This window comes from Erinaceus europaeus, chromosome 8 (genome assembly GCF_950295315.1).
Source record: "Erinaceus europaeus chromosome 8, mEriEur2.1, whole genome shotgun sequence".
Classification (NCBI taxonomy): domain Eukaryota; kingdom Metazoa; phylum Chordata; class Mammalia; order Eulipotyphla; family Erinaceidae; genus Erinaceus; species Erinaceus europaeus.
Genome location: NC_080169.1, coordinates 11332839 through 11392705, shown reverse-complemented (window position 1 = coordinate 11392705; position 59867 = coordinate 11332839). Strand labels below are relative to the sequence as shown.

Below are 59867 nucleotides of genomic sequence, written 5' to 3'. Positions count from 1 at the left end.
TGTCTCTGTTTCTGTCTGAAAACAATGGGCCCTGAGTAGTGAACCCCAGGCTACCACACACACACATACACACACACACACACACACACACACACACACACACACACACAATCTTTTTGGTTTTGTCTGCTATTTATTGTTTCACACACTTGATCAGACTATTGGTAACAATTTTGGTGATTGTTGGTAGCAAACATGCACTCAATAAGTTAAAGATGTTGTGTCACTGAGGGTCTCTCACGATGGCAGGAGGTCTTCCTGGTGGGTCAGTTGGGGGTTCCTGGTGCCACAGTCCACAGGTGTTACCAAGGATCTGTGTGGATGGTCCTGATGCCAGGTAGCACTTCTATAGCTTCAGTGGGGTCAGCTCCGGCTCAGGTGGGCTCCTGTGGTTTCAGCACAGTCAGCAGCAGAGAGCTGCTCCAGCTCAGTGGGTGAGGGAGTTCTCTCTGTTATTACTATTGTTCTGGTCTTATAGAGTTAGGGGAGACACCCTGCTTTCATGAACCCAGAGAAATTGCTGCCACTTCAGGAGCTGTCCCAGACACCTGGGCCTGATATCTCAGTGAACTTCCTTTGACTGCTTCCCACCCAGCTCTGTAGCTTAGACCAGTGTCCCTACTTCCCACCTAGACCCTGATATCTACAGCCTAACACAAGCTCAAAAAAAAGAGGTAAGAAGGAGGAGGAGGAGGAGGAGAAGGAGGAGAAGGAGTAGAAGGAAAAAGAGAAAAGAAAATGGAAAGGGAAATTTAGAGCAATGCAGGAGATAAAGATAAGGCTGTCTAGCATAGTCAGGAAGTCAGGAGGGAACACCCATCTTTCCTGCCCTATCAACCGAGAACTGGAAGAACTTGTAGGGACAAGACTAACCACTTTCTTCAAGTTGCAGTTGTCAATAATAACTGGGTGAACACAAATGAGCCCAAGATGATGCTTCAGCTGTCTGCTGCAAAACTCTGAGCCTGTTGTTAAAATTCGTAGGCTCTAGCCAGCCGGGCTAGCTTCACAGGTGGGTAACAGAGACGCAGAGACAACGGCTGGGCAGGGAAGCTGTATTTCTTCATTCAGGAACAACGATTCATAAACTAAACCAAACTAATCACCAAACAGAACTCTGCTGTCTCTTTGCGGCGGCGCAAGCACTCTCTCTTACTCTGGAACTCTCCAACCCTGGAACTCTGGCACTCAGGAACCCTGGAACTCTGGCGGGGTTCCTAGGGGCGGGGCCAAGCGGGCCGCGAAAACTAACTGGACTGATCCAATTCTCTTGGCGGGGTAGATCTAGAACAACCCAATGTAAAGCATACAACAGAGCCTCATCATGCCATCATGATAATAAAATCTCCAGAAAGGTTGGGTGGGAATCCATCATACTCTTGATGCCGTGACAGCTCTGAGGTGGAAAGATACGGTCCACAAAGGGAGGAACCCTGACTCTGGGGAAACTCTTCCTGAGAAATCCTCACCGAACCCAACCCTTTAATGAATAATTCACCCTCCTCTTCTTCATTATTAGTATTATTATTATTATTTTGAGAGTACCCTGCCTATACCAGAAAGACCCTATATAAGTTAGGCCTCCAAAAGTGGCAGGATGAGGTTCATATTGGAACCTTCCTATACTCCCTTCTAGGGGTGTACCTTCACCATCCTTTTGCAATAAATCTGACTTCTTCCCGACAAGAACCTGAACCCAGGTTCGCAGTGCACATTCTCTTGCCTCTCTAGGCTGCCTTCTGATAGCACAGAGAAAGCAGTGACAGGAAGAGAGTCCCACTAATTGGTCCAAGCATCCCAATCAAATCCACAAGTAGATGCTGCTGCCGAAGAACCTACCACAGTTCCAATAGGATCATCATGCTTTTTGGAAAGCATGACCGGTGCAGAGACTTGCCCCTGGAGTGTGAGGACAGCCACACAGACAGTGCACAGGCCATTCAGAGGTTACTGGCACACTCTGAAATGGTCACCACTCCTTTTAGTGTGGCACAAGAAAGGGAGCTTTTATTTTTTTACTTTACACTTATTTTATTTTGTTAATATATTTTGGATAGAGACAGAGAGACATTCAGAGGGAAAAAGGAGTCAGAGAGGAAGAGAGAAAGACACCCACAGTACTGCTTCACAACTTGTGAAGCTTCCTCCCTGCAGAGGGAGACTGGGAACTTGAACTGGGATCCTTGCACATAGTAATGTGCGCTATATACCAGGTGTGATACTGCCCAGCCCCTATACTTAGCACTTTTTTTTTATACCTCCAGGGTTATTGCTGGGGCTCGTTGCCTGCACCATGAACCCACTGTTCCTGGAGGCCATTTTTTCCCCTTTTGTTGCCCTTGTTGTTATAGCCTTGTTGTGGTTATTATTGTTGTTGATGATGTCATTCGTTATTGGATAGGACAGAGAGAAACGGAGAGAGGAGAGGAAGACAGAGAGGGGAAGAGAAAGATAGACACCTGCAGACCTGCTTCACCACCTGTGAAGTGACTCTCCTGCAGGTGGGGAGCCGGGGGCTCTAACCAGGATCCTTACACCAGTCCTTGCGCTTTGTGCCAAGTGCGCTCAACCCGCTGAGCCACTGTCCGACCCCTACTTATTGTTTTTATAATAAATCTTCTTTATTCTAAAGACTTCATTTTATTTATCATTTATTTATTTAGAGTCAGAGAGTCATTGATGGGGAGGAGAGATAAGTAAAGAGAGAGACAGACAGAGAGACAACTGTAGCACTGCCCCACTGTTCATGAAGCTTCCCCCTGCAGGTGGGGATGGAGAGCTTGAACTCAGCTCTTTGTGCCCCATAATGTGTGCACTCAAGCAGGCGTACCACCATGGAGCTTCAAAAGTTTTTAATTTCATTTATTTTTAATGAGAGACACAGAAAAGAAAAGTCAAAGATTTCTTAGCTCTGGATTATGATAATGCTGGTGATTGAAATAATAATGCTGGTGATTGAACCGGGGACCTTAGAGCCTGAGTGTGTGAAGGTCTTTTGCATAATCATTATTGCTGTCTCCTCCTCAGTCCATGATGAGTCTTTTTATGGATGGGCAGATGGATGGGTTACAAGTCTAGCAGATGGAGACCTGTCTTAAGTGGCCTCCCCCAGGGCTCTTTTCTGGCTCCTACGCTATTTAATATTTACATCAATGACCTCCCAGAAACTTCTTCAAGGAAGTTCATCTATGCCGATGACATCTGCTGTGCAACTCAGGCATCCAAGTTCGACATCCTCGAGGAAACACTCACGAAAGATATGTCTCTGATATCTGATTACTGTAAAAAATGGTGACTAATCCCTAGCACTGCAAAAACGGTATCATCTGTTTTCCATCTACACCATGCCTCGGCCTTGCGTGAGGTTAATGTGCAGCTTGGCGATACGAGAATCCGGCATGAAGCCCAGCCAGTCTATCTTGGCATTACTCTCGATCACACTCTGTCATTTCACGAACATCTCATAAAAACTGCAGCAAAGGTGGGCGCGAGGAATCACATCATTGCAAGACTGGCCAGCTCCTGATGGGGTGTGAGCGCTTCCACACTATGATCATCATCTCTGGCATTATGCTATTCCACTGCAGAATACTGTGCCCCAGTATGGTTCCGTAGCCCCCATGTCCACTTGGTCGATTCCAAATTATATTCCTCCATGAGGATAATTTCTGGAACCCTCCGTTCCACCCTGGTTCCATGGCTGCCAATTCTTAGCAACATTGCCCCGCCAGATATTCGTCGGGATGCTGCATCATCTAAGTTCATTTCCCACGTCTACGCTCAACCGGACCTGCCAATATACGCGGATATCTTCGCCCACCCTGTCCAACGCTTCACGTCTCGTCACCCAATCTGGTCCCCTACGCCTACACTGAACTTCTCTGTTCCAGACTCTTGGAAACAGAGCTGGCAGTCAGCTGAGGTCAAGAACAAACACCTCATCACAGACCCCTGCAAGCGTCAACCCGGCTTTGACCTAGCACGTTATGATCGGGCCCTCCTCAATCGCTATCGAACAGGCCATGGCCGGTGCGCCGCTATGTTCCATCGCTGGGGAGCCAGAGACGACCCGAACTGCCCCTGCGGCTACAGACAAACTATGACCCACGTAGTCAACGACTGCCACCTCTCCAGATTCAAAGGAGGTCTCGAAACTTTACATCAGGCTCAACCTGACGCTGTTGACTGGCTACGGAAGAAGGGCAAACGCTAGAAGAAGAAGAAGATGGGCAGATGGGTGAATTTGTCAGTGAAAAAACTTTTTCAGGCACACGGTCTTTAGAGGAGAGGTCTCCCCCCATGCTGCAGTTACCCTGTCAACTCCACATTCATCACATTGCAAGAAGAAATATTTTCAGAGTTGATGTTAAAAGTTGGCTGGGAGGAAAAAGAGATCAAAACAGAATATTGGCTGCTGTCCCCATCTCTACTGGGGCAGCCTCTCTAGTTTTAAAAAGTAGACAGTGGGTTACCCTCTGTTGAGGAGAACTTTACATAATGATGTTTTAAAGTAATGAAGTAAAATGTTTGTCTGTGTGGGCATGCTGTATTTATTAACATATGGTCAAACAATATGTTGATGTCTCATCGTATGATATGCTCTTTCTTGGGATCAGGCAGTGATTCAACCAAGAGAACTCACACATTACCACATGAAAGAACCTGGGTTCAACTCACTTGCAGGGAGAAGCATCATGAGAAATGAAGCAGTGCTGTAGGATTTCTTTCTCTTACCTCTCTCTACTTAACCTTCCTTCTCAACTTCTCTCTGTTGTTGTCAAATAAACAAGGAGGAAGGAGAGAGAGAGAGAGAGTGAGAAAGAGAGAGAGAGAAAACATAAGAAAATGATCACCAGGAGCCGTGCATCATGCAGGCACCAAGCCCCAGCAGTAACATTGGTGGTAATAAAAAAAAATAATAAAAATTTTACCTTGTCTCTCGAGGCAGCAAACTATCCTAGATGTGAGGAAATACGAATTAAGAGACAACTTAATTTGTCTCAGTTGGTTTGCTTTTTGCAGAGCTGTGGCCTGCCTGGCACACACATTTTCAATTCAGATAGAGAGATGGAGAGAGAAGGAAAGACAGAAAGGAAGAGACACTACAGGACATTAACTTACCCCAGGATGGATCTACCTGCCAACACTCATGTCCCGTGAAGAAGCAATTATAGAAGCCAGATACCCCACCTTCTGCACCCTAAAAAGAATTCTGATCCATGCTCCCAGGGGGGGAGATGACCAAAGGGTTCTGAACTCCATGTTCATCGAGAACCAGAGGGGTAGGGAAGAAGGAGGGAAATAAATTTTATTGTATAAAAGGAGGCAAAAAGTAAAAGGAAAAACAAAAAATAGTATAGCCACAGGCCCTTTGGAATTTAACTAAAATATGCCTACTATCTATCTACAAAATGAATGACCCCCCCCCCCAACTCTTCATCTGCACTATTCCAGCCCTTAGGTCCATGATTGGTCAACAATTTGTTTGGCTTTGTATGTTAACACTCTTTTCAGCCACCAGGTTCCCAGATGCTAGCAGGATGCAACCAGACTTCCCTGGACAGACAACCTCACTAATGTGTCCTGGAGCTCCACTTCCCCAGAGCCCTTCCCCACTAGGGAAAGAGAGAGGCAGGTTGGGAGTATGGATTGACCTGTCAACACCTATGTTCAGTGGGGAAGCAATTACAGAAGCCAGACCTTCCACCCTCTGTATCCCACAATGACCTTGGGTCCATACTCCCAGAGGGATAAAGAATAGGAAAGCTATCAAGGCAGGGGATGGGATACAGAGTTCTGGTGGTGGGAATTGTGTGAAGCTGTACCCCCTCTTATCCTATGGTTTTGTCAATGTTTCCTTTTTATAAATAAAAAATTAAAAATAAATAAAAATAAAAGCATAGGACTCTCAAGCATGAGGTCTTGAATTCAAACCCTGGCAGTATATGTACCAGAGTGATATCTGGTTCTCTCTCTCCTTCTCCCCATCTCTCTCTCTCATTAATAAGTAAGTAAAATCTCAGGGCTGGTGTGGTGGTACACTTAGTTGAGCACACATGTTATTGTGTGAAAAGACCCAGGTTAGCACTCCCTGTCCTCACATGCAAGGGGAAAGCTTTGCGAGTGGTGAAGCAGTGTTGCAGGTGTCTCTCTCTCTCTCTCCCTCTCTATCATCCCCTTCCCTCTCAATTCCTGACTCTCTATCTGATAAATAAATAAAATAATAATAAATTAAAATAAATAAAAAATATTTAAATAAAAAATAAAATTGTCTACCTAGGAGTATAAAAAAATCCCACATATGTGAGACCCTGGCATTGAAAACAAATTAAGTTGGTTTTGCAAGTTCCAAAATGATGCCCTGCTTTTCCTTCCTCAATAATAATAATAAAAGATAATCTAAAATGGTGACAACAGTTGCCCTCTGTATAATTAAAGAGGCAATTTAACATAAGAAAATTAATAAAATTTATTGTATTAAAAAGATGACTATCTTCATAGATTTCAAACAAACAACTAGTGAATGCTAACACCCATTCCTGATTAGAAACCATGAAATCTCAACCTCTGCCTCACACCGTTCATATAGATGAACTTGAAATGAATCAGAAGCCTAATTGGTTGAGCCCGCCCCCTGTTCACCCAATTAAAGTTCTTTGTCTTATGGTGTCTCTTCTTCTCACTGAAATGAAATCTTCTACCCAGGAGTAGAAAAAAAAAATCACATATGTAAGGCCCTAGCATTGAGAAAAATATGGGTTGAACATTGCAAATTCCAAAATGATGCTCTGCTTTTCTTTCTCAATAATAATAATAATTATTATTATTATTACTATTATTATCTAAAGTGATGACGACAGTTAATTTGTCTAAAGAAAAGGGGTGGAGGCAAGCTGGCATGAGACTAACAGGATGTATCTTCCTTTGTGTCTACAAGAACACAGCAAAGTCCCACTGTACATGGAAAGTAATGCATAGAAAGGGGTTTGAGTGGGGCCTTGGTAGTGGTGCATCCTCTTGAACTCACACATTCCAATGTGCAAAGTTCTGGGTTCAAGCCCCTGTTCCTACTTCATAAGCAGTGGAATAGTGCTGCAGGTGTCCCTCTGTCTCTTTCATTGCTGTCCCTTCCCTCTCAATTTCTTTCTGTCTCTAGCCTAAATAAATAGAAAATCAGGGACTGGGCAGCAGTGCACCCAGTTAAGCACACACATTACCATGTGCAAGGACCTGGGTTCAAGCCCCTGATCCCCACTTGCAGGGAGAAAACTTCATAAGCTATGAAGCAGGACTACAGGAGTCTCTTTCTCTCCCTCCCTCCCTCCCTCTCTCTCTCTCTCTCTTTCTCTTCCCCTCCCTTCTAGATTTCTCTCTAACCTACCAAACAAATGGAAAAAATAGGGAAAAATGGGGGAAAAAATGACGGCCTGGGATCTGTGGACTTGTACAGCCAGCACTGAACCTGGTAGGGAAAAAAAAATCAAAAGCATATTGAAATTCTTTATGAGAAAGGGCTTGGACCACAAACAGTCTTCCACAAGGAAGGCCAGCAACTCAGGCAAAGGTGCCTTCTGGACTGGCCCACTTAGTGCGGTCCCTTTGCCTCACTGCTCACACCCCTCTCTGCACCATAGTACTTCCCACCAGCCAGTAAAACACCCCAGGGCCACGTGACTCCATTCACTCCCTGCTGCTCTTTGCCCCATCCCAAGAGACAATCAACCACAACTGGAAGACACCCATAAGACAAAGAACTTTCATTGTGTGAACAGAGGGCAAGCTGAACCAGTTAGGCTTCTGATTCATTTCAAGTTCATCTATATGAACGGTGTGAGGAAGAGGTTGAGATTTCATAGTTTCTAATCAGGAGTGGGTGTTAGCATTCACTAGGTGTTTGTTTGTTTGCCTATCTGTGTGGATAGCCATCTTTTTTATATAATGAATTTAACTCATTGATTTTCTTATGTTAAATTGCCTCTTGAACTATAGAGAGGGCAACTTTCTTTTTAAAAATTTTTAATGATCTTATATTTATTTATTTATTGCATGGAGACTGTCAGAAGTGGAGAGAAAAGGGAGAAATAGAGAGGAAGAGAGACAGTAAAACACCTGCAGCATTACTTCACCACTTGCAAAGCTTTCCCCCTGCAGGTGGGTTCTGGGGCCTTGAGCTTGGGCCCTTGCGCCCTGTAACATGTGCGCTCAGCCAGGTGTACCAACACCCAGGCCCTTGAAAGGGCAACTTCCAATCAGTGGGGTTAGGCCTATACCACACAGTATACCAATCTGTACCATACACTATACATAAGGAAGAACTCAAAGTGAATCTTAGTCTTACTGTCATAGCTAACCTTACACACACTCAATAAGAAGGATTGGAGAAATGTGGAAATGTACTTTTGTGACAACAACAAAGACCCTATAAATCAGGCAGAGGAGACAGCATATAATGTTTATGCAAAGAGACTTTCATGCCTGAGACTTCAAAGTCCCAGGTTCAATTCCCTGTACCACCATAAGCCAGGGCTAAGCAGTGCTCTGATAAAAAAAAATAAAAATAATAAAATAAATATTTAAAAAGCCCATATAAACCAACATTTCCTCAGTTAAGTGATATTGAACTGTAAAGAAAAAGAAGTAGCTCTCCTCTCCTCTCCCGGATCAACTAGGAATACCAAAGGAGACCACCCGGACCGAAACAAGACAGGACTAGAATGACCACAGAAACCCAGTAAATCACCCGTGAGTACAAACACGCGTGGCTGGTGACAGAGAGGAGAGAGGGGCCTAAGGAGAGATTAAGTGACTGCTAACAGTTCGACAGTTTGTCAGTGGAGACACCACCTCCAGTCTGCTCCACCAACAAGGGGACAGCTGAAGGGAGGAAAGGACTCCCCAGAGACTCACCAAGTACAACTCTGAGTCTCCGTTGCTACTACCCTTAGAATCTGGAGCAGCAACAGGGAGGGACACCAGGGCACAGAGCTCTAACTGGGAAACTCAGGAGAAGACCTATACCTCGGTGGCATAGCTGAAGGGCTGTGAAAGTCTCTTTGCATAACCACTGGATTATCTCTGCCACACCCTGCTTTATCTCTTGGTCAGGAGTCATTGATTAAGCCAAGAAGCCTATTGATAGTTTAAAAGCCCTCAGGCTACCATAGCCTACAGGGAAAAAAAAAAAAGGCTTTTACACCACTGAACTCCAACTCAGGGATTGAAAAAACTGTTAACTTATATAAAATGGTTAAAACAACAAGAAAAAATAATGGAGACTCGAACCAGGACAAGAGTCCAGCTAAAAGTCCTCCAGAGGGCGAAGCACAAAACGAGTTCAACATCCAAACATTAGCTAAGGAAATAATAACAGGAGTGAGTAAAGAATTTGAAAAAATTGTAATCAGAACTGCAGGAACAGCAAATGAGAATATGGAAGAAAATTCTAATAATCGCATGGTTATTAGAGAGCTGAAAGCTGAAATTGCTGAGCTAAGAAGGCAACTAGCTGAACAAGCTAAAACAGTATCAGAGCAGGGCAACAAAATAGATGAACTCCAGAAAGCAGTAGAGGGCAGAGAGAATAGAATCAATGAGGCTGAAGACAGAATTAGCAAGATTGAGGATGAATTAGAGACAACTAAAAAAGAAGTAAGAGATCTCAAAAAGAGATTAAGAGATGCTGAAAACAACAACAGAGTCCTATGGGATGACTTCAAAAGAAACAATATACGCATTATTGGCTTACCAGAGGAAGAAAGAGAAGGGGAGGAAGAAAGCGTTCTCCAGGCCATAATAGCTGAAAATTTCTCTAGTCTAGACAACACCAAAGACATAAAGATTCAAGAAGCCCAGAGGGTCCCAAACAGAATTAACCCAGACCTAAAGACACCAAGACATGTCATACTTAGATTGGAAAGGAATAAGGATAAAGAAAGGATCCTCAAGGCTGCAAGAGAAAAACCAAGAGTCACCTACAAAGGAAAACCCATAAGATTAGCAGCGGACTTCTCCATACAAACACTACAGGCCAGAAGAGAATGGCAAGATATCTATCGAGTGCTCAATGAGAAAGGCTTTCAGCCAAGAATACTATATCCTGCTAGATTGTCATTCAGACTAGATGGAAGCATCAAAACCTTCTCAGACAAGCAACAGTTGAAGGAAGCAACCATCACCAAGCCTGCCTTGAAAGAAGTTCTGAAAGGTTTCCTATAAACAACCAGACCACCACAAATAGAACATATATCAAAACACTCTAAAACTCTACAAGAATGGCGTTAAAATATCTTCAATCTTTGATATCAATAAATGTGAATGGCCTGAATTCACCTATTAAAAGACACAGAGTAGGAAGATGGATCAGAAAACACAACCCAACAATATGTTGTCTACAGGAAACTCACCTAACTCAACAAGACAAACACAGACTTAAAGTGAAAGGATGGAAAACTATCATTCAAGCCAATGGCCCACAAAAAAGGGCAGGAACAGCTATTCTCATATCTGACATGATAGACTTTAAAATAGATAAGATTAAAAAAGATAGGAATGGACACTACTTAATGCTCAGAGGATCAGTCAATCAAGAGGACTTAACAATTATTAATATCTATGCACCCAATGAGAAGCCATCTAAATACATCAAACTTCTACTGAAAGAGCTACAACAATATATTAACAGTAACACAATCATAGTAGGGGACTTCAACACCCCACTATCTCAACTTGACAGATCATCCAGGAAGAAAATCAGTAAAGACATAAGGGAGCTAAATGAAGGCAAGAATATTGCAGATGAAGATTTGGGGTCTCCATTTTGGAAAAAGCTACTAGGTCTATTTTAGGTATATTGCAAGGGGCCCATGACTTTACTAATTTTTGCCTTAGTCTGACAGCTAACATGCAGGTGGACCCAAGCTATTGTCTGGAGAGATGGTGTCATAGTTGGAAAAAGGACTAGAAAACTGGATCAGGGAAGAGAGTAGCTCCCAAATATGGGAAAAATATATAAACATTATTAACTGTAAATCCCATCGATTTGATCTGGGCCCATATTCAGCACAGGAGCCTATGTAATCTCTGCATTCCTATAGGTCTGAGATTGCATTCTTTGGTCATGGCTAGGAACATCCCAGGCTGTACTAATTTCAGGATCCATCTTCCTGGAGTTGTATAGTATGTTGCTCAACCTCACTTCAGAGAACGGGGCAGTCCCAACCATTGTTGATCCTCATAGGGAACAAGGTCCTATAGGGGCCCCCAAAGCAGTCCATTATGTTGTTCCTGATTGAGATGACCAGTGACAGTGGTGAGAGGGATCTGTTAGAAGACTAGGCCTATCATGTCTGTGTGGGAATCCCAAGACTCCCTGACTAGGGTCCCAGGTAATGAGGTGGCCTGGTAGTGACTAAAGAATCATCATTAAAGTATGCTGGTCTATTGCCTTTATCCAGCTTTCATAGTCCTTACTTTGTCTGACAAGGTTAGCTTTGGAGTGATTGAGGGAAATGAGATAGGCAGTAGATGAGGAGAGTATCTAAGTCTAATTAGAAACTATTTGTCTAGGTACTTTATTGTTGTTTTCACTGGGCTGGTTTCACGGGCAGGTAACACAACCAGAAACATATGACTGAGTTGAGAAGACAGTTTAATCTTTATTCACCAGTGGGCAAACAGTCCAACACCTAATCACCACACCCTGTGCGCCTCCATCTTTCTCCTTGGGCAGCAGAGTCAGGAACTCAGGAAGTACGTAGGGAGAAGCTCGAAACTAGCAAGGGCTAAACCAAATCTTCCGGAGGCGGGGGGGTAGGGGGGTGGTGGGGAGTGAGAGTAAACCAATGTAACAGAAAAGAGAAAAGACCATGTAAATAGACCACAATGTCAAGCAATGTAACAGAAGCAGAACTAGATCCCAGAAGCAGAACTAGAAGCATACCAACACTTTATGGTGTCTTTTTAAAAATATTTACTTATAAAAAGGAAACACTGTCTTTTCCTTAAGTCTTTCTACTTGCTTGCTGCATTTGTTGGCTTACTGCAAACTATTGTACACTTTTGCTTTAAGGTATATCTCTCCCCCTAACTTATGGATACATTTGTACATATGCCCTATCTCATGGACCCTGCTCTATATCTAGGTTTTGAGGCTTTTCTCAGGAAGCCTGCTCAAAATGGAATTAAGGAGTCCTATGATCTAGGAACAGTCTCACCAGAGTAATGAAGCTGGAGGGTTGACATTTCACACTGGCACCTCTAGACACAGTTCGAAGTGAAACATGCCAAGGTGGTACTGGCTGCATTGATTGGCTTGGGATCAGCAGATGCAGTATTAATTGGTATGAATTGAGAGAAGCATTCAGGAAAGTGAGCCTCACCCTAGAGGTTCCAGGACTGGGAGAAATATGGGTTTTGTAGAGAATGGGAACATTTCTTGCTGTCCTAGGGTTTAAGAAGGCAATAGGTAGTTATGCTATAACTAAATTATTTGGCAATTGGGTTAACTTTGAAAATCCCTTTGTTAGCATTTGCTGTATCATACAAGACCTAAGTATAATTTATTTCCTTTTATATTGTTTACATAAAGCTGTATCTTATAAAGTGATGCCACCAGTTGAAAAAAAAAAAAAGAAAAAGAAGTAATAGTATAAGAAGAAATCTTAGTGACTTGGAGGGTAGAAAAATTACTTTTTCTTTATTTTATTTTTACGAGAGCATTGCTCAGCTCTGGCTTATGGTGGTATGTGAGATTGAACCTGGAACTTTGGAGCCTCCGGCATGAGAATCTCTTTGCTTAGCAATTTTGCTGCCAACAGCTGCCTGTAAAATTACTTTAAACCTATAAATTATACAAGGATAAATCAGTGAACTTTATCAAGCTTTAAGATATTTATTGCCACCAGGGTTATGGCCAGGGCTCAGTGCTGGTACTTCAAATCCACCACTCCCAACTGCCATTTCCTCTTTTTTTCCTTTCTTTCTTTCTATTTTTTATTTGAGAGGACAGAGAAATTGAGAGGGGTAGGGGATTTAGAGAGGGAGAGTGAAAGACAGACACCCGCAGAACTGTTTTCACCACTTGGAAAGTGTCCTCACTGCAGGTGAGTAGCAGGGGCTGGAATCTGGGTCCTTGCACATGGTAATGTGTGCACTCAACTGGGTGTGCCACTGCCTGGCCCCAAAGCTTTAAGACTTTTTCTCTTGGGAGTCGGGCAGTAGTGCAGTGGGTTAAGTGCACCTGGCTCAAAATGCAAAGACTGGAGTAAGGATCCCCTTTCAAACCCACGGCTCCCCACCTGCAGGGGAGTTGCTTCACAAGTGATGAAGCAGGTCTGCAGGTGTCTATCTTTCTCTCCCCCTCTCTGTCTTCCTCTCCTCTATCCATTTCTCTCTGTCCTATCTAACAACGACATCAATAATTACAACAACAATAAAAAGGGCAACAAAAGGGAAAATAAATAAATACATATATAAGACTTTTTCATTAGAAAACATCTGTAAAAATGAAAAAGCCAATCAGATCTGTATCTGTCTTTGTTATATGTAAAGTGTATGAATAGTGGTTCTGGAGGCAGCTCTGAGGTAGAGGCCCTGGACTGGTAACAGACACCCCATGGGAGCACCATGGACAGCAACACCAAAGATGCACCTTGTAGTCAGTCGTCCATGAGTGGTAGAGTAGTGGTTTGGCCTCTCTGCATCTCTGTCTCTCACTCTGTCTAACTCATAAAAAAACCAAAACCACAAGGATGGTGACTCAGTGGTAGCCCTTTTCTTTTCATGCATGACTCTCTGGGTGTGGTCTCCAGGCACAGGATTAGGAAAATAAGAAGAACACACTGATGCCAAATTCTGGAAGATGTAAAGTCCTCTGTAGTGATGGGGTGTGTCCAGGTCTGAGCTGTTATGGAAAACCCTGCTTTGAAGAAGCAGCTGAATCACTGGTTTCCTGGGAGTGAGGGAAGAGCGGATAGGGAATCTGAAAGGGTGCAGGGAGGTTTGGAGGTCATGGGTGTCTCTCTGTCTTAATTTTGGTGATGGGAAGGCTGAGTGGTGGCACATCCAGCTAAATCAACAAATTCCCATGTTACCAAGGACTTGGTTTTAAGCCCTTGCTCCCTGCCTGCAGGGGATTGCTTCAAAAATGGTGAAGCAGGTGTCTGCAGTCATATCTCAATTTCTATCTGTCCTATCTAATAAAAATAGGAAAGAAGGGCCAGGCAATGGCATACCTGGTTAAGTGCACACATTATAGTCCACAAGAACCCAGGTTCAAGCCCCTGGTTCCCACCTGCAGGGGGAAATCTTCACAAGTGGTGAAGCAGGGCTGCGGGTATCTCTCTGTCTCTCTCCCTTTCTACTGCTCTCAGTCTCTATTCAATAACAAATAAATGAAAACAGTTTTTTAAAATAGGACTAAAGGGCAGAGGGTATATAACATCATGGTTATACAAAGAGACTCTCATTCCTGAAGCATTTCCAATGTCCCATGCTCAAGCCCCCATACAACCATAAGCCAGAGCTGAACAGTGCTCTGGGAAAAAAAAAAAAAGGGAAAAAAATTAAAAAGACAGAAAATGGCCACTGGGAGGGATAGATTCATAATGCCAGCATGGAGCCCCAACGATAACTCTGGTGGCAAAAATAAATAAATAAAATAAAAAATGTGTGGTAGTTTCATGGGTGTATCATGTTAGAATGAATTACTGAGACGGAGAATGTACTTCAGTTCAACTGACAGCATGTTGATGACATAACAAAGCCATGCAGAAATGAGAGGGGGACAGGTGGGGCTAAGGGCACATGGGAATTCTATAGGCAAAAACCCAAGAACATGGAAGCTTCAGACTGTGGGAACTGGAAGAGGCTCCTAATTTAGGTGTTAGACACACAGACACCAGCTAAGCCCTGAAGACCAGTGGATCTGGGCAGCATTGGTCACCCTTCTGCTGGGTCCTCAGGCCACACAGTTTCCAGTTCTTCCTGCTTCTAGCTGAGCCCCTCGTCAGGACCTTCCTTCCTCCTGTGCCCTAGAGGGGCTTCATCAGGCAGGGCCCCTCCCTGCTGGTGCTTTTGGCAGTGTAGTGAATTATATGGGGTGGGTGTGCGCTTCTCAGAGCCCCCTGGGCCTTGCTTCCCTCCACACTGTGTCTCCTGTGAACACTCAGGTGGGTACCCAGCATGAGGATGGTGTTGCTTTGAATGGCTGTGTCACAGGGAGAGTTAGTGTCATTCTCAAAAGCAGCATATTTTGCAGAATCCCCCTCAAACATTTATCCTGTCTGGAAGCCATGCTGGATAGTGTTTCACAGTTGAAATAGAGAACAGATCTGAAGGCTGGGTGGTGGCACACCGGTTAAGTGTGCATATTACTAAGCACAGGGATCTGGGTTCAAGCCCCTACTCCCCATCTGCAGAGGGGATGATTCACAAGTGGAGAAGAAGGTCTGCAGGTGTCTATCTTTCTCCCTTTCTATCTCTCACTTCTCCCTCAATTTCTCTCTGTCCTAGCTAATAAAAATAATAAAATAAAAACCTGCTGGTAGCACTGGATTTGTAGTGCTGGCATCAACCCCCAGTGGCAGTCCTGGAGGCAAAACAGACACACAAACATAAATCATCGGGGGGCTGGGAAATTGCTAAGCCAGTAGGGCACACACATTACCATGCATGAGGATGCCCAGGCAAGCTCCTGGTTCCCACCTGAGGAGAGCAGCTTCATAAATGGTGGAGCAGTGCTGCAATTGTGTTCTCTCTCTCTCTCTCTCTCTTCCTCTCTTTCTCCCTCTTCTTCCTTCTCTCCCTTTCTCTCTGTTTCAAAAAAGGAGGAGGAGGGTGTAGATATCATGATAATTATGTAAAGAGACTCATGCCTGAGGCTCCAAAGTCCCAGATTCAATCCCCCATACCACCATAAGCCAGAGCTGAGAAGTTCTTTGGTTAAAAAGGGGGAGGGCAGGAAATAGTTGCTTGATATAGTGGAACTGTGCAGGCACTGAGCCCCAGCATTAAAAGAAGGACCAGTAGGTAATGAGGAAGAGGAGGAGGAGATAAAGAGAGGACCAGGTGGTGGTCCACCCAGACACCTGGTGGAGTGCCCATGTTACAGTGCTCAAGATCCTGATTCAAGCCCTCAAACCCCACCTGCAGGGAGAAGCTTCACAATCTGGTGAAGCAGTGCTGTGTGTGTGTCTTCCTTTTACTCCCTCTCTACCTCCCTCTCCCTTCTCAGTGTCTCTCTGTCTCTACCACTGAATCAATCAACCAATAAAAATACAAAAAGAAGCAAGTGGCCTCTGCTGACTCTTAGGGATCTGTGCTCAGGAGCTGCCTCTGAGGTCCTAGGACCCACATCATCCTCCCTCCACCCTATAGTTTGCTGGCCATACCCAGGCTTCCAGGGTGTGTGTGTGTGTGTGTGTGTGTGTGTGTGTGTGTGTGTGTGTGTGTGTGTAGGTGTGTGTAGGTGTGTGTAGGCGTGTGTGTCTGGGGGGCTGGAGCACTCTCCTGACCTGAGCTGTACCAGCACAGAGAAACTTCCTTCTCTACCGTAGGGAGATGGTCCTATCTCCAATCACCATTCGGATCCCTGGCACAGGGGCCAGTGCCTGACGGAGGGCGTGTTCCCTCTGTGAGTCAGTCGTGAGGGTACATCTCAGATGCTGCCATATGTGACCAGCTGGGATGACAAGCCCTGGGACTTGGGGAACAAATACTGCCAAGAGTCCTCTACCTTCTTTCCAGAATAAGCCAGACACCATGTGGGTTTTTCAATCATTTATTACCCAACAAGCCTGGAGTAGAAAAATATATGGAAAATAGGCAAGCTGAATATGGAATCTCTTTGTTCTCTGCTGTCCTCAAAGCTCTGGGAGACTGCATCTTCTCTTCCTGGGGTGGGAGTGGTCCTCCTTGTCCACAGGACCTGTCCTCAGGTATTTGGAGGGAGCCCCAGCCCAGGGCAACTGAATCCCTTTTGCTTCAAGAAAGGGGGCAGTAGAATTTCCCAGGGCAGGAGAGGAAGGGAGGGGTGGGTGGGTGGGAGTCCACTGAGAGGCTTACAGGCCAGGGGCCAGAAGGAGGGCTAGGAGGCTGAGGGCCAGGCCCAGTAAGCTGGCCAGGGGGGTGCGGGTAGACGCGGCATTCTGCAGGCTGTGGTTGCACAGGTCTTTCTGACAGCACTGGACGATCTCAGTGCCACTGGTAATCTGGTTCGGCTGGATCTTGGTGGGTACACACCAGTCCACACAGTCCTTCTGCACCAGGTTGCCTGACAGGGTCTCTACTGGGAAGTTAGGGGCAAGGTTAGCTGTCAGTTCTGGACCCCACTCCCTGACCAGCTTGACCTGGGCACCCCAATGTCTGCCCTTGACCTTGAGCAGTGCTGGGGACCCAGCTATTATGACATCATCCCCCACCAGCCTCCCTGGGGATGGCATCTTAACTCCTGAACAGGGCACCTGAACAGAGCTTTGCATCCTGGGAGCTCCTTCCTGACTCCCCCCTTCCCGATGTCCCCCTCACCTTTGGTGACGGTCCTGCAGAATTTAGCACTGGATGGACAAGTTTGTGTTTTCTTACAGTTGCCGGAGTCCTGGCACACGTGACACTGGAGAGCCTGGGCTGGTGGGAGGCAACAAGGCTCTCAGTTGGCCCCCAGACAAGCTGCTCAGGCACACAGCAAGGCTGCCTCCCCAGGAGCACTGCCAGAACCCACTCCTCCTGGATAGAGTGCACAGACAGCCCTGCTCAAGGCTGATGCCTCTGCACCCCTGGTGGGGGGAAGAGGGTACTGGAAAGCTTGGGACTTACTCAGAGCAGTCACACAACCACAGGAGCTGTGCCCAGGGGGGCAATTTGAGGGTTTAGGGAAACTGAGACTGAGTCAGGACCCTCTGGCTGTGCTGAGCCTGTAGGAGGAAGGGCTGCCCTAGGAACCCCCTGAGTTGGCCTCAGCATCTGTCTGTCCCTGGGAAAAAGTCATTTGGAGACATGTCCCCCCAACCCTCTCCCCCTCTCTCAGATGTCTGAGGTCCCCAGGGGATGGGGAAAAGGATTCTCAGGATCTCTGATTTTACCAGGTAAATCTAGGAGGCTCGTTTTATTTTAAATTCTCGTGTCCATCAATTTAAGAAATTCTCAGAGACTGGATTTTCAGGACATCTAGCACTAGGTCAAAGTTGCTCACTCCCCATGTCCAACTCCCCCCCAAGCCCCTTCCTCTGGGTCCCAGCTCCTTACCTGGCCCAATGGCCACAGCCAGGATGACAAGAAGCAGCAGGACTGTCTTCATCTTGGGGTGTCTCTAGGAGCTGTGAGGGCCCCTCCTTCTTGGAAGCCTTATAGGTAGCAGTGTGGGAGGGGCATGTAGCCACTCCTGTGTACCCCACCCACTGGCCTGCACTCCAGGTTAGCTCACCACTGCTTGAAGCTAGGAGACCACAGCTCTCCACTGTCTCCCCGGGTGGGGGGGGGGTGCGGAATCTCCCCTCTGGGGTGCCTAGAGGCTCCAACGCTTTGCTAGAGGTGAGGGCAGTGGGGGTTGTCCACTGGTCTAGAGCTCACTGCCATCTCATCTTCTTCCTCCCTCTCAGCTCTGGCCATTCTGAGCCTATTGCCTCTGACTTTCCCCATTCCAGAGGCACAGTTTGGCCACAAGCTTGTGGGTGCCCAAGGCTGAGTCCATGGGGTGAGGGGCAGCAAGAGGAGGAGGAAGAGGAGGAGCTGGTGGCCTGGCTTTCTCAGACTCTGAGCTTCAGGCTGCCAAGCTTAACCAATGCGCCAGGCAAGAAGGAACTCCATCAAGCAAAGTATCCCTGTCTCCCACCCCAAGATGTCAGTGGCTTGAGTAGTGAGGGTGGCAGAGGCCACGGGGATGGGGACAGAGCAGGATCCAGAGTGTGGACATCAGAGGTGCTCACAGAGGTGAGCCTGGGATTGGGGGGACCCACATGAAGGAAGGCCTGACACACGGGGGAGGGACAGGGCTGCTCTGGAGGCCAGGTGTGGGGACTAAGGCTCAGCCCCTCCCTGTACCCACCAATCCTGCCTCCACTGAGTGGAGGAGCAGCTGCTTCCACTCTGCTCTGCGGCTGTGATTCCCTCATCTCTGCTGCCTGTGGTTGCTCTGGTTCCCAGGCCACACGCAGCAAAGGTGGGCTGGGTGGGTGCTGGCAAGGTCCCCCCATCTGTTCACAGCACTCATCGGGGCCTCTGCACATGGACTCCTTCCTAGCCCCTCTGCCTAGGGGCACTCTGTTTGCTGCCTTTGAGACACTGTATAAGGCTGCACCCCAACCTCTTAGGACACACCCTGTCTTGTTCCGTCCTTGTCCTGGTAGGTCATTTGGATAGGTGAGAACACTGGGCACAGGGAGAGGGCAGCTTTCTGTCTGTCTGGTCTGCCCCCATGTCAGTTGACACATGCCAACATGGAACCCCAGTCTCGCTCTTCCCTTGCCTTGGCGGGGATAAACTCTCTCCTTGCCCCAGCCCCCTGAGGTGCTTATGGGCCCAGCTGGACCTGTCCAAAAGCAGAGGTTGATGTGTCTGTGCCTTCTAACCCTGGGCAGTGGGCCCAAGGTAGTTCAGACTGACCACCCAACCTGGGAAGGCCACATGTTCTGCTAACTGGCCCCAGATGCCCTGGGACTTATGCAGGTCTGTATTGACAGAATAAGCAACGAGGTCTCTTTCCTCATCTGAGGTCTCCCCTGTTCATTGGCACAGTCACTTATGAGTGGGTGGGAGGTGCCCTCAAGTTCCTTGGAATTTAGTGAGAGTGGTGACTGGCATGGGGTAAGGGGGCAGTGACTCAGTGGAAGCTTCTGGAAAAACAGGTTTGAGGATTGGGATTCCTATTAGACCTTGTGTGGATGGAGGACTTAGGGGGGTGGGGTGTACTGGGAACAGAGGTGCCTCAGTAGGGAGGCATCTGCACCTTGGATACAGTATTAAACAAAAAGACCCTTGGGTTCTGCCTCTGGGGGAGAGGCCTCTGTTCAGAACTGGGAGTCATTAGGGCAGTGCAGTCATGGAAGGCTTCCTGCAGATGGTGACTTGGCTGTGGTTTTGAAGGCAGAATTCAGGAATCAAGTGAGAGAAGAGCTGTCATGGCTCCTTCAGTTGGCATCCTTTCAACCACCTTTTCTGGTGAGGAATGAGGGTCAGAGAAGAGGCCACTTGAGAGCAGAGCAGGACCAAGCTCTTCTGTCTAGCATATGCCCTGCAGGGAGAAACCCAGCTGTAGAGTGCAGAACGCTAACCTCAACCACAGCTAGTCCTCATTCAGTGACCTACTTGTTTAGTAAACACTCAGAGCTCCAGGTGAGTCTGTATTATAGAACTCCTGAGATCTCAGGTCATGGAAAATGGCAGCAGTGGGGCTTGCTGGTGGCACACCTGGTCGAGCAATTTCTGGCTGTCTCTATCCAATAAATAAAGATAATTTTTAAAAATTTCAAGATTTTATTAAAAAAAAAAAAGAAAATGGTAGCAGCTCAGCTTCAAGCATCTGATCTCTATCTCTTCTTCGGTGTCGTTCCTGCTGTCAGCGTACACTATACTAGAGGTTCTTGTTTATATATTTGTGCTTATTGCGCACCTACAGTACTGATTTTTATTTATTTATTTATTTATTTATTTATTTATTTATTGCCAGTGGGGTTGTTGCTGGGGTTTGGTGCCAGCACTCTGAGTCCACTGCTCGTGGCAGCCATTCCTGCCCCACCCATTTTATCGGATAGGAGAGAGAAATTGAGAAAGGAAGGGAAGATTGAGAGAGGGAGAGAAAGACAACTGCAGGCCTGCTTCACCGCTCAAGAAGTGACCCCCTGTAGGTGGGGAGCAGTGACTTAAAGCAGGTTCCCATGCTTGGTACTCTTGTGTGTTTTACTGGGTGCACCTGCCTGCACCCCCCAGCACAATTTATTTTCTCAATACTTAATACAGTGCAATATCAGCACACTAACAAATAAACACTCAAAAATATCAGGTTGTCAGAAAAGTCATGACATATTTTTCCCCCGTGTTCTCTGTTATCAAAATGCATTCTGACTTTCCAACACCCTAATCTATTCAAAGTGTTCTAGATGGTGCAGAGATAACATTAAAGTATCTAAAGATGGTTGATAAACTCACGATAGTCCAGGGCATTTGTTTACTGACAAATTTACCCACCAAGTTTAAGGAAGGGAACCAGGTCACTCATTGAGGGTGACCTTGACTAGCAGGGTGAAGCCCAGGAATGTTGAGGGGGACTTGAGACCTGGAAACCTCACCTCATTCCCAGTCCTGCTTGCTCCCCAAGATCAGCTTCGCAGGAATCCAAGACCTATGTGGGCATTATCTATGCACAGATAGGCCTTCCTGCTCAGATCCACCCTCCCATGGCCTGGCCGTGGTGACTGGGCAGGAATGGGGTGAGCCCCCACCTTTCACTCCACCTCCAGGTCACACATAGAACTGGGGTCAAGGCTGCTTCAGCGTCAGGTTGCCGTGTGTGCAAGAACTAACCCAGTTGCGTGAAAGGAGTGCCAATATGTCTGTCTGCCTCAGGGAGTGTCCATCATTCATTCATTCATTTATTCACTTTCTTTTTTCTTTTTCTTTTTTCTTAATGACTGTCAGAAGCAGTGGATTTGTTTATTTTTAAAAAACATTTTTTTAATTTATTTATTATTAGACAGATACAGAGAGAAACTGAGAAGGGGGAGATAGAGAGGAAAAGAGACAGAGAGACACCTGCAGCCCTGCTTCACTACTTGTGAAGTTTTCCCCCTGAGGGTGGGGAATAAGGACTTGAACCTGGGTCCTTGCACAGTGTATGGCTGTGCGTTTCCCTCTAAGTACTGCTTTAGCTGTGTCCCAAACAATTTGATAGCTCATGTCTTCATTTTCTTTCTTTTTTTTTTTTTTTTAGAGTAATCATAGTTCTTTATTGGTGAGTCATACTGTGGTTGTTTTGTTTGTAAGGACAGAACAAAGGAACACCTTTGAGGTTACCACTCAGAGAACTTCATTTTCATTTAATTCTAGGAACATTTCAATTTCTTGCTTGAGTTCCACTTCGACCCACTGGATATTAAGCAGCATGTTGTTGAGTTTCCAAATTTTGTGAGTTTGACTAATTTTCTGTTTGTTGTTAAGTGTTAGCTTTATTCCACTGTGGTCTGGGCAGATGCTTGGGATGATTTCAATGCTCTTGAATTTGTTGATACTGTCTTTGTGGCCTAGCATGTGGTCTGTCCTTAAGAACGTGCTGTGTGGATTCGAATAGAATGTGTATTCCAATGTCTTGAGGTGAAGAACTCTGAAAGTGTCCAGGAGGTCTAGTCTATGCATCTTTTCAAGTAATTCTCTTGTTTCTTTGTTGGTTTCTTAGATGGTCTGTCTAAGTGTGAGAGTGGGGTGTTGAAGTCTCCTACTATTACCGTATTACTATTGATGTGTTTTTCTAGTTCTTTCAGTAAGTGTTCAATGTATTTAGATGGACTCTCATTGGGTGAATAGACGTTAATAACTGTTAAATCTTCTTGGTTGATTTATCCTATGATAACTATGTAATGGCCATGCCTATATTTTATTATTTTATTTATTTTAAGGTCTGTTTTGTCAGAGATAAGAATAGCTGTTCATGCCTTTTTTTTTTTTTTTTTGTGGTCCATTAGCCTGTATGATAGTTTTCTACCCTTTCACTTTGAATCTGTGTTTGCCTCGTTAGGTCAAGTGGGATTCTTGTAAGAAGCGTATGGTTAGGTTGTGTTTTCTGATCCATCCTCTTACTGTGTGACTTTTAGTGGGCGAATTTAAGCCATTGACATTTATTGACATTATGGATTTAAGGTATTTCAGTGTGATTATTCAGCAATTTTATTTTTATTTTGAGAGAGATGGGGAGAGAGAGAGAGAGCGAGAATCACCAGAGCACTGCTCAGCTCTGGTTTATGATGGTGCAGGGGATTGAACCTGGGATTTAAGAACCTCAGGCATCAGAGTCTGTTTGCATAACCATTATGCTGTCTTCCCTGCCCTATTCAGCACTTTTTTGAGTGTTCCAATATATGCAGGTTTTTTGGTGATGTTCTTGTTTATAGGAGGTCTTTTAGAACCTCTTTCAGGGAAGCTTGGTGATAGTTGCCTCCTTTAACTGTTCTTATCTCAGAAGATTTTTATCTTTCCATCTACTCAGAATGAAAGTCTAGCAGGATATACTATCCTTAGTTGAAATCTTTTTTTCATTGAGAGCTCAGTAAATAGCTTGCTATTTCCTTCTGGCTTTTAGAGTTTGTGTGACAAAGTCTAATGATAGTATTACGGGTTTTCCTCTGTATGTGACTTTTTGTTTTTCTCTTTCAGCCTTACGGATGCTTTCTTTATTTTTACTTCTTTCCATTTTAACTATGATGTGTTTTGGTGTCTTCAGGTCTGGGTTGATTCTGTTTGGGACTCTCTGGGCCTCTTGAATCTTAATGTCCTTTCTGCTGTTTAGGGTAGGGAAGTTTTCTTCTATTATTTCCTCTAGGATGCTTTCTTTCCCTTATTCTCTTTCTTCCTCCAGCAGGCCAATTATGCGAATGTTACTTCTTTTGAGATCATCCCATATGTCTCTATTGTTGTTTTCAGTGTCTCTCAATATCTCTCTCTCTCTCTATCTCTCTCTCTCTCCTTTTTAGCTCTTCTACCTCTTTCTTAGTTTTCTCTAATTTGTCTTCAGTCTGGCTAATTCTGTTTCTGCTAATCTGCTTTCCCTTCCCTTCCTTCTTCAGTTCGGCTTTTTTTTTTAACCTTGTTCAGTTACAGTATTACCTTGTTTTGCTAGCTGGTATGTTAGCTCAGCTATTTCAGCTTTCAGTTCTCTAATTACCTTGAGATAGCTTGTATTTTCTTTCAGGGACTCATTGGTTGTTTCCCTATTTCTGACAGTATTTTCCTCAAAAGCTTTCCTCACTCCTGTGATTAATGCATCAGTTAATGTTTGGATATTTTCCTCATTTTTAGTTACTTCTGGCTTACTTGGAATTTCTTCTGGGCTTCTGTCCTGATTCATTGTTGTAATTGATTGAACTGTTCTATATTTGACATTTTAAAAATGTGTTTTATAGTTTTCCATCTTGGCTATTTCTGTTCAGTTGTTGTGTTAAGTGAGGAAAAACCACACCAAACCAAAGTCATCTTACAACTAAGATCACAAACCTCAGCAAACACAACAACAACAACAACAACAAATGCATTGATTAATGCAGTTTGACCAAAATCAGTTAGCTATGAAAACTCTCCCCCCAAAACAAAAGCAAAATGAAACAAAATAACAACAACAAGAACAGACAACTATAAAAATCAACTAACAAACATAAATTCAAGACATAGTGGGAAAGCAGAGAAAAGAAAATAAGAAAGAGAGAGAGATAAAGAATGAAAAACCTTGCCACGCCAGACTTCTTACACAAGATAGATCACAAATAAGCACAAAAGAATACAGTGAAAACAAGAGCAAAAACTAAGATGTTTAAATCAGAGAAGAAAGAAAAATAACAGAGGAGAAAAAAAAGAGGAAAAAACAAACAATAAACAACAACATAAAACACTATGACTACAATAGAGAGCACGGCCAATGACCAGTAAATGCAATGTAACGATGACAAAGGCTGATTTTGGTCAAAGCAGTAAGAAGGGAAAGTAAATTAACAACAATGAAAAAAGATGAAAAAAACCAGAAGAAAAAACAAAACAAAAACAAAAAAAACACCTAAAGATCCGTCTGCAACTTGAACTATACCAAACTGGCTATACAAAACCTACCCCCCCCCCCACCAAGCAAAGCAAAAATAATTGCAAAAGGGGCTGGGTGGTAGTGCACCTGGTTGAGCACACATGTTGCAATGGGTGAGGACCTAGGTTCAAGCCCCCGTCCCCACCTGCAGCGGTAAAGCTTTGCCAGTGGTGAAGCAGGTCTGCAGGTGTCTTTGTGTCTCTTTCCCTCTCTGTCTCCTGCTTCCTCTCAATTTCTAACTGTCTCTGTTCAATAAATAAGTAAAGGTAATTAAAAATAAAATAAAATAATTGCAAAAAGCAACATAAACTAAAGAGCCAGAGGGAAGAAAGAAAGAAAACTAAGAGAGAGAGAGTACTCGCACAGCCCCAGAAGAGGCAAAGACTGGTCAAGGAAGCTGACCAATCAGAAAGACCTCCAGCCCCCTTGGGGAAAGAAAAATAAATAAATAAACCCTCCTTTGGATGACTCCCTGCTAATCTTGGAATCTTGATAATGAGATGGAGTCCACAGGAGGACCTCCTTGTCTGTAACTGGTTCCCTTATCCCTCTGGTGTGAGGGGGTGAGGGGGACTCAGTGCAGAGGGCAAAACTGAAACTCAGGCAGCTCCATATCTGGTATCTGTGTTGTTCTTTTTCCAGCCTGTTGCTAGCTTATATGTGATTTTTGATTCTCTGCCTTGTTCCTACTCTGACACATCTTGTATACTCCCTCTACTACGGGCCTGGAAATCTTGCCCTCACTTAGAATTCCCAGGTTTTAAGCAGCTGCTTTGCAGAGAGAAAGCCAAGAGTTGTCTTCAATTCGCCATCTTGGCTCCACCCCTCAGTCCTTGCACACTGTAATGTGAACAGTTAACGAGGTGCACCACTTTCTAGCCCCCGTTCACTCACTTTCTAAGGGCCTCCCATCAGTAGGCAAGGAATGAACAAGAGGCCTAGACCAGGGACTCAAGCCTCAGCTAGAGAGCCAGGGCACAGGCAAATGATGATCTGTGTTATTTCCCACAAGATGGCCCCAGGAGGAGGAGGGGTTACCTGGTGTGAGCATTGGGAGGTGAGTGGCCTCCCCTGAGCAGCAGGGAGGGGGACCTGGAAAGGAGTAGGCCTGGATCAGAGGGCTGTGTGGCTGCGGGCATACCCCATGTCTGGTCTCCTTTCTTGCCAGCAAAGCCAGGTGACTGCCTGCCAGTGAGCCAGGGGGAGAGGAGATGCAGTGTCTCCTCTTCTCACACCTCACACACTATATCTCCTCTGGATGAAAACAGAGGATGGTGTCTTGATCCTGTCACCCAGCCTGCCAGTGGGATCTAGTGTGGCTCTCCTCCACACCCAGGCCTCCCTCCTCTGGTGTTGGAGGGGTTTCAGAGGCCTCCACAGAGCTCTTTCACCTGCTTCTCTGGGTCCTGGCCACCAGCAGGCCTTCTGGAGAGATGTCTTCCTTCCATTGCTGAGATGGCTTTGGGGAGGAATCAGTGTCTTGGGCTGAACTGGGTACTGAGGTCAAGGTTCTGCCCCTCTGTGCCTGTGGGGCCTCCCTTTCCTGCTCTGCTAACTACAGACATGGGAAACAGTTTGTCCCTAACAATGGCTGCACTGGGGCCCTAGGTTACAAAGGGTTAAGAGAGGCAGGGAATTGGGTGGTAGCACAGCAGGTTAAGTGCACACGGTGCAAAGCACAAGGACTGGCAAGGATCCCGGTTTGAGCCCCCGGCTCCCCCGCCTGCAGGGGAGTCGCTTCACAGATGGTGAAGCAGGTCTGCAGGTATCTATCTTTCTCTCTTTCTCTCTGTCTTCCCCTCCTCTCTCCATTTCTCTCTGTCCTACCCAACAATGACATCAACAACAATAATAATAACTACAACAACAAAACAAGGGCAACAAAAGGAAATAAATAAATATCAAAGAGAGAGAGAGAGGCAGAGAAGTTCTGAGGGCTGGCAAATGGCTCCCTGAAAGCAGCTGAGCAGGATCCCTGCATGTAGCAGCCCTCAGCCCCTTACAGGACACCCTTCCATGGAGCCCATCGTGAAGTCCAGTTGCCGATTTCTCTGACTGTGTCCCTGAGAGGTTCTGGGACTCAAGAATCTGACTAAGGATCTGGTGAAGAGAGGGAAAATCCCAAAATGTGAGCTGCATCCTCCCTTCATGAAGTGTGTGTGTGTGTGTGTGTGTGCGCGCGCGGTGGGGGACATGACCCTATAAAAGGCTCCAGAAACAGAACCACAGACCATTGCCTGGAAGTCTCAGCACTGCAGGTTCTTAGAACTATGTGCTTGCAAAACAATCACCCTTAGATTACAGAATCCAGAGAACCCAAGAATCAGTAAGCCTGGAAGCGGACTGTTATCTCTGTGCTAGGAAGTTCCTTAGACAGTCCTGGGGAAAGGCAGAGTCTTTGTGCTCACTTCCTGTCCCTGGCTTCTCCTTTCTGCTGGGTGACAGCTACCTGCACCACTTCCTATGTCCTGGAGCTAGTGACAATGATCCCTGAATTCAGACTCATGGTAGTACGGGTCTAGATCCTTTCTAGTGAACAAAAAACCCGCCTCACTTCCCTTCACTACTCTCTCCTTACTTGCTCCCAATGTCCATCTGTCTGTCCATCCATCCATCCATCCATCCATCCATCCATCCATCCATCCACTCACACATATAATCATTCATCCATTAATTCACTCACCCACCCAAAAAATTCATCCATCCATTCATTTATTTATCTATTTACCCATCCATGCATCATTCACTTGCCCACCTTTCAACTCACCCTCCCGTTCCACATACACCACCCAGACACTCATCCACCACCCACCCATTCATTCATCACCACCTACCCATTCATCCACTACCCAGCTGTTCATTCACCACCCACCCATTCATCCACTACTCACCCATTCACCTGTCACCCACCCACCCATTCATCCACCACTCACATAGTCTTCCAGGAGATAATATGCAATGTTGTCTTTCTTTTTACCTCTCCCCTGTCTTGACTATATATACACCCACCCCCTGACAAAAGAAAATAATCATTCTCAGAGCCTAGGGAATGAAGCCAGGTGGCGTCTCTGAGAGCCTCACAACAGTAAGTGGTTAGTAGGCATCTGTGAAACTTATAATGCATGACAGGGCATTGAACTCTTTTACTTAAGGTTAGATGGTAACTTAGGGGAGAGTTTTTTGAGTACATCACTGATCCTACCCCTTAAAGAAGGAAATGAGTCTTATTTATATCATGTGTCTTATTGTCTTGTCTGCCCATGTTTGGCCGATGTACGTCTTACTCAGAGTGGCTACCTCCCTTGCATTCCTGATTCCCACCTCTTGTTCCATGTCCTTGGGACCAGGAATTGGCTTCTGGTTGAGTTCTTCTTTCAACAACTTCTAGAATAACTTGGAATTAAAAAAATGTCTTGTTTGAATGACTATATATATTTAATTTGGTAATAGCTCTTCACTTGGACAATTGTCCTCTCAAGTACAGGGTTGAGGACAGGAGGACTTAAATTTTGTAGTGATGTCTAGATTCCAGACATCACTACCTCTGCCATGTACTTTGTAGCTGAGGCCTGGGCATGGCTGGGGTGCAGGTTTGGAGACTAAACAGGCTGTCGGGAGATACTGGGGTTCTCCACCTGACCTGGGAACCTGGATTTCCAACTGCTCTCCTCTGACCTCAGATTGCTGTTGAGTCTTGGGTCTTAAGCAGCCCAGCTCAGTCCTACTCTGTTCAGCCTGGTGACTGTGGGACCCAATTTTGGCATGAATTCAGGCTAGGATTTTTTTTAAAAGATTTTATTTATTCATTAACGAGAAAGACAGGAGAGAGAGAAAGAACCAGACATTAGTCTGGCACATATGCTGCTGGCGATCGAACTTGGGACCTTTTGCTTGAGTGTCCACTGCTTTATCTCCCAGACCACCAGGCTGGGATTTTTTTATTTTCAATTTTATTTTTTTAACCAGAGCACTGCTCATCTCTGGCTTATGGTGGTGCAGTAGATCAAACCTGGGACTTTGCAGGCTCAGGCATCAGGGTCTCTTTGCATAACCATTATGATGTATAACCTCACCCTTATTTTCAGTTTTTAAAAAGTTTTTTTGGTTGTTGATGGGGGGGGGGGACTTCACTGCTCCAGGCTGACTTTTTCAGATAGAAGGAAGGAAGAAGAGAGACGAAGACAGGGAGATAGACAGAAAGAAAGAAACCACATGACTAAAGAGTCCTCCACTGCAGTTAGGGCTGGGCTGGAACCTGGGTGGTGCAGATGGATAGTACACAAGCAGGTGTACTATCCAGGTGAGCTCTCTTGCCAGCTCAGACCCGGGTTCTGGATGTTGTTACAGCCTGCTCTGGTTGTTGGGACAAGCTCCCAGGGGAGGGAGGTGGGTCTAGGCTGGGCCCTGCCAGGGAGCTTGTTATCACCACTGCAGGGCTTGGGGAGTCAGGGCTTTGTGCCATCTGAACCTATGAATGCCACGGTGACTTCTTGTGGAGCGGAGAGTGCTGGGTATAGAGAAGGGGAGGTTTAGAGGCAGGCCTAAGAGCCCCCTGAGTGTTGCTCAGGACAGAGATATTGGTCCTGCCTTGAACCCAGGGCATAGAGAGCTGGGTTGGTGCTTTGGTGCTGAGGGGCCTTGAAAAGACTTAACTTCTAAGCTGGCAGGGGGCCTGTGGTTGGCTTCTCAGCTCTGAATATCAAATCCTCCCACAGGCATTTCAGGTGTGACAGGTCACAGCCTGAGCCCAGGATTTGTGGGTTTCCAGCTTTGTGTCTCCACCCCCAGACTACTAACAACTGGTTAGTATCACTGGGACTCTCAGGGGTCAACACAGCCTGTCCCCCTACCTCCCCCCCCAGCCCCAACCTCCCAGGGCTTCTTGTGAGAGTCCTTTCCAAACTCTTTCTTGCCCCAGGGCCCTGGCAAGATCCCACTGCCCTTCTAGGATGAGGGTTGCAGATTGTGGCACCCCTTTCCCATGGCTCTCCAGCAGTATCCTTGGGTGCTGGGCCCACATGGGCCAAGTGTGCCCCATCAATGTAGAGTTGCGGGGCCCATGGGGCTCTCCCCTGGCCTGCATCAGGGGCTCCAAGTGTCTACTGATTTAGTGAAGGTGGGGACCATTTGGGGTGTGGTCAGGCTTCTCTGTACAGAGGCTGTTGTCAATCCAGGAATTTGGGCTTTAGGCCCAATCCAGATAGCTGGGTCCCCACACCCCATGTCCTCATCTGCGACTGTGTGCATTGCACCCAGGCTTCTGAAGGCCGCCGTGCTGGGAGGAATGGGCCACAGGGTGTCACAAGGTGCACAGTGGGATTTTCTGTTGCAACTTGCAGGGGTGGGGCTGGCTCTGGAGGGGAGCCTCGTCATACAGAAGAATCAAGAGAAGAAATTTCCACTCCCTGGAAGAAAAACCACCCAAGCTTCCAAGGCTGGGTGGAGATGTCCTCACTCTGCTCCTGGGGTGGGTGCCTTGGGTGCATGCCATGTCAGTCTCTGCTGGAGCTCCAAAGCCAGGCAGGCCTGGTGGTGCAGGGAGATTGTGCAGGCAGCTGGGGAGTGTGTGGGTGTTGAAAGAATCATGACCTTTCTATCTCAAGGCAGGACCCCCTCCCCTGTCTTCTAGCTAACTCAGAAATTTCTAAAAGAAGGCCATTTTACCCACCCCCACCATGCCCTACTGGCCTTATCCCTCTGCTTCCTGGGGGCTCAGAGCACATGCACCCCTACAATACTGATATGGGAAGCTGCAGAAGTCTGAGGACTTAGATTTTGTGGGGTTAAGCCATTGAAGTGACTGCTAGGAACAGGGAGGGCCTCCTCCCTTTGGGGTGTGTGTGGGAACCTCCTGGAGCTAGTCATGCTGGAAGGGTAGTGGAGGAAAAGTGGGTGGAGGCTGAGAGGGAGTGGCAGTCTTCCCTGTGCACCTGACACTGGGTTCTCAAAAGCAGGCCCCTGCCCACCTAGGCATTTCCAGCTTTCACAATAATATCATTCCTCTCTGCCATGGGCCCTGGAACCTGAGCTATGTATGGAAGCAGCCTCTGCTCACCTGTCCTGACCTGGCCATTTGTCCTTGTCATCTGACAGGGATGTGAGGAACAAAGAGGTCAGGGAAAGGATGTGTCTTCTGGCTTCTGAGTTTCAAATGGGGCAGAGCATCAAGCCTGGAGTGTAGGTCCAGGCAGGCAGTAAGAGCAAGACTGGGCTTGAGGGTGGAATCCAAGAAGACCTCTAGGAGACTGTGGATGCCAGGACCCAGGTGGGTTTCCAAGAAAGGCCAAAACAAAGGTGCAAGGGAAGACCTGGGGACCTGGCCATGCACCCAGGAATAGTGCTGGGAGTAGATGTAGCCTGTAGGACCTCCGAGTACGGGGGGAGGGATGTCTCCCTGTGCCCCACTGAAGATATATAAAGGAAGGGGACTCATGTGTTGGGAGCCACCTCTACTGAAGGACACTGAGGCTCAGAGGTTTTCTAGGACCCTACTTGAGTCTCCCCCCTTCCTCAATTTGGGATATTCTGGAAGTATTTCTTTGGCCCTGGGAGGGAGGGGTGAGAGTGGTTGCTGGGGTGTCAGATAAGGATACAAGTGTGCTCCTGCTCTCCATGAACACTAGGAACTCTGACTCTCTGCAAAGTGCTCCCATCTACGAGCCAGGGAAGAGTCTTCCCCTCACTGCTGATCAAGGATAAGGACCCCTTCCACACCACACCACACCACAGATCTGACACCCCAGAACTGAATGACTATACAGGATGTGCCACTTTATTCTTCCTTTGTGGCCCCAGAGGTAGCTGGCAGAGGGTGATTGGGATGAGGAGGTAGGGGCCCTTCTATATCCAGTGTAAATGAACCCCAACCCCAGTCCCACACCAACCCCCGGCGACCCTGCCCACTCTTCTCTTGCAGCCAGGACACCATTTCAAAAACTTGAATTCACATGCAGGGGTTTTCAGGGGACCCTGGGGGCTTTCTGAAAGCCTTTGCCTCTTTCCTGGTCTGGATGGAGACAGCATGCTGGGTTCCTGAGTGGCAGTTCTGGGTGGCAGGTCCCAGTTAAATACCCTCTGAATGCCTGGCCACAAGACAACCCCAGTGAGTTTGTGATGGGAAGAGTGGATGGGAGAGTGGAGGTAAATGGATGAATGAATAAATAAATGAGTAAATGGATGACTGAACACATGAAGGAGCATAAGAGGAGGCCAACAGGATAGGTGTCATGGAACAGAGGGTTCTTCCTGGGAGGGTTTTCCCCCTGAGATGGGGAGGAGGGTGCAGGGGAGAATCAGGGTACTTATCCTATCCCCAAATGGCCAGCGGGCCCTAGGGCCCATCATGGGATTGCTGAGAGCCTCCTGGAGCTGTGGTCCTTTGGAAGGTGCGTCCCCTCCGGGCTTCCCAGCTGGAGATGTCCCTCTAGCAGGGGGAGAAATGGGGCAGGAATCTGGGGGGGGGGGAACTGGGTATAGTCTGGGAGGGAGCAGGAAGAGGAGCAGGTAGTCTGGGGTCCCTTTCCTGCCAGGGTAGGGGTGCAGGGAACGGGAACGGTGCAGGCAGGTTGAGTCCAGGCTGGGAGAGGACTGGTGAGAAGGTTCAGCCGTGGAGGGTGGCTCACCAGGCTGCCCGAAGCAACACCCACAGCAGGCTAACCGAGGCGCTGGCCCACAGGGTGTTGTGACCACCGGCCAGGCCCACAGCTGAGCTGCGGTTACACTCGCTGCCTTGGCAACAGGAGACGGAGAGGGTGCGACCATCAGATGACAGGGTGCTGTTGGGGCATGTCGGGGCACAGGACTTCATGACCAGGATGCCCGAGGGGTTGGCTGTGGAGAGAAGGGCAAGGGCTATGGGCAAGGGCTCCGTGTCACCCACTCTGGCCCACCAGCACCTCGGCTCCTGGGAGCTCGCGTGTGTGTGTCCTGAAGAGACTTTCCGTGTTTGTGTGTGTGTGTGTGTGTGGGGGGGGGGTCCTTCCTGGGTGCCTCTGCCCAGGTTCCTCCATGGCATCTGGACCTCCCCACACCCAGTGCCTCTGCTCCCAGGCCCCCTTTCCTTCTGGCAGATATGTGGGTGCTATGCTCAGGGAACCCAGGGAATGCCAGTCCCTGCACTCACCCCCCCATACCTTCCTGGAGCTGAAAAACTTTAGGCAAAGTGAGTAAGAGGATACAAGGAGCCTGCACAGGGTAAACAGGACGTGCCCAAGGGAGGCTGGTTTGAGGAAGGGGTGGGGGAAGGGGGAGTGTGAGGGCTCTCCTGGTGCACCCCCTATCAGGTTCTGGAGCCCATGGGAGCAAGGTGAGTTGATTTGGGGCAATTCTCTAAACTTTGTCATCCCTGGCATAAATGTAGGCCCTGTCCCTCAAACCTCACTGCTCAGATGTGCTTGGAGCTAGGATCCTGACTCCTGGGGACTCCTGCTCCCTGCAGTGGGACTGGGCTCCTGCTCCAGGGACCAGATCTTTCTGAACTTTAGTTTCCTCCTCTGGACAAGGCAATGATGACAGAATTTTGGGAATGGGGAGTGGTGGTGGTGGTAACTGAGTTAGCTTGGTAAACATGAGTGTAGCTGGCAGCAGTTTGAGGGCACCCACAGCTGCTTGGGCACCAAATGCCTGGACTAAGAGAGTTAGAGTCCAGGGGCACATGGAGCCTGGCAACGCCTAGGAGTGGTAAGTGGCAGTCTTCCCTGGAGTCCTCTGGCATGGTCTCCTCCCTGAGCCTGGGGTAGTATACAGGCAGAAGCCTCATGGAGTCATTCTTTGCCGCTGGCCTAGAAACAGCCCTTAATTAAGCACTACACTGAGTCACTGCTATGCTGTTAGTTAAATAAGGAGCTCTGTGTTCGTAGCTAGGGGGTAATGAGGGCAAAGCTGCCAACCCATTTGGGGAGGTGGGGGTTGCAGGGAGAAATGTTTCGCTAGCTCCAGGTAAAGCCGGGCAGAGTGGACAACTCTTGGCTGGGTTCTGAGCTCTACTTCTTCCTCTGTTGGGAAGGACTGTAATAGGTGGGGGTGGTAGACATCCAGACAGTAGTCCCAGCTCTGGGGACTTGGTCTTCGTGATAAGCTAGAATTGATGGGCTCTTTGCTGGGAGGAAGTGGTTCAGAGATGCTTTCTTTTCTTTCTTTCTCTCTTTCTTTCTTTCTTTCTTTCTTTTCTTTTCTTTTCTTTCTTTCTTTTTAAATTATCTTTATTTATTGGATAAACACAGCCAGAAATTGAGACAGTAGGGGAGATGGAGAGGGAGAGAGAGAGAGACACCTGCAGCACTGCTTCACCGCTTGCAAAGCTTTCTCCCTGCAGGTGGGGACCAGGGGCTTGAACCCGGGTCCTTGAACTCTGTAACGTATGGGCTCAACCAAGTGCACCACCACCCAGTCGCAGAGATGCTTTTTAATGTCTGTCCTCCCTCCCCCACACCACCACTGGACCCATGAAGTCCAGGCCCAGGGATTCTTTCAGAGACCAGAGCCCCACCTCATCTCCTAGGATTGCCCACAGGAAGCCAGGAGGTATTTATATCTCCTAGAACCCACCCCAAGATCAGAGGAGAAAATGGAGGCTCAGGAGGCCCGTGACCACCTTGGGTGATGTTAGGTGCAAACATTAGCCACAGCCCTGACCTCCAGCTGGGAGTCCTCCCTCTCACACTCAGGTGAAGTTAATTCTCCAGTCACAACCCCTGCCTCCAGCCCCTCAAATCCACGTGGAGCACACATCTGTGCCTCCTGACAGCTGCCAGGGCCAGGGGCACTAGCTGACAGTGGGTACCTAGGGGGTACCTGATAACGGGAGAGGAAGGCACTTCCTGGCTTTGGTCCTTCATCCAGGGCTTGCAGAAATAGGGTTTTCCCTTAACCCCTGAGAAAGTGACATGTGGGTGTCTCTGGACAGATACCACCTCCAACCTATCGGGGAGAACTCTGGAGGCTTTTTGGGTGCATGCAGCTCCATGACAGTGTCCCTGGGCTGAGAGGAGGGTGAAAGCCAGCTAGGCAGTGAGGAGTGTGAACCTGCCCATTCACACACAGGTGGGAACCCTGATTGGGAAGGGCTCTGAGTCCCAGCAGGAAGGGCTTTCATCATGGTGGGGATTTATAGGGACCCTTTGGCCTAGAAGATGGCCCTGGCCTCCAGGGAGGCCACCTGGCTGTCTGCCCAGAAGGAGAGCCCCTGTTTTTGACAGTAAACTTCCACAGAGTGACCAATGTTGGCAGCAACGTTCACAAGGAGAGAGTTCCTCATTACCCCCAACAAATGGGGTCCTGGGTCTCCTGGCTGGCATGCAGCCATGTTTTTTGAGTCCATGACAACTCTACAGGGATTTCCTGGGGGCTCTCTCTTCATTCCATGGCCCTACCCTAACCCCTCACTCCAGATTCCCTTCTATGGTTCAGGCTTCTCTGCTGCTCTGTCTCACGCCCTGCAGATGTGCCCTCCCTGGTGACCTGACCTTGCCAGCCCCTCCCCCTCCAAAGGATGGTCTAGGAGGTCAGATAATACAGAGGGTTTGCCTTGGGGATAGAGGGCGCAGTACAACAACTAACCTGCTCCAGCCCTCACTAGGGGCAGAGAGTACGGGTTTCTGCATGGGGGGAAGGCGGTGGGGGAGGGAGGTCCATTGGACACCCTGAATTCTAGCTGTGCTTCAAAGTCCATCTTTCAGATATCAGTTGCCTTGTAAGCCCCCACTTGCCCAATATGGGGAGTTCTGCTCCCACCCTGTGGATTACTTTAAGGGACTCAACTAAAGGGTGAGCCCTGGAATGGGTCACACTGGACTTCCTGCTGAGGGTTGAGGGCAGGGTTGAGGGGACATATTGGGAGTCCCTACGCATCTGGTGGGCTCGGGGTGGCCTGGGCCAGGCTGGGGTACTCACTCGCCCTGGTAATCACACAGTACTTGTCAGTCGTGGAGCATTCCACCAGAGACTCGCAGTTCTCGTGGCCACAGCACACGTGGCAATGCAGGGCCCAGGCTGGGAGGAAGGAAGCACAGGCCCGCATCAGTCGGGGCAAGCGGGCAGGAGGCTCAGGTGGGTGGCCTAGGGGCTCAGGGACTGGCACCAACCCAGCTAGTCTACTCTGAGTCTCTTCTTCCTCTCTCCTCCCTCTGGAAGTGCCTCTAACAGGGCCCAAGGGCAAGGGATTTAGTGTGAGGACTGCCTGTGTCCCTGTGTCCCTGTGTCCCTGTGTCCCTGTGGATGTCTGTGACAGTGTCATCTGGAGTGACGGAGTTGGCAAGTCACCCACATAGGAAGTGCTAAGGACAACCTGGCCCACAGGAAGGACTGGCTTTGTCCCCCTGAAGTCTGCCAGGAACACCCTAACCTTGGCCCCACTGAGTCTGCACCAGACTGGGCTTCTGAGCAAAAGCCTCTGACCGCATCACCCTGTCTTACTGCTGTAGGAAAACAGTTCATATTCCTACCTTCATCATGCTTTTACGTTCAGAATGTTGGATTCTTGCCATATACATGATCCAGGCTTAAGCCCAAGCCTGGGCCTTACTGCATTGCAGGAAGCTTCTTTGTTTCTATCCGAAAAATTCAGCCTAGAGCGATGAAGCCCAGAGATGACCAAAAAAAAAAAAAAAGGGAATTTCATGGAAGCTTAGAAACTCTCTGTGGGCTGGGTAGGGAGATAGCATAATGGTTATGCAAAAAGACTTTGATGCCTGAGTCTCCGAGGTCCCAGGCTCAATCCTAGGCCTCACCAGTGCTCTGGCTTAAATAATAATATAAATAAACAAATAAATAAATAAATTTAAAAAGGAAAAAAGAAATCTGTAACCTTCCAGCCTACACCTAAGTCCCAGGTACATGCAGGAAGCTACTCTGAGGTGACAAGGCCTCATTGACCCCTTATGGGAATCCATAGTCTCGGCCCCCTCAGGCTAAACTGAGACCCACTGGGTCAGTGCTCATCCTTGGGTCCCCGGAGCAAGGGGCTCCCACAGGTGCACAGGGCAGCCTAGGGGACAGAGGGGTCCAGAGCCCATAGTAGGTGGGGCGCCAAGACTCTCTGAGGGGCCACAGAGCAGGACACCTAGTCCCTCTACCTGCTGTTTGCCTTAAAGGGATGTCTTTTGATAAGCAGTGCCTCTGGAATTTTCCATGATCTCTACCTTGTCTGAATGTCTCCTCACCCCTTACAACCTTACCTGCCCCTACCTTCCAGCCCTGGGCTCCTCTATCTCCCCACCCTGCACCCACCCCCAGGGGCTACCTCAGCTAGCTGGAGCCTCTATGTTGTTGTCACCCACCCCCACACTCTGAGGCAGCTGAGGGACCAATCATCTCCAGTTGATAATTACTCAGCTGATAATCACAGGCTGTATCACCACCTCCTCCCCATTTCCGGGGTCCCCCAAAGCAAATGGTCCCCTTGTTAAGGTAGCACAGTAGGTCACCAGGTCAGGAGCAAGAGTGGGGTTGGAAGGAGTGGCCAGTTCCTTTTCCCAGTCAGCACAGGGGGGTCCTGGCTCCTGGATGGGTCCTGCCAGTCCAGGAGAGGGGGATGATGGACATCCTGGCTGGACCCAGGTCCCACCACATTGCCTGGACTCTGCACCACCTGTATCCACACCCTTTAACCCATGCCCCAAGAGTCACATGTGCCAGAAACTTGTCAAAAGGGACACAAAGGTCTTCATCCCTGGCTGTTGCCATTTACTCCTTGCAGCCTCCGGCACCTGCCCCACCCCATCCCACCCCCAAAATCCAGGACTTGTCTTCTTGTGTCCCTCCCAAGAACCTCTCCGGTGGACTCCACCCCTCCCTCAGGACCCCTGTGTCAGGTCCTGTCCCTCACCTATAGCCTGTTCCTTACCCAAGTCAGTGAACAGAGCAGTGAAAAACAGGAGCACAAGGAGCAGCCTCATCATAGATCGTCGCTGGCCAGCACTGTGAGGTCACCGGTGTCAGGAGCCTTTATATGGTGGCTCCCTAACTGGGCCAGACCTAGTAATTTAACTGGAGATGACCTGGGATAGCAAGACCAGTTTGACTCATGCATCCCAGGGGCACAAGGGGGCTCCCAAAAGGTCACTTGTGGCCTCACTGTCTGTGCCTCTCTCCTGAACCATTGGTCTCTCTGTCCCCCCATTGTCATGAAGGGTTATCACATAGGGCAATGGAAGGGGAGGAAGTCATGGGCATGTGGCTCTGTGTGTGACAGTCCACTCTGACAATCTGAAGGATCTGACGGTCCTGGGATCTAGTCTGGGGTGGGGGACCACACCCCCTCCTGTCTAATTAGGTACATGGACCTGCCTCACCTCTAGTTGGATGTCATGACTTTCTCTGGGGTTTGGTTGGGGACACAGCTCTGCTCTGGGCTCTGGCTGGGGACAATATCTCCCCAAAGCCTCTCTGTGTCACAGTTATCTCTTTGTCTCATGGGTCAGAACAGGTGGAGAGACTCAAGCCCGTTTTTTTTTAAATCTTTTAAAATATTTATTTATTTTCCCTTTTGTTGCCCTTGTCATTTTCTATTGTTGTTGTAGTTATTATTGTTGTTATTGATGTCATCGTTGTTGGATAGGACAGAGAGAAATGGAGAGAGAAGGGGAAGCCAGAGATGGGGAGAGAAAGATAGATACCTGCAGACTTGCTTCACTGCCTATGAAGCGACTCACCTGCAGGTGGGGAGCCAGGGGTTCCAACTGGGATCCTTACGCCAGTCCTTGCACTTCACACCACATGTGATTAACTCTCTGTGCTACCACCCGACTCCTTTTTTTTTTTTTTAATAGAGACAGGAGAGAGAGAAGGGAAGGGAAGGGAAGGGGAGGGGAAGGGAGGGGAGGGGAGGGGAGGAAAGGGAAGGGAAGGGAAGGGAAGGGAAGGGAAGGGAAGGGAAGGGAAGGGAAGGGAAGGGAAGGGAAGGGAAGAAAAAGGAAGAAAAAAGAACTGAAGTGAAGTGAAGTGAAGTGAAGTGAAGGGAAGGGAAGGGAAGGGAAGGGAAGGGAAGGAGAAGAGAAGAGAAGAGAAGAGAAGAGAAGAGAAGAGAAGAGAAGAGAAGAGAAGAGAAGAGAAGAGAAGAGAAGAGACAAGCTGCAGCACCAAAACTTCCTTCAGTGCAGTGGAAGTTGGGCTCAAACCTGGGTCACGCACTTAGCAAAGCAGCACACTACCCAAGTGAGCTATTCCGCTGCCCCCCCACCGAGCCCATTTTGATAGGGGGAAGGGAGGCAACTGAGACACTATAGGCTTAAAGCTGGCTTCAGCCCTGTGTTCTCAGCTTTGAGTACATACACAGATCCAACAGGTTCTGTGAAATGCTGATTCCAACTTGGAGGCCTGAGGGGACCTGAAACTCTGCATTCCTAGCAAGCTCCTACAATGCTGTTGCTGAGGGGCTGAAGCTGATCGAGCTGAAATGGGCATCCTGTCAGGGCTAGATCACTGTCTTCTGCAACCTTCAGGCCAGACGTCAGGGTTCAGGGAAGGCAGGAGTGGGCTAGGGATGTAGAAAGTGGCAGAGCAGCCCAGGTGTCATTTTGGGGTCTAGCTGGGTTTGCAGGCTGGGGGTGAGGGACAGAAGCTCATACCTCACTGTGTGTCTGTTCCACAGCCTCCCAAGGCCACCAATTTCTTCTGGTATACATTCCCTCCCCAGTGACTGTAGTCACCTCACTAGATGTGGCCTTGGCCACTCAGGGTCTGCTAAGAGCCTGGGGAGGGCTCCCATTATTTGGCTACCTCTGGCTTCTGGGGTGAACTGACACCATCCGGGTTTGGTTTTCCTGACCTGGGGTCCAGAGCTGAGAGTTGGTGATGGTGGTGAGGGATGGGAAGTCTGTTCTCCGTCAGCCCACAGAGTAGGTGTTAAGTAGCTGGTGCTCAGCTGAGGTTCCAAGGGTGGCAAAGTTGGTCATGGGGGTGGGAGTGGTGCTCTGGAGGGTCTCTGGGCAACAACTTCCAAGGATCCTGTATATTTTGCTTTGTTTTATGCTTGTTTTAGTTTTGTTTTGCTTTGTTGTCAGATTAGTGCTGGGGCTTGGTGCTCACATGATGAATTCACTATTCCTGGAGGCCACAGTTGCCATTTTCTTTCATTCTTTTTTATTTGACAAGACAGAAGAAATTGGGAGGGGAGTGGAGACACACAGAGAGATGCCTGCACCACTGCTTAACAGCTTGTAAAGCTTCTGTTCTGTAGATATGGACTGAGGCCTTGAACGCGGGTCCTTGTGCATGCTAATGTGTGCACTGAGCCTGGTACAGCACTGTGGGTTCTATCAGTATGATTTTAGCTATTTCTCTCCTCCTCTTCCTCCTCCTTCTCCCCCTCTTCCTCCCTCTACTATACAAAGTGTGGGCTCCCGTTTTCCCTGGTATCCAACTGATAAGGATGAGCCCACAGTGTCAGAACCTACTTAGGGGGCACCTGGATGGCAGCAAGAAACCTAAGTTGTGATCAGACCACTTGGAATTAGTGAAATACTGGGTGTTGAAAAGGGCGGAACACACCACGCCAGGATCCTTGTTCAAGCTCCCTGGCTCCCCGTCAAGCAATGAAGCAGGTCTGAAGCTGTCTCTCTTTATCTCTCCTTTCTATTTCCCCCTCCCCTTGCCATTTTTCTCTGTCCTATCCAAATAAATGGGAAAAATGCCCTCCAGGAGCAATGACTTCATAGTAGAAAAACTGAGTCCCAGCAATAACCCTGGAGGCAAAACAAAAGAACAAACAACATGAGAGAGAGAGACAGAGAGACAGAGAGACAGAGAGAGAAGGGCTGGACACTGGCTGAGAGATGCCAGCTTCCATACCATCTTCTCCACTCCATTTCATCTGTTCTCTTCTACATACTCCTCTCTATTCACTGTGGCCCTATCCTACCCTATCTACTCTACTCCATAACTCCATCCACTCCACTTGTCCTACTCTGTCCATTCCACTCCATCTACCCCTACTCTCTATTTAAATCCATTCACAACACCCCACTGTGTCCATTCTGCTCCATCCACAAGTTTACTCCACTCAACCCTATCCACCCCACACACTCTGCTCCATACAACTTCACTTATGCCATCCCTTCCTCATACTATATAGATTCCATTCAACTCCATCCACACTATTTCATTCGATTTCACCTAGCCCATTTTTCTATGCCCTCTATATACTTGCTCTATTTTGCCCACCTCTCTGATCTCATACAGCTTCTGTGGCCTAGGCAGTGAGCGGGACATTACCCAGAAGCCCCCTGGATTCCCGTATCCCAAGCCTTGCCCTACCTGGGACTGCACTACGACAGGGATGAACTCTGAGGTCTGGATGCCTCCCCAGACGTCACCTCCATTCTCAGCACACCTGGAGAAAGCTGTTCACTCTGTGATGAGTAGCACACAGATGGAGCTCAGACCAATATCATGAGAATGCTGACATGTCCGGACTGCTGGGCAGTGAGTTGCCCCAAGACCCAAGTTAGTGGCCAGGAACAAAGGTCAGATGGTTGCTCTGCAGAACTGACTCATTTTGTAGCTTCCCGGGAAAGGACTTGCTTGAGTTCCTGGAAGTGGAGTCCTCCCTGAAGATGCAGATTGCTGCGGCCATTGTGGGTGGCTTTGACGTTGTGCCCTACTTTTCTCTTGCAGAACTCAGACCTGGTTCTCCTCGCCTTCTATCCCAGCTGTCAAGTAGCCCCACTCCATGGTGTGTGTGTGTGTGTGTGTGTGTGTGTGTGTGTGTGTGTGTGTGTGTGTGTATGTGTGTGTGTGAGCGTGTGTGTGTGTGTATGTGTGTGTGAGTGTGTGTGTGTGTGAGTGTGTGTGTGTGTGAGTGTGTGTGTGTGTGTGTGTGTGAGTGTGTGTGTGTGTATGTGAGTGTGTGTGTGAGTGTGTGTGTGTGAGTGTGTGTGTGTGTGCGTGTGTGTGAGTGTGTGTGTGTGTGTGAGTGTGTGTGTGAGCGTGTATGTGTGTGTATGTGTGTGTGAGTGTGTGTGTGTGAGTGTGTGTGTGAGTGTGTGTGTGTGTGAGTGTGTGTGTGTGAGTGTGTATGTGAGTGTGTGTGTGTGAGTGTGTGTGTGTGTATGTGTGTGTGAGTGTGTGTGTGTGAGTGTGTGTGTGAGTGTGTGTGTGTGTGAGTGTGTGTGTGTGAGTGTGTATGTGAGTGTGTGTGTGTGAGTGTGTGTGTGAGTGTGTGAGTGTGTGTGTGAGTGTGTGTGTGAGTGTGTGTGTGTGTATGTGAGTGTGTGTGTGTGTGCGTGTGAGTGTGTGTGTGCGTGTGTGTGTGTGTGACTGTGTGTGTGTGTGAGTGTGTGTGTGTGTGAGTGTGTGTGTATGTGTGTGTGTGAGCGTGTGTGTGTGAGTGTGTGTGAGTGTGTGTGTGTGTGTGTGCGTGTGTGTGTGTGCGTGTGTGAGTGTGTGTGTGTGAGTAAGTGTGAGTGAGTGTGTGTGTGTGTGTGTGTGTGTGTGTGTGTGTGTGTGCAGAAGGGATGTGGCAACCCAAAGGCTCTGGGAAGGAGACAGCGACCCTGGAGGTCTGGGACATGCCTCCTCAAGTCAATGACAACTGTTTGCTTAGACATTACTGATCATGACTCAGTGGCATCCTGGACCCCTGGCCCAGGGGATGAGAGGTTGAGTGTGGATAGCTGGGGACCCCACATTAGCAGACACCAGCTCAGACTGGTGACACCCAGGGGACTCCATGTGTAGCCTGGCTCTATCAGTGCCAGCAGCTACTGCCCGGACTTTGAGAAGGTTTCACATGGCAGGGTTTGAAGTAGAGGAGATCAGGGGACATTGCTGACAACAGAGGGAGGGAAGCCAATGCAAAGGAGCAGCCAGTCAGGTATGGCAGATTCCCCTAATTCTCCAGAGGCAAAGATATATCTGGACTTTACCTGATCAGGACATCCTTTTGCACACTGGGGGCTCCATTTAGGGGATCTGTGAAAACTTTCTTCCCTCTAGCTTGAGAAATGTTGGACCTAATGAATTCTTCCCTCTCACTCTCTCCTTTTCTGTCTTTCCCTTTCCCCACTGATAAACTCTGGCTTATGGTGCTGCTGAGGATTGAACCAGAAACTTTGGTGCCTCAGGCATGAATGGCTTTTTGCATCACCATTATACCATCTCCCCAGCCTGATGAACCTAATGAACTTCAAAAGGTCTTTTAGGGGCAAAGATCCTGTAGTCTTGAGGATGAGGTGCCTGGAAGGGACCCACCTATTGCTGAGCCCTCTTCCAGGAAAGGAGTGGTGCTGCTACCCAGCTTCCCTGTAGGACAGCAGATGGCCTGGGATTGTCCTGAGGTGGGGCTGCAGGGGTGGAGGAATGTAGCCCTACTGCCAGCCTGAGGGGCAGTAAGGGGTGGGGGTGTGCTATGGGACACCCTTCATTAAGCTAATCAAGCACCTGAAACTCACTCTTTTACAAGCTAGGTGTTCCCCAATTATGGTCCAGACTCCTTTCCCAGGCTGCAATTCACACCTGACCTACCCACGCTGGCACTGGACTGAGGAGACAGAGTACTGGACACCCAGAAGGGGCCCTGCCAGCCCAAAGAACTTGGTCCCACTCCCCAGGAAGTGAGAGTGATGCCCACTAAGAGCCCACGTCCTCCATAGAACAGACAGCCAGCCTTGTTCCCGTCTACCTCCCTCCTCCCCACTGCCCTCCCTGCTTCTCACTTGCCAGCCATTTCCCCCCCTGTGTTGAGGGATAAGGGGCAGAAACCCAGATGGGAAACCAGTTCCCCTGTCTGGCAGGATCTGGAAAAGGGGTGCTCATGCACCTGTCTGCATCAGGGACTTCCCTGCACCCTAACCTGATTCCAGGCTGAGCCCTGAGCCTGCCTGCCACACAGTGACATCTGATCTTTGTCACACACCAAGTCTTGACCTTGGTCACACTTAGACCTGATTCTGGTCACACACTGAACTCTAACCCTGACTACACATTAAACCATGGATATGATTCTAGTTTGGAAACTGTTCTAGTCTTAGGACATGTGACCAGAGCGTGAAGAAGCAAAGACAAGCTGTGTCTCAGAACTGTGAGATTCTCCCAGAGGCTTGGGCAGCAGCTGGAAGAAAGGGCTGGTGGGACTTTGAGGTTCCTGAGCAGATAGTCAGTGTTCTGAGTTCTTCTGGCCTCTGCCTGTAGCCAGTCCGGCCTCTTCTATCCCTGCCATCCATCTCAGGGCTTGGCCCTGGTCTTGGGGTATGGTCATCTCCCTTTTTCCTTGTAGCAGGGGCAGTGCTGTTTGCTCTAGCTCCATTCCAGGGCACAGCGATCTTGGGACTCGGGGTGTTCTGTGTGCACACAGGACATGTCTAGCTGTGTCCCAGCTGGCCCCTCCTTGAGCTTTTCTGATCATTCCAGAAAGGGGATTGAAGATGGTAGGGGAGGAGGGGCTCCCTTGCTCTGCAGTCCTCCTACCCCCTCCCATGGGACTGGCTGCTCCAGTTGCACCTGTTTGGGCAGCAGGGGATCAGGATGCAGGACCCCTGTTCTTGAGCACAGGCAGCTGGTATTTCCCTGGAATGAGATAGTGGCAAACTAAACAAGAGCGTCATGGGTGCCAACACCCTGCAGGCTGCAGCTGGGACAGCCCACCTGTGCCCCCAACCCGCAGAGGGACTCCTGAAGAGTGGGCCTGTAGGCAGTTCTACAGAGGCGGGACACTGGAGCTGTGCCAGGAGGAGTGAATAGAAACTCTGTAGCCAGAGCAGGAATGGGCCAGGGAATGTGTGTGGTAGTGGCACACTCAGCATGGGACACTCAGCATGGCGCCCTTGGGGTGTGTTTCAGCAACAAGTCATGGGCATGGTGGCACACCCTGGGCAGAGCCCAGTCTGGAATTGTACTCTCCGTTTTCCTGTTCAGCATGGTGCCAGGGATTAGCTCCCCAGCCTGCTTCTTCCTTGAGCACCCCCTGTTGGCCAAGCAGAGCCATGCATGCACAGGGCAGGTCTGTGGGCCTCTCCCACAAACTCAGAGCCAGGCTATATGTTTTTGCAGCTCCTTTCAGCCACAGGGAGGCAAAGGAATGTCCTCTTTGCGACTGTTCTTACCGCAGAGTGGCCTATTTAGGCATACACACCTAATCCCCCTACTTTCCATCATCCTTCAGGGCATCTTCCCATAAACCTGTTTGTGGAGTCCTAGTCCTTCACACTCTGTGTGCCAGCTCTGCCCTCTTGTCACACTTAGCTGCATGTGACATTACTTGTGCTTGTTCACTGGTGCATATAGTACACACTGTCTAGCATGTCCATTGCTACACACATACACACACATACTCACAAACAGCAAATCACTCTGACATGCTTCCAGTGTACTGAATGCAAGGGAGTAGCCAGGCCTATCATACTGTAAAAGATAGGATGATGATGCTGTGTGGGAACCAGGGTCAGGCCTTGAATAGGGTGGAAGGAAGGGAAGAGGCCAGGCTGGCTAAAAGCAGAAGTCAGGAGAACTCAGAACACCAGTTATCTCTCTCTCTCTCTCTCTCTCTCTCTCTCTCTCACACACACACACACACACACACACACACACACACACACACACACGGAGTATCAATCCTGAATGCACCAGTCTCAATCCTTTGTCATGATGTCACTCCACCATCACCCTCTCCAGCTTTTATCTCCTGATGGGTCTTCCTACAAGACTGACTGGAAATAGCAAGAAAGAGGAGGGGAATGTAGCCTTTTTGTCGTGGAAGAAAAGAGCAGGGAGAGTATGGCTGCAGAAGTGGGTGCCCTGTTGAATGCCCAAGGACATGGGTGAATGCTGGTGTTCACTCAGTGGCAGCTCTGTGTCTGGGAGACCCTAGAGCTGTTGGGATCTACAGAGAAGTTTGTCTAGTCTTGGTGGTATGATATTCTCTTTGCTCAGCTCTAATCCCAGGTCAGAGAGGGACACTGGCTGTCAGGGGACTGTGTTTGACAGTGTCCCTAGATACAGGCAGAACTATAGTGTCTCCCATTTGGTACCAAGGCTAGAATTTAGGCCACATGTGTGCCAAGGCATGTGCCCTAACCAGTGAGATATCTCTTTTGTCCTTGATTCTAAGTCTTAAGTAGAAGATTATATGTGTAAGAAGTCTAATTGGAATAAAAAGAAAATGCCAAATTACTGCCACTGCGAGGATATGAAAACAGATTTATAAAAAAACTGAAGTTGATAGGGGCCAGGCAGTGGTGCACTGGGTTAAGCGCACATAGTATGAAGCACAAAGACCTGTGCAAGCATAGTGGTTCTGGCTCCTGGCTCCCTATCTGCACAAGTGGTGAAGCAGGATTGCAGGTGTCTATCTATCTCCCTCTCTATCTTCCCCCTCAATTTCTGTCTCTAGGCAATAAAAAAAGAAAGGTGGCCTTCAGGAACAGTGGATTTGTAGTGCGGGCATTGAGCCCCAGCTATAACCCTGGAGGCAAAAAAAATGAAGCCCTTAAGTAATATTTATCTCCCATTTGAAATAAAATAGAGACAAAAAACTTTCAAATATAACTGTCTTGGGGGCTGGGCAGTAAGTAGCACAGTGGGTTAAGCACACATGGCATGAAGCACAAGGACCAGCATAAGGATCCCAGTTCAAGTCCCCGGCTCCTAACCTGCAGGGGAGTTGCTTCATATGCAGTGAAGCAGGTCTACAGGTGTCTTTCTCTTCCCCTCTCTGTCTTCCCCTCCTCTCTCCATTTCTCTCTGTTCTATCCAACAACAATGACAGCTATAACAACAACAACAACAATAAACAACAAAGGCAAAAAAAGGAAAAAATATATATATGGGCGTTGACTGGTCGGTCCATACTCCCAGTCTGCCTCTCAGCGGGGAAGCAATTACAGAAGCCAGACCCTCTACCTTCTGCAACCCTCAACGACCCAGGGTCCATGCTCCCAGAGGGCTAGAGAATGGGAAGGCTATCATGGGAGGGGGTGGGTTATGGGGATTGGGTGGTGGGAATTGTGTGGAGTTGTACCCCTCCTACCTTATGCTTTTTTTCACTAATCCTTTCTTAAATAAAAAATTTAAAATATATATATATATATATGTAACTGTCCTTACTAAAGTCTCCCCAAAATTCCTGAAAACAATGTACCTGGATCCCATGAGCCAGTAGGGATGGGATAACATCAGTAACGACTGCATTGAATCCCAGGCCTTTTCTGTTTGCCAGAAGCACTATGATAAATGTAACAGGCCTGGGAATGGCCAAGGATAAGAGTAGAGATGGTCCACCATGGCTTGTCCCCTGTTCTTTGTTCCCGTCACTCTTTTTTTTAATGTACTTTTTCTTTTTTTTAAATATTTATTCCTTTTTTTTGCCCTTCTTGTTTATCGTTGTTGTTATCATTGTTGTTGGATAGAACAGAGAGAAATGGAGAGAGGAGAGGAAGACAAAGAGGGGGAGAGAAAGCTAGACACCTGCAGACCACCTTCACCACTTGCGAAGTGACTCCTCTATAGGTGGGGAGCCGGAGGCTCGAACTGGGATCCTTATGCCAGTCCTTGCACTTTGCACCACCTGGGCTTAACCCGCTGCATTACCGCTCGACTCCCCCTGTCACTCTTAAGTCAGGGTTGATACTCCTCATGTTTGGATATTCATACTTTTATTACTTTGCTGACTTATTTGACGACACACAGAGAAAAATATACCAAAACCATCTAATATTTTATTTCCGTGAAGGTGGCTTTGTATGTTTTGCAGCCATGTGAATAGATGCATAAGATTCATTTCTCCGGGGCTCGGGAGACAGCCCAGTATGTTGGAATCCTCATTTGCACATTTGAGGCCTCAGAAGCTGCATGTTCAATTCCTGCCACCATCTTATTCCAGATCTGAGTAATTCTCTGATCTCTTTCCACTCTCAAGATAAACAAATACATCTTTAAATAATTTTTTAATTCATTCACCTTTGAAAATATGAAAAACTCCCTGGTGTAGTAATTCTTCTTGCTCTAGCATTGTCTCTGTGGCTATCTGAAGCTCTACTGGATTGCTTTGGCTTAGTGTTGGTTGCACAAGATGCCAATTACCAAGTTACTGACTCTGACCGAAGCCCAGATAGTCCAACAGGAGCTCCAGTTCAGTTTGGTAGGAGCCATTATGCAAAGCCTCAGCTCTAGGGATGCCACAGGGAGAGGCTGCGGTTTATGTTGTGCTGCTGGGTTGCTCTCCGTGCTTCCAGTGTGCATCTGGACCGTTTTCTGCTGGTGTACGTGCCCGAATTGTTCTGCAGAGTCGCAAGCCCAGCTTCATAACACAGCTCAAACTCTACTCTAGTTAATCAGAGTTGCCCCTTCACAGGAGCTTGAATACAGTCTGGCCCCTTCCTTAACTCGGAGGTAGATTTCACTTTGTAAAGCTAGGTTTGAAGTGTGAGCCTGGCCCCTTCTGTGGGCAGCCTATCAAGCTCAGCCATCAAAAGGGTTGGCAGCTCATGGAGCTTCTGAGATACTTATTTCCCTTAGATAATGCATCCTGCATTCAGAGTGAACCCTCAAGCCCTCATTTTCCTGTTTTACAAGCCTACAAGAGGGAGTCAGGCGGTAGCGCAGCGGGCTAAGCGCACGTGGTGCAAAGCACAAGGACCGGCTTAAGGATCCTGGTTTGAGCCCCTGGCTCCCCACCTGCAGGGGAGTCACTTCACAGGTGGTGAAGCAGGTCTGCAGGTGTCTGTCTTTCTCTCCCCCTCTCTGTCTTCCCCCTCCTCTCTCCATTTCTCTCTATCCTATCCAACAACGATGGCATCAATAACAATAATAACTACAACAATAAAAAAAACAAGGGCAACAAAAAGGGAATAAATAAATAAATAAGTATTAAAAGAAGAATTTGAAAAGATAAATAAAAGCCTAAAGGTAGAGAGGTTAAGTGCATATGTTACCATGTGCAAGGACCCAGATTAAAGCGCCTGATAACCCACCTGCAAGAGGGAAGCTTCATGAGCAGTGGAACAGTGCTGCAGACGGCTCTCTCTACCCTCTCCCTCAGCTCTATTTCTCTCTGTTCTATCAAATAATATATATTTTTTAATTTTTAAAAATATTTATTTTTCCTTTTATTGCCCTTGTTGTTTAACATTGTTGTGGTTATTAATGTCGTTGTTGTTGGATAGGACAGAAATGGACAGAGGAGGGGAAGACAGAGAGGGGGAGAGACAGACACCTGCAGACCTGCTTCACCACCTGTGAAGTGACTCCCCTCCAGGTGCGGAGCCAGGGGCTGGAACCAGGATCTTTACTCTGGTCCTTGCATTTTGCGCCACGTGTGCTTAACCCGCTGCGCCACCGCCCGACTCCATATATATATATATATATTAAAAGCCTACATAATGGTGGTGATTTTACATGCATATAAATTTTGAAAAATTGCCATTTTAAAAGCACTGCTGCTTCTGTGAAACATACACATTCACCACCGTGACCCAAAACTCGTGTCTGGAGTCAAGCAGCACTGAATACCACCTTCAGTTCAGAAAGGAGCTCTCAGCAGCACATCCCTCCCTGAAGCAGTGAAATGCCTGTGGCTGTTGAGTGGTGTCCTTCATTCACATGAACGAGAAGGAATATCTGCCCTCTTAACTAAGTCACTATGATTTGGGGTTTTCAGACACATTTGATCTGTTGATGAGTAACCCAGTAGCCTGCTTGAGCAAAACAATAATTGAAAAAAAAAAACATTTTTTCCCCATTATGTGATCTTTCATTTCTTCTGCTATGTTCTGTGACTTTCTGTGACTATAATTCTTTTCATTCCCCTTTGTAAATTTTTTTCTTTCTTTTTGCCTCTAGTCACTGGGGCTTGGTGTCAGCACTACAAATCCACCACTCTTAGAGGCTGTTTTTTTTTTATTTGATAGAATAAAGAGAAATTGAGAGGAAGGGGGAGATAGAAAGAGATAGATAGACAGACCTGCAGACCCGTTTCACTGCTTGTGAAGCATCCCTGCTACAGGTGAACCCGAGTCCTTGCACAGGTCCCAGCACCTAGTACTATGTGCCCTTAACCCAGTGCACCAACATGACTATCTCCCACCCCCACCCCTTCGTAGTTTTCACTGGCTTACACAGAGGTGTAGTAAAGCCACCTGCCTTTTTGCTGATGTACATGGATTGCCAGGAAAAATCCAGAGGAAGCTCTTCTGGGTCTCTGCAAACATTTGGCATCTAGTATCAATCATGACTCTGGGGACTGTGCCATGCTGTCATCATAACATTCAGAGTCCAGCCTTATTTGTGCTCATGCTGTCTGAATGGATAACCAAACATTCTGCTTCAAAGAGAAAATGAATGTTGGAAATGAATTCTTCCAACCTCCCGACTCCTTCCTCTAGAAGGTCTTTCTGTCTGCTCCTGCCAACTGCTCTGCTAGTTCTCGGTAGGAGTGTCCTTTCTCTGTCAGCCTTTGGCCTCTGCTATGGATCCTAGCCCTACATTAGGACCTCACCAGATCAGTTAGACTATCATCATCTCCTGCTTAATCTTTCTAGGTTAAGGGCTGGGGGTGAGGTGGAGATTAGCATAATGGTTATGTAAAGAGACTCTCATGACTAAGGTTCCAAAATCCCAGGGTCAATCCCCTGCACTACTATAAAACCAGAGCTGAGTGGTGCTCAAGTAAAAATAAAATAAAATAAAATAAAAATCTTTCTATGTTAAGAATTCAGTTTTGCTGTCCCTAATGGAAGTATAGCTGGTTCCCAGACTTCAGTCCATGAATGTGATGGAGCTGTGTCTGGAAGGAGATTGTTATTAGGCACATGCATGGACGTTGGGGTATGAACACTAGGCTTGTGCTGGGAAAGGATGTCTCTATATAAGAGTCTAACAGACAACAGAAATCCTCTTCTGTCTTGTCACTACTGACCAACCCTCACAGGTGCTTCCTCCCATCCTTTGTCTCGGGCCTCTGGTTGGAGAGTTCACATACAATAGAAATGTAACTTCTCCATACGTCAGAAAAGGTAACAGCAGCAAATGCTGGAGAGGTTGTGGGGTCAAAGGAAGCCTCCTGCACTGCTGGTGGGAATGTCAATTGGTCCAACCTCTGTAGAGAACAGTCTGGAGAACTCTCAGAAGGCTAGAAATGGACCTACCCTATGATCCTGCAATTTCTCTCCTGGGGATATATCCTAAGGAACCCAACACACCCATCTAAAAAGATCTGTGCACACATATATTCTTAGCAGCATAATTTATAATAGCCAAAACCTGGAAGCAACCCACGTGTCCAACAACAGATGAGTGGCTGAGCAAGTTGTGGTCTATATACACAACAGAATACTACTCAGCTATAAAAAATGGTGACTTCACCGTTTACAGCCGATCTTGGATGGACCTTGAAAAATTCATGTTGAGTAAAATAAGTCAGAAACAGAAGGATGAATATGGGATGATCTCACTCTCAGGCAGAAGTTGAAAAACAAGATCAGAGGAGAAAACACAAGTAGAACCTGAACTGGAATTGGCATGTTGTATCAAAGTAAAAGACTGGAGTGGGAGAATACAGGTCCAAGAAGGATGACAGAGGACCTACTGGGGGTTGTATTGTTATATGGAAAACTGAGAAATGTTATTCATGTACAAACTATTGTATTTACTTTTGAATGTAAAACATTAATTCCCCAATAAAGAAATAAAAAAAATGGAACTTCTCCATTCGTGGTGGGGGGGGGGAGGCACTGAAACCACTCTCTCAACTTCTCTCTGTCCTATAAAAAAAAAAAATTGAAAAAAAATGGCCACAGGAGCAATGCAGGCTCAGAGTCCCAGCAATAACCCTGGAGACAAAAAAAAAAAAAAAAAAAAAAAGGAAAGAAAGGGGGCTGGGCAGTGGTGCACCCAGTTAAGTGCATATAGTACTAAGTGCAAGGACCTGTGCAAGAATTTGGGTTCGAGCCCCTGTCTCCCTCTCTACAGAGGGGACCTTCACAAGTGGCAAAGCATATCTGCAGGTGTCTATCTTTCTCTTTCCCTTTCTGTCGCCCCCTCTTCTCTCAATTTCTCTCTGTCCTGTCCAATAACATGGGGGAGTAGCTGCCAGGAGCAGTGGATTTGTAGTGCCAGCACTGAGCCCCAGCAACAATGCTGGAGGGGAAAATAAATAAATAAATAAACATAAAATAAATAAAGATAAAAATGGAGAGTTCACTGAAAATGAAGAGCAGTTCATCGAAAATGCAGTGGTCCTCCTGACCTCAGTTTCAGATGTTGGACACATTCACATGTAAGAATTTGTAAGCCCACACATCAGTGCCAGTCAAAGGCTGAAGTCCAAGTTCATTCGACAGAAGCCCTTGTCTTTTGTCTCCTGGAATCTGGGATGTGAAGCTGATGAAGTGCAGCCCAGGTACCTGTCCCTCCCCTCTTCCAGAATGGGTGAGTCCCTAAGATATTACTCTCTCCCATACTGAGGAGCCCTTCTCCCCAGGATGTCTCACACCCAAATCATTCTGCTTCCCCCACAAACACTGACATCTCTGGTGGTCAGGGACACTTCTTGAGTGGTACTACCTTGCTCCCCTCCACCCCCTTCTAATACGGACACCTTGAAGCTGAAAAGGAGTAGATAAAAGAGTAGTTGTCAGCATACACAGTTTCAAGACTTAATTTCAAAGATAAATAGTACTTAGGGGAAAATCATTCTTAGGAAGGTTTGGCTTTACTCTGAGTGCAAGAACCAACTGGTTATGGTTCCTGCCCTCCTGATTGCTAAGAAACCAGACTAGAGTCAATCCAGAAAAAAAGAAGTTTAATTCAATTGGTTGTCAACTATATGCTTCTAGTCAACTTCAATTGTGTGATGTTCAGGGACAGGGCCTGAAGCAGGTTCAGTGCTCAAGACAGTGTGGGGCTCAGTAACACAGAAGTGAGGGTGAGGGTGAATGGGAGCACTAGAGCCCCACTGCTGATCCTCATACCACCTGAGCCTTCACTTCCTTTGAACGTTGCGTTTAATCCAGGCAGATTTGGTTCTTCTTCATTGCATAAATTTGTATTACAGCACTTCAGATATAAGAAGGGCATTGGCGCTTCAAGTCGAAAGTTTTTAGGGTTCGGTGGGATTTCTATTATTGGACATTGTACCTCACACTGCTTTGATACATAGTAGAACCGTGGTAATATTTCTAACAGGAAATAAAGGCAAAAGAGAAAGGAATCACATAAGTGATGTCATGACAGACAGTGCTGTTTCTGTTCACTTATTAATCCCTGACCCCTTCCAGTGACCCCTCTGAGTTAAATCCACACTAGATACCTGGCACAGACATGCCCTGTGAAGTGAGAGGCCCACACTTAAAGAAGTGAGAGAGGCCTGTGTCAGGACCCTTCAGTGGGGAGGAAGAGGATGAGTGCGACCTTTGTGCTCAGAGCTGCTGCTGGGAATGGAGGTGGCTTTTGTACAGTGTGGCTGTCAGAGACCCCCTACCCTCCTATGCATATGGTAGTTGGGTCTGCAGGTATCTGCTTGAGAGTACACATTTCCTTATGCCTCCACTTCAAGTATCAGGTTGCTCAAGTCTTTGTGACCGCAGACAGATACATGGGAGTAAGGAATTCTTGCCTTTGCCCTGGACTGGGTTCTGGTATCATGACTATGAGCCTACTGCTTGGGAACAGTTGGGAGATCAGATAGAGGGTCAAGCCTGTGACTTCACCTCATTATTTACTTCATTGTGCAGTCATATTACTATTATTATTTTACCAGAGCACTGTTAAGCTTTGGTTTATGGTAGTGCCAGGTCCTTGTGCATTGTAACATGTGTGCTCAACCAGGTGCACCACCACCAGGCCCCATGTGAACTTTCAAAACATATTTTAAACTCCTACTTTCCCTTACTATGCACACCTCTTGTAAAAGTTATTCTCAAGAGGACATGAAATCATTTTCAGGTAGGAATGCATGACAACAAGCCATAGTTTAGCAGCGCTCTGGTAAAGAATAAGAATGCATGATGGCAAATCGTGACTATTTTCATCCTAGCCCACATCTCTCATCTTATCAACTACTGACGTGGGCTACTCTATCTGGGCCTGGTCACTCCTAAAATGGGGTCTCAGGGGCTGCACGGTGGTGCATTTGGTTAAGTGCACATAGTACTAAGTGCAAGGACTTTCAGAAGGATCTGGGTTCAAGTCCCCAGCTCTTCACCTGCAGGGGGACACCTCATGAGGGGTAAGGCAGGTCTGCAGGTGTCTCTCTCCCTCTCTTCCTCTCTCTCCCCCTCCCCTCTCAATTTCTCTCTGTCCTAGTCAAAGACAACAATAGCAATGACAATAATAACAAGGGCAACAAGGGCAAAAAAAGGGAATGGCTTCCAGGAGCAGTGGATTCATAATGCAGGCACTGAGCCCCAGCGATAACCCTGGAGGCAAAAAAAAAAAAAACATAAACGGCCACCAGGAGTGGTAGATTTGTAGTGCCAGCACTGAGCCCCAGCAATAACCCTGGAGGCAAAATCATCATCATCATCATCATTATTACTTTAAAGTCTGAGGTCTCCATTGTCACTATCTGCACTCCTGGCTTCTCAGAATTTTGCTCTTCAAATTTTGAAAAGAGGTCATATCTATATACATTTGTTTCCTCCACTGAGGGACTAAGACAGACGCTAACTCCTGGAAAGGTTCTGTTGACCAGCCTGTGGACTTCAGTATGAGCTGACACTTACTTACGGCAGCAGTGACACAGTGCAGGTTGTTGTTGTCACACTGCGTTGGGCTCTTACAGTCAAAACTATTCTCTTTCTCACATACATGACACCTCAGTCCTAACCCTGAAGGAAGAAACAAAATAGAAAGGAGGTCGTTAGTTCTGCAGTCCTGTCAGATCACCATTGCTGCCTCTGTCAACAAGTGAGCACAAACTATTGGGAGTCCCATTTTTCACGTGTACTCCAGCCCACCAGAACCTGACTTCCTTTATTTTTATTTATTTTTTTAGTGCTACTGGGATTATTGCTGGGTGTTTGCACATAACTCCACCACTCCTGGCAGCTTGTATTGCTCTCTCTGTTTACTTTCTTACTTTTTCTTTGCTTCTTTATCTGATCGGACAGGTAGAAATTGAGAGGGGAAGGGAAGATAGAGAGGGAGAGAGAAAGAAAAAGAGAGAAAGACACTTGTAGCATTTGCTTCACCACTCATGAAGCTCCCCCTCTACAGGTGGGGACCAGGGGCTTGAACCTGGTTCCTTGAGCACGGTAATGTGTGCACTCAATTCACTGCACTGCCACCTGGCTCCCTGGACCTGACTCCCTGTATCTTCTCTCCTGGAGCTCCCTCCAGCACTCTGATGGCACGCAGTTCTCATATACCCATGCTGGATGCTTGGCATGGACATGCCCTCTAAGGCCAGGGCCATGGAAAGAAAGACAGAGCACTGGGTGAGAAGCCATGGTTGCAGTAACCCCACCTGCCTCTAGGGAGTGGGCCCAAAGTGAGAGGCCATCCCGGGATGTCCAGGTCACCTGGCTGCACTTCTGAGCTTTCTTGCTTACTGACTGGAGGCCTGCCCAGCCTACTAAGGCCCTGGCAGTCTCCAGACATATCCTTACACTGTGCCTGTGCAGGAACTGTAGCCCAGATCCTCCTGGGAACCTAAGGGATCCCACTTACTTTGTCTTCCAGTCATGGTGCCATTGGTCTTCACATGTGGCAGGAACACGACCAGGAGCAAAGGAAGGAGTGCCCTCATCGTTGTGTTGCCTGGACCTGGGCATGAGGAACAGGGCCAGGAGTAAAATCTGTGACTTCAGGGTCAGACCTCACTCAAAACTCCTTTTACTGGAGAGCAGTCTGGGAACTCTCAGAAGGCTAGATGTGGACCTGCCCTATGACCCTGTAATTCCTCTCCTAAAGATGTATTCTAAGGAATCAAACACGCCCATCCAGAAAGATCTGTGTATATGCATGTTCATAACAGCACAATTTGTAATGGCTAAAACCTGGAAGCAACACAGGTGTCCTATGACAGATGAGTGGCTGAGCAAGTTGTGGTCTATATACACAGTGGAATACTACTCAGCTATTAAAAATGGTGATTTCACCTTCTTCACCTCATCTTGGGTGGAGCTTGAAGGAATCATGTTGAGTGAGATAAGCCAGAATGAGAAGGATGAAAATGGAATGATCCCACTCATAGACAGAAGTTGGAAAAAAGGAATAAAAGGGAAAACACAAATCAGAACTCGGACTGAAGTTGATATTTTTTTTCACCAAAGTAAAAGACTCTGGGGCAGAGGGGAGTTTTTAGGTCCTGAAACATGATGGCAAAGGAGTATTAGGAGGGGTTAGAATGAAAATGTGAAATGCTGGAGTAGGGCACCAAAGTAAAAACCCTGGGGAGAGGGTGAGGGTGGATATTTGGCTTCCTGGGGTGGCAGGAGATGGGAGGGTGGGGGTGGGTGGGATGGGACACAGTCTTTTGGTGGTGGGAATGGTGTTTATGTACACTCCTATTAATTTGTAGTCATATAAATCACTATTTAATTAATATGAGAGGGGAAATATTGATTGTATGTCTCAAACTCTTTAAAGCACAGACTGAGTCATTTAATATATAGGCTGAGTCTTTGATATGTTGACTCTCTCAAAAGCCTAGACCAGGGAGAACAGAAGCAACCGGTGGCACAGCTATATACAAATAATGTCAAAGGACATAAATTATGGTGATGTTGGGTATTATACAACAAATCCTAACAAAGGGATTTTTCAAAGTTAACTCAATTCCCAAATAATGTGATGATAACAATAACTATGCATTGTCTTCTTGAACCCTAAGACAGCAAGAACCTCACATTTCCACTATAGAGCCTATATCCCCCCAGTCCTGGAAGCTTAGGGTGGGGCGCACTTTTCTGCATGCTTCTCTCAATTCATACCAAATAATATTGCATCTGCCAATCCCAACCTAGTCAGTGCAACGAGTACCACCTCAGCATGCTTCTCTTCAGACAGTGTCCAGAGACTTCAGGTGTGGAATGACAACCTTTCAGCTTCATTACTCAGGTGAGACCCTTCCTTTCATAGTATTCTCTAATTCCATTCGAGGCAATTCTCTTCCTAATAAAGTCCCAAAACCTAGATATAGACCAGGTCCCATGAGACAGAACATATTTTCACACGTATCCATAAGCTAGGACAAAATATATACCTGAAAGCAAAAGTACACAGTAGTCTGCAGTGAGTAACCCCCAACACTTCATCTGCACTTAGATCCATGATTGTTCAACAACTTGTTTGGCTTTGTATGTTAAGTCTCTTTTCAGCCACCAGGTTCCAGATGCCAGCATGATGCCGACCAGACTTCCCTGGACAGACAACCCCACCAATATGTCCTGGAGCGCCACTTCCCCAGAGACCCACCCTACTAGGGAAAGAGAGAGGCAGCTGGGAGTATGGATCGACCAGTCAACACCCATGTTCAGCAGAGAAGCAATTACAGAAGCCAGACCTTCCACCTTCTGCATCCCACAATGACCTTGGGTCCATACTCCCAGAGGGATAAAGAATAGGAAATCTATCAGGGGAGGGGATGGGGATATGGAGATCTGGTGGTGGGAATTGTATGGAGTTGTACCTCTCTTATCCTATGGTTTTGTTAATGTCTCCTTTTTTAAATAAATAAAAAAAATTAAAAGATGAATCTAAAAAAAAAAGAAAATGTGAAAAGTGAGAAATGTTACACATGTACCAACTACTATATTTTACTATTCACTACAAACCATTAATCCCTCCAATAAAGATAAAAACCAAAACCAGACAAACAAACAAAACTCCTTTGCCCCTGACCCATGAGCCTGAACTGGGTTTGGTCTGTTGCTTCTATCACCGCCTGTTGGCACCACCAGGCCCCACCATCCCAGCTCCCCAGTGTCTCTGGAACTGTGTGTATTAATCCAGCCAGCAAGCCTGGGAGGTTTCCTGTTCTCTTCCTTATTGGAAGCACCAAGAACCTTCACCTCTGCTTTTAGTCACTGCTCTCTCAGGAGCCCCACCTGTCCTTCCAGCCAGAATCACTTCTCACCCTTCACTCTGGGCTCCGGCTCCACCTTGGGCCAAGTCCCTTTGCCCTGTCCCTGATAGAGAGGAAGGTGTAGTGACCCCACAGTGCCTCCCACCCTGCTGGGGCAAGGTGTCTGTTCATAAGCAAAAGGACTCACATCATTTGCCTTCTCTCAACACCCACTTCTGAGGGTCTTCCTGAAATGTTCCCCCAATTACACACTCAGCCCTCTTTGTGCTGTCTAGCTACATGGGGACAGGTAAGGGCCATGCCCACAGGGAGAAGAGAAAGCTAGAGTTTAGGGGGGCAGGTGGTAGTGCACCAGGTTAAGCACACATAGTACGAAGCACAAGCACCTTCACAAGGATCCTGGTTCGAGCCCTGGGGGGTGGTTACTTCACAAGCGGTGAAGCAGGTCTGCAGGTGTCCTTCTCTCCTCCTCTCTGGCTTCCCCTCCTCACTCAATTTCTCTCTGTCCTATCCAACAACAACAGAAACAAAACAAAACAAACAAAAAGATGGCCACCAGGAGCAGTGGATTCTCAGAGCAGGCACCGAGCCCCAGTGATAACCCTGGAGGCAAAAAGCAGTAGCCAGAGATCAAGGCATGGCCCTGCTGGGGAGGGCAGCCCCTTCCTCCCGGTCAGATAGCAGATTCAACACGCATACATTTGGCTTGGGTCTCAGCATGCTAGCCTGCACTAGGCTTTGCCATTCCAACCCTCCCATTCCAGCCCCTCACCATGCCCTATCTGATCTTGCCAACTGCCTGGGCCAGCCCACAGCCCACAACTAGAAAGCTCCTGTCTGTGCCAGAACAGAGGCATGTGTGCAGAGTCCACGAGCCTAGGGGATGTGTCAGGTGAAAGGTGTCATTTTTTTATTTTTAATTTTTTCTAACCTTTATTTATTTATTGGATAGAGACAGCCAGAAATAGAGAGGGAAGGGGGAGATAGAGAGGGAGAGAGGGAGAGAGAGGCCGACCTGAAGCACCGTTTCACCACTTGCAAAGCTTTCCCCCTGCAAGTGGGGACCAGGGGCTCCAACCTGGGTCCTTGCTCATTGTAACATGTGTGCTCAACTGGACGCACTACTACCCAGCCCCAGGGGTGTTACTTTTTATATTTTTTTTAATTTTAATGGGAGAGAGAGAGGGGGAGAGAGAGAGAGAGAAGGAACACATGAAACTCGAACACCGATCAACTCTGGCTTATGGTGATGCTGGGCTAAACCTAGGAACTCAGAGCCTCAGACATGAAAGTCTTTTTGCATGACCATTATGTTGTCTCCTGAGCCCTCTTGCGCAACTTTTAAAAGGGCTCTCTGGGCACACACACACATACACACACACACACACACACACACACACACAACCTGCTGCTTCCACATGCTAGTTAATTTGAATTCAGTGCCAGGGAATGCATTCAGGACCTCTCAAATGTGTGATACCATTAAGCCATCTTCCTAGATGGATTTTTATTCTATATTTTGAGAGACAGAGAGAGAGAGAGACCTCAAAGCACCTCTCCACCAACCACGTAACTTCCTTGGTGTTTTTATGTGGTACTGGGATTGAACATAGGCCTCATATATAGTAAGGTGTTGGGAAACATCTAATGCAATATAAACATATTGATTCTCTGGATTTATGCATGTTTTAGATTAACACCAACTGGTTTAATCAATCACTCTGTAAGGATGACAACTTCGTGGCTTCCCAGAGGTCAGTGGATACTGGAAGAGGCCAAAGCCTCCCCCTCCACCAGAGCGATCACTCAAGAACTGATAGAAAACTATGTGACCTGTTACCCTTCATATTATCACCTACCTCAATCCCATATGGGATAGGTTAGTAGAATAGTGAAAACACTGCTCTTGTCCTGAGATAACTGATGTACCTGTCATTATATATTTACCCTCTGTAATCTATATCTTTGCTGTGACCCTGAACTCTTTTCCAGATGTACTCCTTTAAAAAAAAATTATTACCTTTATTTATTGGATAGAGACAGCCAGAAATCTAGAGGGGAGGGGGAGATAGAGAGGAAGTGAGACACCTGCAACACTGCTTCACCAATTGTAAAGCTGGCCCCCTGCAGGTGGGGGCCAAGGGC

General features: G+C 47.5%; 3 protein-coding genes across 4 annotated transcripts; all 3 read right to left on the bottom strand.

Annotated features, from left to right (window-relative positions):
• Window positions 1-16761: 16761 nt before the first annotated feature.
• LY6D (lymphocyte antigen 6 family member D) lies at window positions 16762-18398 on the bottom strand. 2 transcript variants are annotated; one of them, XM_060195892.1, is made up of 3 exons: window positions 18241-18398; window positions 17524-17622; window positions 16762-17281 (listed from the first exon to the last, which is right to left on the bottom strand). In XM_060195892.1, exons 1-3 carry the CDS (start codon window positions 18290-18292, stop codon window positions 17058-17060), a joined length of 375 nt encoding a protein of 124 aa, XP_060051875.1. In that variant the 5' UTR covers window positions 18293-18398; the 3' UTR covers window positions 16762-17057. The 2 variants fall into 2 exon arrangements, with proteins under 2 accessions (XP_060051875.1, XP_007535453.1); XM_007535391.2 differs by having other exon boundaries at window positions 16762-17284; window positions 18241-18397.
• A 13121-nt stretch (window positions 18399-31519) lies between these two features.
• LOC132539863 (candoxin-like) lies at window positions 31520-37732 on the bottom strand. Its single transcript, XM_060195890.1, has 3 exons — window positions 37611-37732; window positions 35660-35758; window positions 31520-32599 (listed from the first exon to the last, which is right to left on the bottom strand). Exons 1-3 carry the CDS (start codon window positions 37663-37665, stop codon window positions 32388-32390), a joined length of 366 nt encoding a protein of 121 aa, XP_060051873.1. The 5' UTR covers window positions 37666-37732; the 3' UTR covers window positions 31520-32387.
• Window positions 37733-52475: 14743 nt separating this feature from the next.
• Window positions 52476-58331, bottom strand: LY6K (lymphocyte antigen 6 family member K). Its single transcript, XM_060195893.1, has 4 exons — window positions 58109-58331; window positions 55364-55459; window positions 54418-54522; window positions 52476-52872 (listed from the first exon to the last, which is right to left on the bottom strand). Exons 2-4 carry the CDS (start codon window positions 55440-55442, stop codon window positions 52583-52585), a joined length of 474 nt encoding a protein of 157 aa, XP_060051876.1. The 5' UTR covers window positions 55443-55459; window positions 58109-58331; the 3' UTR covers window positions 52476-52582.
• Window positions 58332-59867: the final 1536 nt, after the last annotated feature.

Bases quoted from the DNA above. Each gene is read 5' to 3' on its own strand.
- LY6K (XM_060195893.1), bottom strand. From the start codon at position 55,442: ATGAGGGCACTCCTTCCTTTGCTCCTGGTCGTGTTCCTGCCACATGTG. The intron at 54,523-55,363 runs GTAAGTGGGATC...TTCTTCCTTCAG, and splicing joins CACCATGACTGGAAGACAAA to GGTTAGGACTGAGGTGTCAT. The intron at 52,873-54,417 runs GTAAGTGTCAGC...ATTTCCTGTTAG, and splicing joins CTGTGTCACTGCTGCCGTAA to AAATATTACCACGGTTCTAC.
- LY6D (XM_007535391.2), bottom strand. From the start codon at position 18,292: ATGAAGACAGTCCTGCTGCTTCTTGTCATCCTGGCTGTGGCCATTGGG. The intron at 17,623-18,240 runs GTAAGGAGCTGG...GCCTCCCACCAG, and splicing joins GGCTGTGGCCATTGGGCCAG to CCCAGGCTCTCCAGTGTCAC. The intron at 17,285-17,523 runs GTGAGGGGGACA...CTAACTTCCCAG, and splicing joins CTGCAGGACCGTCACCAAAG to TAGAGACCCTGTCAGGCAAC.
- LOC132539863 (XM_060195890.1), bottom strand. From the start codon at position 37,665: ATGATGAGGCTGCTCCTTGTGCTCCTGTTTTTCACTGCTCTGTTCACT. The intron at 35,759-37,610 runs GTAAGGAACAGG...CCTTCCTCCCAG, and splicing joins TGCTCTGTTCACTGACTTGG to CCTGGGCCCTGCATTGCCAC. The intron at 32,600-35,659 runs GTGAGTACCCCA...TTCTCTCCACAG, and splicing joins CTGTGTGATTACCAGGGCGA to CCAACCCCTCGGGCATCCTG.